At 37.9% G+C, this 72,089-nt stretch overlaps 3 protein-coding genes across 3 annotated transcripts; 2 read left to right on the forward strand and 1 right to left on the reverse strand.

The window, feature by feature from the left end:
* The first annotated feature begins 38,485 nt into the window (after positions 1 to 38,485).
* Positions 38,486 to 41,666, forward strand: LOC141600262 (CBL-interacting protein kinase 2-like). The gene is made up of 2 exons (XM_074420455.1): positions 38,486 to 38,741; positions 39,809 to 41,666. Exon 2 carries the CDS (start codon positions 40,163 to 40,165, stop codon positions 41,441 to 41,443), a length of 1,281 nt encoding a protein of 426 aa, XP_074276556.1. The 5' UTR covers positions 38,486 to 38,741; positions 39,809 to 40,162; the 3' UTR covers positions 41,444 to 41,666.
* Positions 41,667 to 45,142: 3,476 nt separating this feature from the next.
* On the reverse strand, positions 45,143 to 52,902 carry LOC141600261 (ubiquitin carboxyl-terminal hydrolase 18-like). Its single transcript, XM_074420454.1, has 11 exons — positions 52,373 to 52,902; positions 50,903 to 51,056; positions 50,702 to 50,790; positions 50,357 to 50,442; positions 50,109 to 50,271; positions 49,683 to 49,806; positions 48,656 to 48,813; positions 48,163 to 48,247; positions 47,822 to 48,034; positions 47,607 to 47,668; positions 45,143 to 46,147 (listed from the first exon to the last, which is right to left on the reverse strand). The coding sequence occupies exons 1-11, from the start codon at positions 52,690 to 52,692 to the stop codon at positions 45,592 to 45,594; spliced, it is 2,010 nt and encodes a 669-aa protein (XP_074276555.1). The 5' UTR covers positions 52,693 to 52,902; the 3' UTR covers positions 45,143 to 45,591.
* Positions 52,903 to 55,139: 2,237 nt separating this feature from the next.
* LOC141600260 (phosphoglucan phosphatase LSF2, chloroplastic-like) lies at positions 55,140 to 57,528 on the forward strand. The gene is made up of 4 exons (XM_074420453.1): positions 55,140 to 55,514; positions 56,224 to 56,429; positions 56,522 to 56,692; positions 57,007 to 57,528. The coding sequence occupies exons 1-4, from the start codon at positions 55,241 to 55,243 to the stop codon at positions 57,208 to 57,210; spliced, it is 855 nt and encodes a 284-aa protein (XP_074276554.1). The 5' UTR covers positions 55,140 to 55,240; the 3' UTR covers positions 57,211 to 57,528.
* The last annotated feature ends 14,561 nt before the right edge of the window (positions 57,529 to 72,089 follow it).

Below are 72,089 nucleotides of genomic sequence, written 5' to 3' on the forward strand. Positions count from 1 at the left end.
ATCGAAAGAAGAGTAAAGCACTCACCACAACCGGCAAGTACGCCAACCTCCGGTAGAGGAACGCGAAGTAGTCCTCGTCAGGAAGAAGGAGGGCGTCACCGCCGACGTCTGCCTGGTCAGCCTCCCTCTCAGCATCGGAAGGCTCCCTAAACATCGTCCGAGGAGGATCGCTGGGGACCATGAAGATATCTCGAGAGCACTGGCGAGTCAAACGCTCGCCCAAGTACCACACAGGACCCATCGACGTCCTCAGCAGCAACCGACTCGAGCTCCTAGGTCGAAGGACCTCAGCCACAAAAGGAGGGACGCCAGTGTAGTCCGCCCATGGCCTGGGCACCCACTAAGATAAGCAAAAAAGAGGTCTTTCTTATGATCAGTTCTAAAAGAAAGTGATAACAAACAAAAGAAAGTGAGTAAGTGATACTCACGCCACTCAGCTGCAGGGCGTTCACGTCCCGTCGATAGACGTCGTGAGAGGAATGCTGACTCTTCCTGCGACATATAACCCAATCCCTCACAACGGAATAAGCTCTCGCCCACGGCTCCGTCATCTTGGGCGCGAACCTCGGAAAGTAGGAGTACCCCTTGATGCGTGTCTTTTATATGATGTTTTACATCCCATTTTACACGCATTTCAGAGCTCATTCATGTAGTTTATGCTACATTTCTCCCTATTTCCGTCTACTTCCTTATTTTTGTACATTATTGCAGAAATGTGAAGAATCCAGCGGAAATCAAGCTAAATCCGTCCCCGAGTATCCAGCATTGCATTTGACGTGAAGTATTCACCCGAGGAACGAGCTTGGTGCGCAATCCAAGGCCCAAAAGACAAATCCACGAGATTATAAATGTCAAGTAGCAGCTCAAGCAGTCGATCGACCACTACCTCCAATCGATCGACCGACATGCGGGTTCCAGAAGCTACTATACACTGAGGATCAGTCGATCGACCACTACCATCAGTCGATCGACCAAACTGCTATTCCAGACGAGAATTAAAAGATCGTGAATCTTGAAGCCCAAAGTTATGTTAGGTTTAGGAAATAAAGTTACGTTAGTTGCTATATAACGTAACCTAGAGACATCAGTTTATCATCAAGTTTTTACATCAAGTTTTACATACCGTTCTTAGAAATAATTAGGGTTTGGGAAACTATTTCGCATTGGATTTTCGTTGTGATTTCAATCATTCCGTTACGATCCTTCTGCAATTTCGGTATTCACTTGCTCTATTTTCAGTTCATCTTTATTGCATTGATAGTATAGGAATTGTTAGTTAGTCTTCCGAAACCGAATTATCTTTATTGTTAATTGTTTGTTCATTCGTTTTTAGCATGAAACCTTCTGTCTATTTCGTTAATTTCATTGTTATTTTTATCAGTACCATGAGTAGCTAGATTAATTGTGCTAGGATGTAGGCGAATTATAGCGTAGGCGGCGTAGTATTGTTTTGGACTGAATTCGCGTGTCAGTCGATCGACCGCCATACCTGGTCGATCGACCGACCACGTGAGGTTACCTTTCGTTTTAATTGATTTTAATGTTGTATTTAACGAATCGAATGCATGCGACCATTTAGATGCTTAATTTATAACTGACCCATTAGATCGAGAGATAGGGACAGTTGTTAGACCACCAATTAAAATGACTAAACAGTGCTGAGATCGAAAGATAGGTATAGTTTAGACCGTTAGTCACTTTTCAGGACGAGAGTCAGTATTAGTGATATTAGGGACTTATAGTGAGATCGAAAGATGCTATCTGTCAAGAGTGGACCGAGAGGACCTCTTGTTTTCCCGCCTCACATGTGTTTGATTCAGACCGACTTAGTATGCTGCCGCCGAAGCTATAATGAACCGACCATCCTAGTACCCCCTCTTTATCTGTTTAATCCGTCTTTTTAGTTTATTGTCTTTATTTACTCTTAGCTATAGATCAATTCAACTCGACCCCTACACTCGTTACCTTAGACTAGAATTAGACAACTAGAAATTACGTCTGCCTCCTTGTGGTTCGACCTTGTTACCACTAGCCTAGGTTAGTCTTAATAGGAAATTATAAATCTTATTTTTGGTACTCACAACGACGGGTATCATACCCACGCCTGTAAAATGCGATAATCAATGACGATCTTTCGTGATTCGATAATGAAAGGAAATGATCTTTCATGGTACGAAATGAAAGTCCATACCTCCAGCAGCAGTCCAGGACCAACAGTGACAGGAGAAGTCCCCTTCTCCACCAGCTCCGGACGAACCATGGCCCTCATGTAGCGGGTGAGGACCGCAAAGCCGGGAGTGACCCAGTCCCAACGACCTAGGCCACTCAAGTTAGAAAGGAAGGGAAGAAGCTTCGTCGACATCCTCTCTCCCTTTTCTCCGAGGTAGAGCGAAGACAAGAACCACCAGAGCCACAAACGAGCTCTCTGCTCCGCAGTACAAGTAGGTGGAGCCGTCTCCCTCCCATTGATCGTCACCATCGTCCAGATCTTCCCAGCAAAGTAATCCCGGACGTATGAACTCGTCACCAACCCGGGAACCGCAGCAGCTTTCGCCGCCACGTTCCAACCGATCTAACTCGTAGCCTCTGCCGAGTCCACTCTCATGGCCACTTCCGGCCAAACCATAGCCTCTGTCTCGCACGACAAACCAAAGATCATGTCGTAGTCCTCCAACGTGACCCCAACCTCGCCAAAAGGCATGTGAAAGGTCAAGGTTGTGTCCCAAATTCGATCAAGCAAAGCTCGAATCAGGCAAAGGTTTGCCCGAACCTTCCTTCCCTTGATATCCCTCCACGCTCGTACCAAGTCCTCGAAAGCTCCCAACTCGATGATGGTCTGCTCCTCCACTGACAGCTTCCCGTAAGCCTCCATCATCGTCGTGTAAGCCGAGAAAGACCTGATGTTCCCGGCCTCCTATTTTGATTCAAAGTAAGAGCTATCTTTAGCTCGAATGAAAGAGAAAAGGAGTAGAAAATGAAGGATAAAAGAAGGTAAATGAAATAATGATGGATTCAATTTACCAAGCTCTTCACCGTCCTGTAGGATAGGTGACTCTCCGCCGCCCAGATGAGAAGTCGGCTATCCCATCTTTCAGCCCACTCCGGTGCTCCCCTCAGCTGACGACAACCTCTGTAATACTACGAATTTTCATAAGTTGAATACTCGACCGAGTAGAGCCTACTCGGCCGAGTAGTGCTGATGGTGTAGTCTGTTTTGGTTCTGCCGAGGAATACTCGACCGAGTATAGTGAATAATCGACCGAGTAGAGGATATTCGGCCGAGTATACACTTTACTCGACCGAGTATCCGGTCTGGCGAGTATTAATTCAGCGGTTTGATATGGGAGTGTTTAAGGTTATTTTATATTCAAAGTCAGTTTCTAAAACGTCATTTCTACCCTAATCACTTTACGATTTCCCTAATCATACTCTAATCACTCCCCAAATCATTCCATATTCTCATTGTGTGTGCAATCGTCGTGGTCCTTGCGTGTAATCTCTCACTCTACTGTTGGTAAGTGTTATTCCCATGCTATTTATATTCTTTTGGGGTACTGTGTGTATGGAATTTGGGAAATAAGGGGGGATTGTGCAATGTGTAATTGTGTTATATGGTTATTTTTTAGGAGAAGACTTCATAGAGAAGCCTTTCTGATTGTTCGGTTTCGTACTGTCGTTGATTGCTAAGGTAGGGTTTTCCTACTCAGTTTACTGTTCTTTGTTAAGACATAATTGTGTTGTGATTGTTATTATTTGCTGATCATCGGTGTACGGGCGTTGTTGTGATGATGTTGGTGTGGAGATGTCGTGACAGCTGTGATGCTGTGTGTGTTGTGATTGTGGTGGAGTCACTTGCGAGAGTGGTTTCACACCCTAGTTCGCCCTCCGTGGAACCCGCCACGGGAGATGATGTGCACATTAAGGGACATGGATTATTAGTCGCTCGTTGATGAGCTGGACTAGGTGGGCTGGGCTGCGGTCACCCACTGGCGGCGAGGATTATCTGTTGTGATGGGTAATCTGGCAGGGCTACACACCTCGGTGTGTAGTCGGTTACTGTGTGAGATCGGGAGACTGGGGGTGGAGGATGATCAGCTGGTTACCTTGTTTATTTGTCTTATATTGATTGAGTAATACTAACCCCGTTGTTGTTTATGGAATCTGCTGTTATCCATTCGGGGATGGTGAGTAGGCTTGGCAGGTATTGCTATTGGTGAGCTTGGGGCAGTCATGGGAGAGTTGTCATCACCAGTCGTAGCATCACAATCGAGTCTTATTTATGTTTTCATAGTTGTTAGACATTGGATTTATTTTATTGAATCAGTTTTGGATTTGGTGTGATGTAAACTTTTACACGTTATGGCATTTTAATAAATGTGCTCAGTTCAGACGCTTTTGATATATACTAGCCTCGGGCAACCGAGATGGTAACACACTTTCATGGTAGGGTGGTCCTGGTAAGGCACCATGGTATGAGAGGGTGTTATAAAGTGGTATCATAGCCGAAGATTCCGGCACCTAAAACAAATGAACATAATGAACTTAGGGAGTCTAAATAAAACGAACCCGGGGAGAGTTGTTTGGAGCTACCGCAAAGACTCGGGAGACGTCCCGGAGTCGCAATTTGGCCCTCATTAACTCAAGCCGGTCACATGGGGGAGTGTGTTGAGAGTTGTGCCATGTTTGTGCATGTATGTGAAGGTTCATGATGATAATAAGTGATGGTCGAAAAATTGTATGTGGAATTCGTAAATATGGTGAATGGGAAATTAGTAGGAGAGACGGGTAGATGAATTTGGTGAATCGGATTTAGCATGTGAATGATTGGCATAATTGTGTGTTTATAACGTGGCATTAAAATTTCTGTCATTATATGATTGATGATTGGGATAGAAAGCATGATAGAGACCTTGTACTGTTTTTAACCGTCTTTGGCATGACTCGGCCGAGTAGGGCGGGTACTCGACCGAGTAGGGAGTACTCGGCCGAGTAACCAGGCACTCGACCGAGTGTAGTTTGGCAGTAGGTAGCAGATGCTACTGGATGTGTTTACTCGACCGAGTACTTAAGCGTACTCGACCGAGTAGAGCGTACTCGGCCGAGTGTCGTTTATACTCGACTGAGTGTGCGCTTTGTGAATTTGAGGTCGGCTACTGGAGTCGACAACTCGACCGAGTATCGAGGATACTCGACCGAGTAGTCGTTACTCGACCGAGTACTGTCTGGTACTCGGCCGAGTGTTCCTTTGGCGGAGAATTTTTACGTTTTGAGCCGTAGGCTTTTGTGCTTACGCTTCCTTGTCTCTTATCAGCTCAAAATGCCGCTCAAAAGGACTGCCGCACAGATTCAAGCTTCTGAGATGACAGTTGATGAGGTTTCTCGTATGATTGAGCAACAATAGGCTCTCCTTAAGGCCTTTAGGAATGTGCGAAAAGGGAATGAGAAGCCGGTGGATGCTACTCAGCTTAGCATCATCATTGCCCGCTTGAACCCTCCCATATATGAAGGGGTTGGGGAACCAAAGCTGCTCGAGAAGTGGCACCGTGAGATTGAAAGTCCCATGGAAATGGTTAAGTGTCCCGAAGACATGATCGTTGAGCAGGTAGTATACTACCTGAGAGGTGAAGCCGCTGTGTGGTGGAAAAACGTCAAGGAAGATGCTCGAGCCTATTATCAGGCTGAGGGTTTGGGAGCTATCCCGTGGTCAGGGTTGAAGAGCGCTATGAGAGAGCAGTTTGTGCCGGAGCATATCCGACACAAGATGAGATCCGAGTTTGATTCCTTCACCATGTCGAAGGAGATGACAGTCATCGAGTACTATCATCGGTTCCTAGAGTTATCTCCCTATGTTGAGGACATGCAGTTGGGACAGAGAGGTTTGGCTCTCCGTTTTGAGAGGGGTTTATTTGCCAAGATCGTGAGCCATATGTCAGCTGGGGTTGCTACTGACCTTAAGGAAGTATACCTAAGAGCGGGCCAAGCTGAGAGAATGGTAGATCTCTCAAAAGAGATTAATAAGAGGACTGCTACTGAAAAGAGGAAGGCCGACAATGGAGGAAACACTCAGTCGGGCAACAAGAAGGGAAACTTCAACCATGCTAAGGCTTTTTCTGGTGGAGCTAGTTTCTCAGGGGGATCTCGTGGCTGGGGAAAGACTGGAGGTCGGAGTCTGAGTGACAACTCCAGCCTTACATGCTTCAACTGTGGTGGTGTAGACCACAGGAGGCGGGAATGCACGAGTTATAGGCCCGGTACTGGTTCAGGCGCTCCTCATGGGAATTTCTCTCAGGGGCCGACTCAGAGCTTTGCTAGTAACCGACCGAGTGGATCATGGAGCAACAAAGGGGGACAGAGCAACCAGGGCAGCTATTGAAGGAAATGTAGATCTATATACATACTAACATACTCATATATGTTAAAATTAATTTGTCATAAAATTAAATACGGATTTTATGCATGCAAACAATATAATAAAATAGAGAAGAAATCATATTCTTACAATGGATGATTCGGTTTTATGGGCACAAAAGAGATCTCCTTCTCTTTTGTTCTTGAGCTTTCCAAATGGATGAACAAGATCTAAGTATAAGATCTCTCCCTAAGCTTTATACCCAAGGCTTAACACATAATCTAATTAATATTATGAATACTAGTATAATATTAATCTAGTAGAAAAAATGACCCAAAATTATTATATACACTTAATAATTTCGGCATATGGGAGAGAAGAAGAAGAGTGAGTTTTGTCTCTCTAGACATCTTATATTTTGATGAGTAAAAGAATGAATGAGCATCCACTACCTCTTAGTGAATATTAGGCAAAAATAAGAAAACAAACTCAAGTGTTTTTACTTCCCAAAACCGGTGGGAGTGGAGGAAGGAAAGAGCCAATGCATGAAATTGTTGTTCTTAACAATGTTCATAGGCTTGCATGGCTAGATAACTTTACAATCATTATGTTTTCTTATTTAAAATATAAACACAATATTAAGTCCATTCCCCTCTTATTTTCGGCACTTTACATAACATGGTGTCCATATTATTTTTTTTTTTTTTTGTCAATTGTCTATATGTTACATGTCACATGTCACATATATTGTTATGTAATTTTTAACATATTAAAAATCAACGTATTATCAAAAATACGTCACATACAAAAATTGACTTAGTAATTTCACAATTACTCGTACCAAAATATTTTACCACTTTATAAATCACAACAGTTTGTATTTATAATAATTCATTCAATTCAATTGTTACATTAAACAATTATTTCATCCAAGTAATGATACAATTCAATTACTTGGACCGTATCTCATTTAATCACATTTCAATTTGATACGTAAATTTTACTTCCAAAATCGTCCATCAATTTTCAAGTAATTTAATCAACTCGTAACGTTATACGATTAATTAAATAATCAATTAAGTGTATTGCCCTTTAGGTATGACCTAGGGGGTCAACTGATCACCACCGTCACACGACAGTAATGTCAAACTCTAGTCAGCCAATCATTACCGATATATGTTGACCAGTTGACAGTAACAATATTACTTCCCAATTGTATTCTTTAAAATGAGATTTGATAATGATATTTAAATCATGTAATCGCACTATTGTTGAGGACACATTTCCCAACAATCTCCCACTTGTCCTCGACAAGTGTGCGTCACCAATTCTCTTGTCCTATTACTATCTCCCACTCAATGCAAGGTGTCTTTCAGGTCGTACTTGCAAGTGATCATATCGAGAGTGGTTTCCTCGATCTGGAGAATAACTGATTGACCGGATTTATCCACTCTGGATACCTTCCGAGCGTGGCCACGCATTTCCAGTTCATTACTCCTCGAGTGGCCCTGAGATATTGTTTTAACCCTGACAAGGGGATGGACAATTCCTATCGCACTCATTCCCTTTGACTAGCCACAGCCATCATAACCCAAAATATGCCCATTTGACCCCATTTACGAAGGTCGTAGTAACACAAATCAAAGTTAATCTGAAACTGTGCCATCTTAGGTGAATAGTCTTTAGTCAAAAGAATCGACTCATTAGAATACTATAGCGCTCTCGCCACGACCAAAGCTATATAAATTTGCCGAACTCTATAAGCGGTCATAAGGCCCGACAAGGTGTTCCTAACATCTCGCTATGTGATCGACTAGTCATCTCACATGACCGTATGGCACTTGAACTTGCCATCAATCGCATCACACTCTAGTCACTTCGAGACGTCACCTCATACAAGTGACTATGGGCGAATACCATGCTAATCCGTGTTCACTTTAACGGGGTTCAATTGTCTCTACAACCCGTTTGGATGTAACAAGGTATAATAAAAGAGTTTTAAAGTAAAACTCGAACGACAAATGCGATTATCACATATGAATAGTCAATGCTTGATTACTATTTCATAATCTATAATCTAATTTGATCTTGTATGTAGTTGTTCATTTCAATTCAGTTGAAATGGCATGACTCATCATGTTTAGCCTTTGAGAAGGTTTTGGTTAGTAGGTTTTATCAATTTCTTGTACCTTACTCAACCTCACTACATACTTGTTTTCCTTTGTAATGTATACATTTGCATTACAAAACTTCCTGAGTACGTGTCGAGATCCAATCAAGACATAGGCCCTCTAGCCTAAGAATGGCTCCCACTGTTTTCACAGTGTGCGGGACTCATCTTTCTTGCACATCTCATGATCGCAAGTGTACTTAATTTCCGTTATAAAAATCTCTCATTGTTCTTTATTGCCTAGAACGATTCTAGAAAATCTACTTCTTAATTAACATAACCACAATGGTATCTTAACCATCATAACCACAATGGTATCTTAACCATCCTAATGTGTTTTGATTATGGTTTTGTCGGAAACCATGCGCAATCTCAATTGTCAATTGTCACTTGTGTAACACCCTTACACAAGATTGCATCATAAACACTTTGCTTTACTTCCTTAATGCTTCTGCATGCATTTAAGGGTAATCTTTATAGCTTACTTGGTAAAGATTACTTAAATTCGATTTTGAAAACAATTCATCATACTCAAAGCATATGAAGTGTTATACATCATTACTCATTTAATTGATCCGCAGCGGAAGCAAATGAAATCAATCAAATATGTTCAATTTAATTGAACTAGTCATGAATCTTATCAACATAAGACTTCTTACTGACGCTAATATCATGTGGATTTATCTTCATAGATCCGGATATTAAAGATGTATTATAATACTCCAAAAGTCTTAAATCATTCTTGATGATCAATATGTCATCCACATATCGGACTAATTAAAATTTCCGTAACTCCCACTAAACTCCATGTATAAACACAACTTCTTGACTTATCGAGAAACGTTTTATCACATGATCCAATAATGTTGATTCCAACTCATTGATGTCCTACTTAAGACCCTCTCTTAAGTTTCACATTATCTTAGGATTGCAAGAATCTACTAAACTCAAGACATGTATTGAATACATTCCTTCTATTGAAGAAGTGGGTTTTAGATTCACTCGCTATGTATTTCATGACCTCATAATGAAACATAATCCCTAAGAAGATCCAAATAGACTTAAGCATTTCAATTGGTGCAAAACCCTTTGCAACCAATCAAACCTTGAAATCTCTCTTTATTAGTGCAAAACCCTTTGCAACTAATCAAGCCCTTTTATTTCGGATTTTCATGGCTCTAAGCCTTGTATTGAGTTGTGACTTAAACACTCTTATGTAAGTCATATGTTCATTACTTTCCTGAAGTAATCAACTTGAATCAAACAATTTCTTTGTAAGTTATAAGCTCTTTACTTTCTTAAAAGTAGCATGAATTCATCATTTTTGACAAGTGACGAATTTAACCTCCTAGGTTTTGAAGAAACAATGTCTTACACAAAACGTCTTATGTAGCCAAGAAAGACCAGTTTCTTGCGATATAACATTCTCTCGTGGCATTCTTTGTGGCTCTTGAATAATTTCTCCCACTCTGTCTTCTAAAAATAAACTTGTATTTTAGAAAGACAGCTTCACGAGCCGCAAACCCGTCATACTCGTGATTATTTAAGAGGAAAAATTGAGCATTTGTTTCTTGTGAAAACTTACAAACATGGTACCCTTACCTTTTCATATCACATATGATTCGATTTAGTGGAAAAATAATCTAGACAAAATGATAAAATCCCCAAAAGGATCAAGTAACTCAAAGTAACTTGATCGAAGTCCAAACCTTATCAAATAGCGTTTGAATTCTTATCCAATCATACATTATCCCATAATGCGTGTTAAGAGAGATTAATTTGTGATACTATATCACAATTCATTTGGCTTATATCAAAGTCTCCACTTTGATAATCCCATCACGACTAAATCGTGATTCCTTGAACTCTTTGAAATTCTTCAAAGATTTCTCTATTTACCTTATTAAGTGAACATATTATCGTCAACTTAAATCGTTGGTAAAAGAAAATGATCAACCTATTTTGGATCGATGATATACAACCTCGATCTCCTTTTCAACCAAAAGGCACGAGACATCTTGCTTTGAATACAAGATACGCATATACCATTAACAATCTAATGGTTTCAAGAGTACTTGATAACTCTTTGCGTTCATCATTCCAAAATTTAAGGTTTAATCTTGGGTTACCAATTTGAATCTTACATCATCTACATGATATATCATTCTAGTTTGGTTTAGAATATAATCACCTTGATAATGGGCTTGCCATACATCAAATCGTGGTGTATAGGGTCACAAAAGTGAAACCTCTTTTGTATCTTAACAAGTTTATATTCTTATTTAGAGTTTATGCACTTAATAGTCACAATTAAGTACCACTTTAAATCCAAAAACTAGATTGAGTACACAATTACTCTATCTCTCAACATTATTGTTGCTAGTCGTCATATTCTAATCATCTTATGTGTCGAATACAATGATGAAAACCTCCACTGGTTTCTAATATTGACGAAGTGGCACTAGCAAAATTTATGTTTAATCAAATAAACACCTTTTAAAGAAGAAGGTCCCATTAGATGTCCCACAACTAACTTGTTGATTCTTCAATAATTTGGGGTAGTTTCCTTTCTCGTGTCCAACATTTAAGACAATGGAAACTATATCGGTTGGGATTGATAGGTTTAGTATCGTTATTCTCAACAACTTTACCTTTAACATTACCTTGTATCAATTCCATTATTATCTTTACTTCTTGAACCTCGTTCTCATCTTAACGGTTTAAGAGAATGTTCCCACTCATTTCAATGAGTCTTTGCTTTGAGAAGCAAAATTGAATTCATGAAGAACACTCTTCATTTGTTCGTTTTAGTCTTAAAAACTTTCATTGAGGTGGTTGCGTTATTTTGGTCAATTACGAATTCTTGACAAAACTAATTACCAAAATAATTTGTCGCTTCAAGGTACTTAATTCAATTAAGTATATGAAAAACAATCCATTGTAAGTAGATGTGTTAGTCAAGAATCAAAACCTGTTTGATAATGAATAACTTTAATCTATACTCTTTACAAGAGATCCTTAACAATGGTTAATTTGAGGTCTTTAGAAGAAAACTCATATTTGTCTTTAGTTACGATATTTTAAAGGAGATTTGAATCAAAAAACGAAACGATATCGTATATGAATTGTGGTAAAGAAATAGAACAATATGATAACGGAATAGTGGAAAACTTAACATTTATCGTTTTATTAATACTTGTAAACAAGTATAGCATTTACATAGTGACCTCTACCCAACTATGATAAATGATTCCAAGATCCAAATTCATATTAACTTGGGCACGGTGGGGCCGATACATCCCTTATCAATATAACTCGGTGGATTAACTCTTTAATCGATTCTACTTTTAGAACTCTTGGTCGATAAAATTACATTAACATTTATCTTTAGCCCAAAACACATTGACAAGGGCACGGTGGGGCCGATACATCCCTTATCAAATACTTTTGTTGAGTTCAAACCAAATTTCGAATAAATGTGTCCATGATCCAAACCCACATTAACTTGGGCACGGTGGGGCCGATACATCCCTCATCAACATGAATTCGGTGGATTAACATTTATCACCCACTTCCCCTACGTAACAAGGTTTGTACCCCGGTGTGGCCGAGTGCACTCCCTCATGAAATAGGTTTTCATGGTTTCTACTATTTGGTAAGGCTATGTCTCAATTGATAGTTTTAGCGAGAGGTCATGTCAATTTATTATCTATCACGTTTTAAGTGAACTAAAGCGGTGAACTACGATAATTCTAATTGACACGGTCGATAAACTCGATAAAAGACAATGCATGTTTAGTTATGGCGATTTAGCGATGCATGTGACATAAAATAAAATGCAAGCATAAAGGAAAAAATAAATCCTAGTATGGCCTTTCCTAAAAAAGAAAAAACTATTAATCTATTACATATTCGGAAACCAACTCCATTGGTCCCTTGAACTTGGGTTGTGGCACACATCTCGAGGTAACACCGTCTTTATGTATCGCCATTCTTGAAGAAATCCGTCTTTTGGAACTCCGGAATGAATAAAATTACATAATAAATTACATAATTTCCTATTATACATTTGTAACTAAAATAAAATAAATTTATTAAATTACAAAACGGTGATACGAGATCACAATAAAATTACAACCGAATCGATATTCCCATACATTTCGGAAATACCAATTAAAATCTAAGGCCATACTAATAAAAATTACATAATTCAAAATTACATAAATTAAAATTATGACAATCATAAAGTAAAATGCAGCATTATAATATGTATGAACATGCTCAATTTTATGCTAAATCGCCTTTAATTAGCCAATATCATATATTACTCGGTTTTTACGGATTTGCGTGATTTCAACGTTTTATAATCACAAAAATACATAAACTCATATTTATGCATAAGTTAATTACCCTAACCTCTTAGGACTCAAAAAATAGTCTTCACTAATAATTTGACCATAATTAACTTTTATTTACAAAATTGTTCATAAATGGGCCAAAAATACAAAATTAAGCTATTAAACTTCAAATAAATCCAAAAATTCCAAATAAATTCAAAATTTGAAATTTAAATTCATGAACATTCTGGAAAAATTCCATGACACTCATAATGTTCAAAATCTTAGGTTAAAAATTTCAAAATTTTCCGGAAAAACAATGTTGCGGTTTATCGATATTTAATAAAATAATCATAAAAACATGGAAAAATTATTTTCGTTAACTTTTCAATTTTAGATCTGAAAAATATAATAAAATGCAACATTAGACGTTTTTCCTAAGTCATAGATTATATTTTATTAATTTTCATTAATAATGTCACTATTTATGCCATTTTTCTTCAAAAATTCATAAATCATGCTAAAAGACTTCTTTATAGCCAATTATTTTACACACATCTTGTAAAATTGCATGTGACAACATATAAATTTTCTATGACCAGATTCGAAATTTAACTCATATTAACCTATTTTTCTCTTAAATCCGAATTTAAAAATGAAAAATTCATTTTTCGAGCATAACAAGTGCAAAAATTATGAAAATTTACAGGTTATCTCAAAATAATATATGTAACAACATATCCAAAAACCAACTTAAAATTCGAAGTATAGCTAATTTTCGACCAAAAATGACATTTTTACTCATAAAATCACATTTAAATGTCATTATTGTAAATTATGAACAATAAAAATCCGAAAAATTAACCAAAATATCCTAAAACACTTTAGGACCATAAATATTAACATGCATGTAATTATTTCGTGATATATCATAATAACACAAATTTTACAAGTTTTATTTTGTTATTCATATAACTCGGAAAAACTTTTAACCAATTTGCATGCAAACAACCGTGGCTCTGATACCAATTGAAGGAAATGTAGATCTATATACATACTAACATACTCATATATGTTAAAATTAATTTGTCATAAAATTAAATACGGATTTTATGCATGCAAACAATATAATAAAATAGAGAAGAAATCATATTCTTACAATGGATGATTCGGTTTTATGGGCACAAAAGAGATCTCCTTCTCTTTTGTTCTTGAGCTTTCCAAATGGATGAACAAGATCTAAGTATAAGATCTCTCCCTAAGCTTTATACCCAAGGCTTAACACATAATCTAATTAATATTATGAATACTAGTATAATATTAATCTAGTAGAAAAAATGACCCAAAATTATTATATACACTTAATAATTTCGGCATATGGGAGAGAAGAAGAAGAGTGAGTTTTGTCTCTCTAGACATCTTATATTTTGATGAGTAAAAGAATGAATGAGCATCCACTACCTCTTAGTGAATATTAGGCAAAAATAAGAAAACAAACTCAAGTGTTTTTACTTCCCAAAACCGGTGGGAGTGGAGGAAGGAAAGAGCCAATGCATGAAATTGTTGTTCTTAACAATGTTCATAGGCTTGCATGGCTAGATAACTTTACAATCATTATGTTTTCTTATTTAAAATATAAACACAATATTAAGTCCATTCCCCTCTTATTTTCGGCACTTTACATAACATGGTGTCCATATTATTTTTTTTTTTTTTTTTTGTCAATTGTCTATATGTTACATGTCACATGTCACATATATTGTTATGTAATTTTTAACATATTAAAAATCAACGTATTATCAAAAATACGTCACATACAAAAATTGACTTAGTAATTTCACAATTACTCGTACCAAAATATTTTACCACTTTATAAATCACAACAGTTTGTATTTATAATAATTCATTCAATTCAATTGTTACATTAAACAATTATTTCATCCAAGTAATGATACAATTCAATTACTTGGACCGTATCTCATTTAATCACATTTCAATTTGATACGTAAATTTTACTTCCAAAATCGCCCGTCAATTTTCAAGTAATTTAATCAACTCGTAACGTTATACGATTAATTAAATAATCAATTAAGTGTATTGCCCTTTAGGTATGACCTAGGGGTCAATGATCACCACCGTCACACGACAAAGAATGTCAAACTCTAGTCGACCAATCATTACCGATATATGTTGACCAGTTGACAGTAACAATATTACTTCCCAATTGTATTCTTTAAAATGAGATTTGATAATGATATTTAAATCATGTAATCGCACTATTGTTGAGGACACATTTCCCAACAGCTATAACCGCAGTGGTGGTGGATCTTATCAGCGTCAGAACAAAAGTGCCACTCAGGATTCGAAAGCTAAGCCGAGCACCTCCAATGCTTCGGTTCAGGGAGGAGGGGAGAAAAGCAGTGGAAAGCTCTTCATGATGGATAAACAGGAAGCACAGGATGATGCACATGTAGTCACCGGTACCTTTCTTGTTCATAATGTACCATCCTTTGTTTTGTTTGATTCGGGGGCTAAACATTCTTTTGTGTCCAAGAGTCATGCCTTGTCCATGGGTTTGGGGAAGTTTGAGGTTGTAAAAGATGATGTGTTCATACCTTATGGGGAGTCTGTGTCATGTCTCAAGTTGTATAAGGATGTGTCTATGGTGGTTGGAGGGGTAGATTTACCGGTAGACCTGTTAGAGTTTCCTATGGACGGGTTTGAGGTGATTGTTGGGATGGATTGGTTGGGTAAGTATGATGCTAAGATAGATTGTCGACAAAAGAAAGTATCCTTAAAGGGTCCTAAGGGGGTTAGGGTGTCCTATAGAGGGTTTGTGGTGAAACCTAAGTGTAAGTTCATAGCTGTCATGACTTTAAAGTCATGTTTGAGGAAAAAGTGTCCTTTGATTCTCTGTCATGTGAGAGATCACCGAGTAGAGCCGCAGGCAGCTGCTGAGAGACCTGTGGTAGGGGAGTTTGATGATGTCTTTGCTGAGGAGATACCGAGTTTGCCGCCCAAGAGGGATGTTGATTTCAGTGTGGATCTTAAACCAGGAACATGTCCTATATCCAAAGCACCTTACCGTATGACACCGAAAGAGTTAGCTGAGTTGAAGAAATAAATACATGAGTTGCTAAGCAAGGGTTATATCAGGCCTAGTGTGTCACCGTGGGGAACCCTAGTGATATTTGTAAAGAAGAAAGATGGGAGTATGAGACTGTGCATTGATTACATAGAGCTCAATCGCGTCACAGTGAAAACAAGGATCCTTTGCCTAGGATCAATGACTTATTTGTTCAGCTAAGTGGAGCGGGTGTGTTTTCCAAGATTGACCTGAGGTCAGGCTATCATCAACTGAGGATAACAGATGAGGATATTCCAAAGACAGCGTTCCGATCTCGTTGTGGTCATTATGAGTATGTGGTGATGCCTTTTGGGTTGACCAATGCACCAGCGGCTTTCATGGATTTGATGAACCGAATCTTTACACCGTTCTTGGACAGGTTTGTGGTTTTTTTCATCGATGACATCTTAGTCTACTCCAAGACTAAGGAAGAACATGAGGAACACTTGAGGATGGTTTTGCAGACTCTGAGAGAGAATCAACTCTATGCCAAGCTATCCAAGTGCGAGTTCTGGTTAGAGGAGGTGGCTTTTCTGGGTCATGTGATATCTAAGAAGGGGGTGTCTGTGGATCCTAGTAAGATTGAAGCCGTGACCAAGTGGGAATCACTAAAGAATGTTGCTGAGATTCGGAGTTTCTTAGGTCTTGCCGGCTATTACAGGAGGTTTGTGAAAGACTTCTCAACTATAGCGCGGCCTATGACAGCCTTGATGCGGAAAGAGACCAGATTTGTTTGGGATGAGAGTTGTGAGACGGCGTTTCAGACCTTAAAGGAACGCTTGACCATAGCTCCTATTCTAGCTTTGCCAGAGGGATGCAAGAACTTTGAGGTGTATACCGATGCTTCAAAGAATGGTCTTGGTTATGTTCTGATGCAGGCAGGGAAGGTCATAGCATATGCTTCGAGGCAGCTAAAGCCATATGAGGAGAACTACCCTACTCATGATCTGGAGCTGGGTGCAGTCGTTTTCCCTCTTAAGATTTGGAGGCACTACCTTTATGGAGCAACCTTTAAGGTGTTTTATGATCATAAGAGCTTAAAACATATCTACACTCAGAAGGAGCTGAACATGCGACAGAGACGGTGGATGTAGCTGATCGGAGATTATGATATGGAGATCATATATCATGAGGGTAAGGATAATGTTGTTGCAGATGCCTTGAGCAGGAAGAGCGTTCATTCGTTATGTACGGCCATGTCCTTGCTGAAGCTGAGGGATGAGGTGTCTAGGATGGGATCTTTATGTTAAGGAAGAGAGATACCATCGGGGATTTGACGATCGAGCTAGAGTTATATGAGAATATCAAGAGTGAACAGGAGCTCGATCCTAAGATTCAGGAATGGAAGTCCAGGGTGGAGAGTGGAGCAGTTTCCAGGTTTTCTATCCATACAGATGGGAGTGTCCGTTTTGATGGGAGATGGTGTGTTCCTGAGGATGCAGAGTTGAGGAAAGTGATCTTGACGGAGGCTCATTGCACTCCTTATTCGGTTCACCTGGGTGGTGACAAGCTTTATAAAGACCTTAAGAATACTTTCTGGTGGCCAAACATGAAGAGGGATGTAGCTGAGTTTGTGGCTAAATGTTTGACCTGCCAGAGGGTCAAAGGTGAGCAGAGGAGACCACAGGGTAAGATTCAGTCCTTGGAGGTACCCGAGTGGAAGTGGGAGTCCATCTCCATGGACTTCATTGTGGGATTGCCTAGGTCACAGCAAGGTAATAACATGATCTGGGTGATTGTTGATCGGTCAACCAAGTCAGCTCACTTTGTTCCTATGAAAGATACCTGGTCTAAGATGCAGCTGGCATTAAGTTACATGAGGCATATGGTACGGTTACATGGTATACCCAAGGATATCATTTCCGATCGTGATGCGAGGTTCATATCAAAGTTTTGGCAAGAACTGCAGGAGTTGATGGGTACAACCTTGAAGATGAGTACAGATTTTCATCCGGCAACCGATGGTCAGACAGAACGAACCATCAAGATCTTAGAGGACATGTTGAGGACATGTGTCATGGAGTTTGGGGGCAGCTGGGAAGACAGGCTTGACCTGATTGAGTTTTCATACAACAACAGTTATCATACGAGTATCAGGATGGCACCTTTTGAGGCTTTATATGGTCGGAAGTGCCGAAGTCCAGTTTGTTGGGATGATAGTTCTGAGACTGTGGTTTTAGGGCCACAGCTGGTGTAACACCCCCATATTCAGAGGAGCCTTAACTAGGCCTTCCTTAGCATATAAAGGCATTACCATCTCGGTTGCCCGAGGACAGTAATAATCAAACGTCGATAAAAGAACTATTATGTTATATTACAAGTGATTTAAAACCAACTGATGATACAAACGATACAACTCAAGGACTACTCGCTACAACTATCAAATCTCGTGAGGACTCATCCCTGCCCGGACTCCAGCTATCCACGATATCAACACCTGCTAAGACAGACTGCTCACCATAAGGGATCACGGCAGACACATAGACAACAAGACAACCACACAAGGTCAGTACTGAGAGAAGACACAACAAAGCCAACAGCATCTAACAATACAATCCAACACAATCAGTCACACGCACAAACACACCCACTCCAACCAATCTCCATCACCGACTGTCCACTGGACCAGCCCTGCCGGTGGGGGACCGCAACCGTACCCACCAAATCCCCGCACATCATACCGAACGATAACCCTATCCCATTAATGTGCACATCCCCTTCCGTGGCGGGTTCCACGAAGGGCGAAACTAGGGCGTGAAGCCACTCCCGCAAGTGACTCCACTCAGTCGAGAACGCATCTCGAGAACCAGAGACAACAATCACAATCACAATACAATACAATATCAACAACCGTCTGAATCAATCAACAACGACACAACAATCGACACACTAGATTATCTACAGAAACTGAGTAGGCGAACCTACCAAGCAATTGCAACCAATCCATGCCAACATATGACATATCCAGCAACCAAGCAAAGCCTATAACCACAACACAATCATCTATTACTACCAAGCAAACCCTAATCGTAAAGACAAGGACACGGATGATGATGACGACATACCTATGAGGAGAAACCCGGCAAAAGACCGCTACCCGACTCAAGCTATGTTTTTCTAAGGCGCAAGGACCTTCAAGAGGCTTCCATAGAGGTTTTATGGTGAAGGGAAGCGAAAGAGGCGACCAAAGGATAGGAGGAATGAGGCGGAAATGATTTGCGGATTTAACAAAAACGCGATTAAAAACCCTCGCTGAAAACTCGATACTCGATCGAGTACCCCACATACTCGATCGAGTGACCCCTTACTCGATCGAGTAACTACGCTACTTGATCGAGTAGCCTCTACTCTATCGAGTACCACACATAACACGTAACCCAAGACAGTTTTGGCACGCACTTCTAAGAACTATTCCCGCTCCCAAGGTCAGTCAACGCTGGTCAAAGGGTCCCTAAAAGGGCGGGTATTACAGTCTTCCCCCCCTTAAAAGAAATTCGTCCCCGAAGTTCAACTCACCTATCTCAACGCACAAGACACGGGAAAAACACGACATCACCATTCTTCCTACTCAAGTCATTACTCCCCTGAAATGCCATCCCCCAAGTCATCATCATCATTGTCTAACGCTCTACATACATGTATATCGACTCTTGTCAGCTATCATATAAAACACCAACCTCGCACTGCAAACCAACACCAACAACGATCACCCATCATATTACGGGATTACTTCATTTACTAGTAACAATCATCAACACGAAACACATCCCACATCAATCTGTCGCATGACTATACTACCATGTTACTCAACAACACGATTCTATTACTACACATGGCACCACATCTAACACTTCATGACCGACCTTTAAAACATACTATCATATTCACTTCAACGCATGAATTACTCAACAAACCAAGGTAACCAATTCCAACTTCATACAAGCAAAGTGACCAAGGTACTAGAAATTTTGTAATTAAACAACAAAATATTATAAACGAATAACAACATACATTTCAAAATCAGTCTTTTTATTTTGCGACATTACTCTTCCCCTCTAAAAAGGAACTCCGTCCCCGAAGTTCACTACCAATATTACCACACATATTACCTATTACTTGCGTCGTAACGTAAATTAGAACCATATTATTTATTATGGACATTACTCACTAAGCCTATACTCGTTAAATTAGAAATCATACACAATCCACCGGAATAACTAGCCGCCGTCGATAAAGCATGTTAATATCGTATGCACAAGCGTATGAAAAGATGTAACTCCGGCGAATAGATCGTAATATGGCGGATGTAATATTAAAGCAACAAGAGACCATCACTACTCCACTATTTGTTACGGATATGTATATAAAACTCAAGCACGACTTCTAACATATGAAATTAACGGTTCAAATGTGTTACTACGCACTAATAACCACGTTAAACATCAAACTTGCAATTATAGAACAATTGAACACTTTTAATTTTTGAAAACTTCCTGTAACAGTGCTACTCGATCGAGTATGTAGTGGTACTCGATCGAGTGCCCTGCTACTCGATCGAGTGTCTTGGCTACTCGATCGAGTAGCCCTGAAATCAGAATGTCTCTTTTCTGCCACACCTATAGCTACTCGATCGAGTACAGGGTACTCTGTCGAGTACCTATAGGTCGAAATTCTTGGGAAACCTGCCATAACCACACATATATATACAAAATCGTCACATAACTTGAGTCGGAATGACCTCCCGACTCATAAAATCCTGCAACAAAGTCAAGTAGTAAATCCGGCCTTATGGCCAAGCATACAAATCCGAAAAATAAAAGGTTCTAACAACCAACAACTACCAACATCCACGACCAACAATCATAACCAAGATAAAGAAATAGGAGTATCACTCCTGCTGCTGCTGCTCCTCCTCCATCACCTCATCACCACCACCACCACCACCTCCCGAGGTGCCCGCTCCCGATGACCCGATCCCTGCATCAACTCCCGCTCCATCTCCCGGACCTACGTGTCATGAGGTCAAACCACCATAGGGAAAGTACCGAGGCGTCCCCCAAGCTGACTGATCCACCCCGTAAGAGTGGAAAACCCCACTATAGTCCCCAACACCACTCCACCAAACTGGATGCGGTCCCTCGGTCCCAATTCCCTGAGAGTACGCCATCTCATGTATGTTCCGGAGTGTCAAGGTAGATGACACTCTCTCTGCTAAGTAACTCGATCGCGTCTCCGGGGTGTCAAGGTAGGGGTAGCACGGAAAAGGGTGCTGCTGTGGTGGTGCTACCGGCCGTGGTCTGGTCTCAGCGGTCCACTCTCTCACTCTACGGGGTCCTCTCCCCAACCTGGGCCTCTCCTCCCTGACCGCCGCGTTCTCCCCCTTCTTTGGCTCGGGCATCACCTCTAGAATCGCGTCATCGATGAGGTAGGTCTGCAACTGGCGGGGCACGTCATCATCCTCCTCCTCCTCGTCGGAGTCAACAGCTGTCACCACCGGCTCTAACGGCTCGGTCGGTGGAAGGTGCTCAGGAGCCGGGATTCCCATCTAACTCATCCCCCACACTCTCCAGGCTAGGCTACCGTCGGCCAAGGTTCTCAACCATTTTAGGTCGAGATAGTAGTCACGGTCCATCATAGGCACCGGTGTAGCCAGAGGCACGTAATCCGCACAAGCCTCAAAGGAGGTTAGCTTTTCAGCTAACCGAGTAGCGATGGCGCCACAACTCGTGTACCGGGAAGAGGCAGTGGCCATCAAAGAAAGGCTAGCGCAGACGATGGCAGGAGCATTAAAGACCACTTTCCTGGCCCGCTCCGGGTTGAGGTAGGACATCAGAAGTAACACCTCATGGTTGTTCAGTTGACTGATATCTGGTCTATCATAAAGGAGGTTCGAAAGAGAACGGAGAAAGACCCTCAAGGTAACATGCTGAACGTCATTAATCAACATGTTACTTGAGGTGGGAGCTGGCTTTCCGGTCAGACAAGGCATTAGGCGGCAGACACCGCACTCAGCAGGAATATCAGTGATAGAGTCCTTGGGAGGCTTGGCCAACCCAAGGTGAGAAGCAAAAAGGTCCATAGTCAACAGAAAACTGGTGTTCATCAACCTAAACTCAACGGTTTGGGCAGCTGGATCATAACTAAAGGAGCTCATAAACTCCAAAGTGAGAAAAGGGTAGGAATGTTTCCTCAGCCTATACAAACCTGTAAAGCCCAAAGTCTCAAATATATGATGGACATCCGTATCTATTACCAAATCCTCCAACAGTGTAGTATCTATACACCTCGTCGGCCTCATCTTGCGTTTTTGCAAAACTACAAAACGCTCTCTCTGTTTGAAATCTACAAACACAACAGAAGGGTACTCCGAATCTGCGGGTACCACAGTCCACTCCCCTCCCCAATCTCAGTCCGTGTCACCCTCCCCCGTTTACTCGACGGGTCCCTACGTTCGGTCTCGGATCTGTTTCAAATATGATTTAAACAAACTTGTATAAACATGTAAAGCATACCATTCACGCAATTGAACTTGGATGCAAAACTAAGTACACACTTTCACCAGTAATTTCCCAATTTGATATGGACATTCAGTTTATAGCTACTCATGTTCACTAGTTGTGAAAAGTTTATCATGGTGAATACACATGCTTAACAAATTCCAACATCCTAGCATGATTCTAAGGTCACTCCATACACACTCCTAATAACATGTGAGGCATTTGTACAAGCTCATGGAAAAGTAACTTAGGACATATCATCATCACCTTCAATATTAGAAACAAACAATTCAATTAGGCTTGTCAGACGGTCTTTACAGCTGTAAATTTTTTTGATATATTCCCCATCAATTAACATTACCACTATCATATTGGAGTTTATCCCTCACCTAAACATTCATATTCAACACCTAATCTCAAATATAGAAGACGAATTTCAATTTTGGGCACTTTTAAGGAGGAGTTTTAAGGCAACTTTTTAGGGTGAAAATCATCAAAATTCATCCTTCAACATGTTATAAACAAGGTATGGTACTCAATTTCATCATCTAATCCATGTAAAACAACCCAAATCGATTTTGATTTTTGTAAACCCTAGAAATTTCGGCTTCCATTGGGCAATTTCTAGCCTAATCTACAGCAATTAATCACCAACATTCATGAAAGGGAAGCATGTGAATCATATTTCAGCAATTAAAAACAACAAATTGATCATATGAATCGAAGTTTCAGATTATACAATCATTCTAACAAATTTAAAGCAACAAAAACATGTAAATATGGAAGAAATCATACCTTGATTAAGTAGTAAAGTAAAAGAACGAAATCAAACAAAGAAAATAACCCCAAATTAACCACTACCAACACAAGAATATGAGAGATTATGAGGGTTTTGAGAGCTTAGGTTTCGAAATAAGAAGAAGGAATGAGAAGAATAGGAAGAAATAAGGGTTTTAAGAAACCCGTAACATTCGCTGTACAGTAACCTACTCGATCGAGTATCTATGGTACTAGATCGAGTATCTATGGTACTCGATCGAGTACCACCCTACTCGATCGAGTAGGAGCTATTTCGTCGAGTATCTGCAGAAATTTTTCCACATCCCGACGTCATAGCACTACTACAAATACAGGCTATAACAACGGTCAAAAAACGTTGTTGTATAAAAAAGCGGACGTTGTTAAAGCGTCCGTTGTAAAAGGTTTTAACAACGGTTGGTTTTCTTAAGGGAACCGTTGTTAAAAATATTAACAACGGTTTTAAGTATAAAAACCCGTTGTGGAAAATGTGACTCAATTTTGGGGGGAAAGTTATAACAACGGGTTTTAATATACAGAACCGTTGTTATAACTAAAGACAACGGGTTGTTTGTAAATAACCGTTGTTGTTTGTTCTTAAAAAATAAAAAAAAATTAAATTAAATATTACTAGATGCATGCATAATTACGGCCCGTTAGAATTCCGATGCATGCATTATTACTGACATCACTGTACATATGAACGGATAATATGGAATGAGAAGGGTTAGTAATAAGATTTGAAGCAGCATTGAGAGATATGATAATGATTATGGCACAACTTCCTAACATATATATTAATTAAAAAACAACTCAACCCACACATTGCTTAGTATAAATACATTGCATTATCTCAACTAACATTTCCATTATCTCAATATATTCATCTCCAAACCCTAACTGCTAAAACAAACTCTACTTAATCTTTCAAAACAAACTCCAGAAATTCCAACAAAATGAATGATTTCATCCTTAAGACTCTTACCATGATCGAGAACAACAACAGCTTCATCCGCCGGTTCCTCCATATTGAGGAAAGTTTCAGGAGCTACCTTGCGGATGCTCGATCCGCATCAAGCACGCCAAAGAAGATGGCTTGACGGAGCGGCGAAGATTGCGGCTATATGACGATATAGCAAATCTGGCGAACGGAACCTCCAAATAGCCAAGGAGGAGAGGACGGATACGATAGAGGAGAATAAGATCCTCTATGAAAATATAAGAATTGCATTTTTATATATGTAATTTTTTTTTTTAATTTATGTATATATATATATATATATATATATATATATATATATATATATATATATATATATATATATATATATATATATATATATATATATATATATATATATATATATATATATAATTATGTTTATCTTGCTTCTTCATCTTGCTTCTTCATTGTTTTACTAACTAATTATGTGAACAATACTTAAACAAATAACATAATGGTCGATAAAAACACATACATGCAAAAGAAATAAATAGAAAAAGAAAATAATGACGATGAAACTAACGGGATTTTTTGATTTACCTGATAAATACAGAACGTAATAGACGATGAAATCAAAAGTGACGGCGAGAAGATAAAGCGACGATGAGAAAGAGAGAAAGAGAGAAAGAGAGAAAGAGAGTGTGTGTTTTGTGTTTGTTTGTCTCATTTGTGTTTGTGTTTGTGTATTAAGGGTTGTGTTTTGTGGGCTGCAATGCAGCAGACTTCTGTTTGTGTGGTTTATAGTATGGAAGGTATTGACAACGGTTATTAAACAACAACCGTTGTGAAATATGTTTTAACAACGGTTGTAAAAAACACCCGTTGTTAAATAAGTTTTAACAACGGGTTTCAAAAATAACCGTTGTGATTACTTTTCACTAACTTTGAGCCAATTTTGCGCCAAATTATTAACAACGGTTGTGCATGTGTGACCCGTTGTTAAAACTAATAACAACGGTTTTTATAACCATACCCGTTGTAATTGATTTTAGTAAAATTCGCGCCATACATTCTACAACGTCTATTGTGATTTTCGTGAATAATCGTTGTTAAAGGGGCATTGTAGTTGCCTGGATTTGTAGTAGTGTAGCTTCCTAACTAGATCGAGTGAGGTCTACTCGGTCTAGTAAGCACTCGCACTCGGTCAAGTATAGTTAAGTACTCGGTCAGAAATACGAGATAATTCGAAGATTCCTGCAAAAACAATACCGCATGTCGATTCCAAACTGAGTTCGGATCTCTCCACTAGTCATCACACTTACTCACGCATTACCATTATTACTCAAGCTTACCATATCGTCTCAACAATTAAGGCTTATGCCATACTATGCTACAACAAATTACCCAACTCGGTTTACCTGCTACCGAGTCATTCATAAGCATAATCACGTTATCATACCTTACTTAAACTTATTTTACCGCATTACTACCAAACTCGTGTGCACATCCACATGAAACATATAATTAACATTAATTCGTTCTTTCACATGTCATAAAAATATAATGTATACTCTACATAACAAATTAATCTATCATATCCAAATCCAATCATAAGCAAATCATCTTACATAAATCGTTAGTCACGCAGCGGAAAAATTTCAACCACTCAACAAGGCATATATGAATTACTATATGCTATGTTTCATATTATAACTCAACAATTCTATAACTATACCGTTATTAAAAATCCTGAAGCAAATACCAACACGATTACTATTCATACCATAGCATACACTTCCACATTTTACCACTCTATCAACCACACCCTTGCCACTTTTCTCATACTCATCGTATAAACCCACTAATCATGCCAATACTTCACTAAGCACCATCCAAATGCAACTACTATACCCACCTCTACGTTAGCAAAGACTCAACCTCAAATGATTCCGACATAACTAACATGCACATCACATATATACACACGGACTCCACATTCCCATACCCTGTGACTGGCTTAAGTACGATGGGGCCAAGATTTTGAAATGAGGGCGCCTACTCACCCAAAATCTAGCATCATCTGGGGCTCCCATTATACATACACCAGGTTCATTTTATTAGACTCGCTAAGTTCATTTGTTACAGGTTCCAAAATCGTCGCTCTGATACCACTTTGTAACACCCCAATATTCAGAGGAGCCTTAACTAGGCCTTCCTTAGCATATAAGGGCATTACCATATCGGTTGCCCGAGGACAGTAATAATCAAACGTCGATAAAAGAACTATTATGTTATATTACAAGTGATTTAAAACCAACTAATGATACAAACGATACAACTCAAGGACTACTCGCTACAACTATCAAATCTCGTGAGGACTCATCCCTGCCCGGACTCCAGCTATCCACGATATCAACACCTGCTAAGACAGACTGCTCACCATAAGGGATCACGGCAGACACATAGAGAACAAGACAACCACACAAGGTCAGTACTGAGAGAAGATACAACAAAGCCAACAGCATCTAACAATACAATCCAACACAATCAGTCACACGCACAAACACACCCACTCCAACCAATCTCCATCACCGACTGTCCACTGGACCAGCCCTGCCAGTGGGGGACCGCAGCCGTACCCACCAAATCCCCGCTCATCATACCGAGCGATAACCCTGTCCCATTAATGTGCACATCCCCTTCCGTGGCGGGTTCCACGAAGGGCGAAACTAGGGCGTGAAGCCACTCCCGCAAGTGACTCCACTCAGCCGAGAACGCATCTCGAGAACCAGAGACAACAATCACAATCACAGTACAATATCAACAACCGTCTGAATCAATCAACAACGACACAACAATCGACACACTAGACTATCTACAGAAACTGAGTAGGCGAACCTACCTTTAAGCAACTGCAACCAATCCATGCCAACATATGACATATCTAGCAACCAAGCAAAGCCTATAACCACAACACAATCATCTATTACTACCAAGCAAACCCTAATCGTAAAGACAAGGACACGGATGATGATGACGACATACCTATGAGGAGAAACCCGGCAAAAGACCGCTACCCGACTCAAGCTATGTTTTTCTAAGGCGCAAGGACCTTCAAGAGGCTTCCATAGAGGTTTTATGGTGAAGGGAAGCGAAAGAGGCGACCAAAGGATAGGAGGAATGAGGCGGAAATGATTTGCGGATTTAACAAAACGCGATTAAAAACCCTCGCTGAAAACTCGATACTCGATCGAGTACCCCACATACTCGATCGAGTGACCCCCTACTCGATCGAGTAACTACGCTACTCGATCGAGTAGCCTCTAATCTATCGAGTACCACACATAACACGTAACCCAAGACAGTTTTGGCACGCACTTCTAAGAACTATTCCCGCTCCCAAGGTCAATCAACGCTGGTCTAAGGGTCCCTAAAAGGGCGGGTATTACAGCTGGTCCAGGATATGGTTGAGAAGGTCCAGATGATTCGGCAAAAGATGAGAGCAGCTCAAGACCGTCAGAAGAGTGATGCGGATTTGCACCGCAGAGACATTGAGTTCGCAGTAGGTGACAAGGTCCTTTTGAAAGTGTCACCTATGCACGGTGTAATGAGGTTTGGAAAGAAAGGTAAGCTAAGTCAAAAGTTTATAGGTCCTTATGAGATTTTAGACCGGATAGGCGAGGTAGCCTACAGATTAGCCTTGCCACCAGCTTTGGACATAGTCCACAATGTTTTCCATGTTTCCCAGCTTCGGAAGTATGTGAGTGACCCATCGCATATCCTTGAGATGGAGAACATCGAGCTTGATGAGTCATTGTCCTATGCCGAGGTTCTTAAAGAGATTCTTGACCGAAAAGTTCGTAAGACAAGAAATGGTGAGACGGTCTTAATCAAAGTACTTTGGTCTAATCACAATGTGGAAGAAGCCACATGGGAACCCGAGAAAGCCATGTGAGAACGTTTTCCTAGTCTTTTCGATCAGGTATGTTTGGTTACGGGGACGTAACCATTGTCTTTTTAGGGGGGTAGGAGATGGTCGCGTGTGTGTTTTGTTTTATTTTTTGAGTCGAGTGTTACAACCTCGTCCAACGTTGGCCCGCCTCGAGGCCTCCTCCTCAACAGCCTCCTCCTCGATGGCCTCGTCCTCAGCAGCCGCCGCAGCAGCAAGAGCCTCCTCTAACGCCTCCTCGAGCATAAGAGAAGGGTCAAGAATAGTGTCTACGTCCATGGGACCTCTCCCTGACATAGAAGCCTCGTCACCTACAAAACCGAAGGTAAATTAGGCCGCGTCAAGTGACGGCGAGCCTTAGTTAGGGGATTTTCAAGTTTTCAAAGCTCCGAAATCGCTCTTTTCTCGCTATCTTTGGCCACTTTCCCCGAAATCCGTCCGCTCATGTGGTAATATGGGTCAAGTAAAGCCTTAATTCAAGCCTAGTCATGGGTTCGAGTCGGAATTTCGACAGCATTTCGTTATAACGGCGATTATGCCCTAGAAAAGTATCCTGAAAAACCTGTCACAAATCAAAAATCCGAAATGGTGGGAAGTTACCCTTCACACAAGGATTCCAAATATCAAGTTTCGTCACAAATGGGCGATCCTAAGGCTATTTTCGAAGCGATTTACGACTCAGTTGTGAGACCGTCACAATTTCACTCAAATGCTCAAAACTCAATGAATATTCGAAATGAATACATGGTTACGATCCTTATACTACCAATTATCCATTTAAAAGGTCAATTTTACAAGGCAAGATCATTTGGGGGAAAAGCCTCAAATTTTTCGACATTTAGGGTTGAAAACCCTAATTTTGTCGGTCCAAATTGCATAAATACGGAAGTTTAATGCAAAGATAAGATACATTCCTCGATTAGTCATGGCAAAGGCAAGATCTTGATCAAATTTTGATGGAAAATGATTGTAATTTGAGAGAGTTTGGACGAAATTATGTTTTGTTATTATGAAATAAAACACGATTTTTATCGAGTTTTTACTCAGACAGGGACACACCCAGGAAAGGACGCAGCAGGTGTTGCGCCTCTTCCAAGAGTCGCAGCTCTTTCTGCGCCTCTTCCTCAACTTCCCTCCAAATCAATTTTCGAAAATTCGTTATAAGTTCGTTATTTGTGGGCCTATCTTTGGTGCGCCTCTTCCTCAACACCATATATCGTATATTTGGTCCATTTTATGTTTATTCTTCGTCCGGACCCGTATTTTCGAGCAAACTGCGAACCGTCGCAGTACTTTATCAAGACCTCGCTTGCCACAACGAGCGAATATTCTCTGACAGGTGTTTTGACACACCTCATTTATGTTCCCCCAGCGAAAGTTCAAGACAGCCAATTGTCCCTCTCAACACGTGGAGTTCAACATCAATCTCAAGTGTGTTTACCGAAGTTTGTTTGAAGACCGACCCAAGCAAATTTCTCCCAGCAGTTTCTACCGTCGTCCTGCTGCCCCCTTCAATCCTTCAATATTACGTTTTGTTTCCCCTTGGAGTCCGACAGAGTAAGGAGTCTCAAGGAATCTCAGGTATGGTCTCTTCTTATGGATGGCGAGCTTCCTTACGCAGTCTAATGGATTTTAAACGACCCTCCCCGATAGTAGACAGACTCTAAAATGTTCCCGACGACAGGTCATTGGCTCAGACCCCTTTACCCGCCTCGCGTCGCCATAGTCGTCAGGTTGTAATCTTCGATTGACCTGATGGCTATACTTTGACTTTCGCCTTGTCCAAGCCTCAGTCAAAGTGGAGGCTCTGTAGATACCTCATTTCTGCACCTACCGCAAGCCACCCGGTGATGATTGGGCCGCATGTTTGGTACACGGAATAATTTATGACAATCCGTAAGTTTATCGTCAAGTGATAGCTCAAATACTTGTGTCTACCCCTTAGTCGTCATCTGTGCGCCGTTACGGTCATTTTGACAGTAATTAGAGTACATTGGGAGTCCGGGTCAAAAATCGTCTTCATTTTCTAATAACCATTTAAAATGCCGAGTCAGAATATTCTGGAATGTTCCGGATATTTCTATCCCATATTTTCAATCTTTTAATCTTTTGGTAAAATATATCCCGAAATTATATTTTATATAATAAGGAAATTAAGATCAACCGCAATTCCATAATAGAAACGCGGAAAATCTTTCTTCCGCAGGAGGAAACCATTGGGGAAAGGACGCAGCAGGTGTTGCGCCTCTTCCAAGAGATGCAGTGGTTGCTGCGCCTCTTCCCCAGCTTCTTTCTGCGTATTTTAAGATCTTTTCGAGATTTACTTCCAATGTTTTACCGAAACCCTAATCCCTCCGTGTGATTAGTATAAGTAGGGACCTTCGTTCCTCATATTTATCACGCGAGTGTCCGCCCTTCTCTTCTCCCTTTGCATTCTCAGACCACGCTCTTGCTTTTTGGCGTCTACGTGCTTGAACTTTCGACCACGTAAGCTCGGATCCTTCTAAGTACCAGCCTCGTTTTGCATGACCGACCAATTTAACCAACTCCACCTCAATCAACTTAATCAACTTTGTTTAATTTCCTCTTAGAGGGCACTTTCGTCGTACATTCGAGTCGAGCATCACTAAACGTTAACTTAGTTAATCTCGTTTCGTCAAACATGTAAGTCTGAGGGTGTAAATCCCATCTTTTATTATTGTACTTTATTTTTGTAATCATTATTGTAAGATTTACGTCGAAAATATATTCAAAACCGATTTACAAAACCTTTATTCAAACTCTTTTTATGGATTAACGGGAGACAAACGTCGAGAAGGAACGCAACAACTGCTGCACCTCTTCGAAGGGACGCAGCACCTGATGCGCCTCTTCCTGAGGCTGCTGTAGTTCCTGCTTTCCTTCTTCTTCCTTCGTCTTTTGTTTAATTCGTTTGTGCTTTCTTGTTTCGTCTTTGCTTGTTCTTATTTCATTAGCATGATAATTTTAACATATAATTCGTAAGTAATTTGTCACTTTAAGTTCCCGACTTAAATCCCAAGTAATTAATATTTGCGGGTTTTCGTCATTAAATCAATCCGGGTTTTAGATATTCGATTCATCAATATCAAGTCTCTTAAATTCATCTTTTGTATATTTTATCTGTTTATTATCGTCATCATCATCGTTAGTTTAGCATTAATAACCTAATTAACCTATTTAATTTGTTTACTTGAAACTAACCTTGTAATTAATCTTGTAATTAATTTGTTCTAATTAGTTTTATCCCATGTTTTATCATTTTTATGACCAATTCACATGTAAATAATTCGTTAAACCACTTCTATCTGAGTCAAATATCAATAATCGTTCATTAAATTAATAATGAATATTAACGATATGCAATACTGACTTCACAGCCAGAATTCACCTCAGGAACAGACGCAGTGAGCACTGCGCCTCTTCCAAAGGACGCAGCATTGCTGCGCCTGTTCCGGGTTGTGTTCTGCCCCTGAACTTCCGTAGTTGCTTTGACCTGGTTTATTAGTTTACGTATTTAATTAACTATTACTCGTATTATCACCCGCTAATCTGTTCGTTAATTTATTTTCTCTTTCCTTTTCTCAAACCATCCGTTTTAAATTTATTTTCGACGTAAATCAATTAACCCATTGTAATTATTGTAATTTTCTTTATTGTATTTTTTATTGTATGCTTTATAATATTGTTCGTATGCTCTCATGTGCAATTAACCTAAATCTCTACCTCGACATTAATGCATGTTAAATTACGTGTTTACCGACTTAGTTAATTCTCACATGCTAGGTTTAAAATGTTGGATGTTGCATTGCATGCATATAACCTTCAACATATCGATTATAGATTATTTTCCCTAATCATTAGTAGATGCCGCTATCGAGGCGGGCGGGATTAGGTGTTCGATCAAAAGAGCTTCCTAATACGTACCCTCACCCCTTACTCAAGATCTCTGTGAACATCCGTGTTCATTGGCATCCACGAGAGTCATTCTAGACATAGAATGCTAAGGTAACGAGTTCTTGGTGTTCATGTCACTACTTTGTGTCTTGACATGACACGAGGTATTCGAACGGTTTCCAATTTTCCACAATAGATTGGTGGCGACTCCACAAATGCAAAAGCTTGTTCGTTTTCCCAAGCGAACCCCGTGGGCCCGCGTCCACAATGAGATGCTCGGCTTGAGCTATTGTGGGAAGCTCGTCCTGGGCACAAGACGCCCGGATTGTTGGCAATCTGCTCGGATCCTCGGACAGACAGCTTCTCTTCTTTTTGCTCCTTATCAATCCGCAAGGATCGTGTTGAGGATGCAAGGATCCTTTCACCATTGCTTATTTCACTTTATTATCTACATAGGCCTTCTAGTGATGTCTTCTCTTTTATGCTTGGTCATTAGATGTCATCAATTTAGCTCCATTTGTCCTCATGAATGCAAGGTTAGCGATCCTCTCTTACCAAGGACACATATTCTCAAAGAATACGTAAAATGGGAAACTGAAGATAAGAAATGACCCAAATAAGTGCTATAAAGCATAGGAACGAGGTTAATTCGGGGACTAAATATGCTCAAATATGAATCACATCAGAACTTGAGAAGGGTACCTTTAGTTATCCTTTTTAAATTGACCCTTGGTACTTGGTAGAGGGAGTGGGATGACCGGGGATTATCGCGAGCCTAATGACTTGATTCTTGGTGAGGTGTCGACCGCTTTCTCTGTTTGTCATTAGATCTCTATTGTTAACGATATTACGTAATCTTTTTGTAAATATTCTAATTTAGTTTATTTACCATATTTTTGTAATTACCATATCTCTAGGATTGTAAGCTTGCATAACAAGTAGTCGTTTTTTGTATAAATACTCATCTATTGTAACCATATTGATTAACAATGCAAATACTCAATTACATCCAATACTTTATATGGAATCAGAATACTACCGATCCTAAACCTCTAAAACCCTAACCCTTAGGTTGTTTCTTAGTCGATCACCCATGGCGACCTCCCCTGCCACCTTACCCAACACCCATGAACCGAGTGTTCCTCTTCTTCTTGTCAACCTTTCTATCGTTGACAAACTCACCCCTCTCACCTATATGTCATGGCAAAACCAAATCGAGTCTCTTCTTTTTGGTTACGACCTCTTGAAATTTCTTGATGGCACTAATCCATGTCCTCCGGCCACCATCCCCGACCCAAAAGATGCCACCAAAGCCAACACCATTCACAACCCGGTCCATATGACGTGGAAACGTCAAGACCATCTCCTCAAAGGTGCTCTACTTGGCACCCTAGATCCCACCATTCACTCCCTTGTCATGCGTGCCCCAACCACGCGTGATGTCTGGACCACCCTCGCCTCTACATATGCTAACCCATCACGGGCCCACATCCTTCAAATAAAGAACCGTCTCAACTCCATTCGTAAACAAATCAAAGCATTACCAAGTATATGCACTCAATTAAATCTTGTACCGACAAACTTGCCATTCTTGGAAAACCCATGGACCATGAAGATCTCGTTGCTAAAATCTTGTTACAAATGGTTGGTGTCTTTGTCAGTTAGACATTAACAATACCTTCCTCCAAGGTGCTTTAATCGATGATGTATATATATCGCAACCACCAGATTTTCTTCATCCCGACACACCCAACTACGTTTGCAAATTATCAAAAACCATCTATGGTCTGAAGTAAGCTCCTCAAGCTTGGTACACTACACTTAAAAAATTTCTTCTTAGCTCGGGTTTTTTTAGCTCGTTGGCTTACCCATCTCTCTTTTATTTACACACACCTACCCATACTTTATACCTTTTGGTCTATCTCGATGACATCGTTGTAACGGGTTCTGATCTTTAACGTGTGAACTCGTTTATTGCGTCCTTGTATTCCAAGTTCTCGCTTAAAGACTTGGGTACCCTATCCTATTTTTTCGGTGTTGAAGTGACTCCCAACTCGTCTGGATTACTCCTTACTTAGTCGAAATATATATAATGATCTAATCGATAAATTTTAAATGGTTGATTCTAAGCCCTATCCTACACCCATGGCACTTTCTCCCTCACTTACTCGTGATGGTGGTTCAAAGATTGGTAATTCGACAGAATATCGTGCTATTCTTGGTTCTCTCCAATATTTATCTTTTACTCGTCCCGATATTACCTTTAGCGTCAACAAATTGTCCCAATATATGGAAGACCCTTCGGATATGCACTAGACTGCCCTTAAGCGTTTATTGCGTTACCTTAATGGTACGTGTAATGTTGGTTTGCAAATGTTTCGTTCCTCTCCTCATCATCTTCACGCATTTTGTGATACTGATTAGGCGGGTGACAAAGATTTCTTTACTTTTACTTCGGGTTATATTACCTATTTTGGTCGTAATGCCATCTCTTGGTCCTCCAAGAAACAACGAGCTCTAGCTCGATCTTCAATTGAACCTGAATTTCGTGTCGTTGGCGACACCACTTCCGAGCTCACATGGCTGCAGTATCTCCTTACTGATCTCCGTTTGCTCCCATCTTGTCCTCCCGTCATCTACTGCGACAACTTGAGTGCGACTCATTACTCTGCTAACCCAGTTTTCCACTCAAGAATGAAACACTTGGCCTTTCACTTTGTCCGTGAACGAGTTCAACAGGGCACTCTCCGGGTGCAACATATTTCTGGTGATGACCAATTAGCTGATATCCTCACTGAGCCATTGATGTGTTCTCGTCATCGTTTTTTGCTCTCCAGGATTGGTCTCGCTTTTAGCCCGTCCATCTTGCGGGAACCTGTTAAAGATATTACGTAATCTTTTTGTAAATATTCTAGTTTAGTTTATTTACCATATTTTTCTAATTACCATATTTCTAAGATTGTAAGCTTGCATAGCAAGTAGTCTTCTTTGTATAAAACTCGCCTATTGTAACCATATTGATTATCAATGCAAATATTCAATTACATCTAATACTTTACATCTACTACCTGACTTCCGACTTAAGCTAGCAGAGCTTTGGCTTTAGAAGGGACGAAGGCATCATTCCAAGCTCTACGGTGTTGTTGAACTAGTCTAACCTATTTAAATCTAATTGAACAAAATATTCGGGATGTGGGGATTCTATCTCCGTCCCTCCGATTCACATACACTAAATTACTCACATTTTACAATTATCTTCATATATTTGTGGGTCACGGATAAGTTAATGTAAATTATATGTAAAGTAATTACATTATCGTAATACTTACATAAATATTAAGGCTACTATGAGGGTCACTAACAATTGAACAAATGAGCTTATTATATATCACTAACAATTGAACAAATAAGCTAGGTGTCGATCCTTATTGATTATTTGCAATTTCATCATTAATTTTAAAAGAAACTATTAAACAGATTAGTATTACCACTTTAAAGGAATATACTTTGCTTGAGTACTTGTTATGTAATTTGGATGATATTCATTTTCTCCGATTCTCATTTCCTTTCATTTTCTTTAATTGGCGTAGATGTTTTGGAAGATCTAATCCTCAATTGTTTGATAAAGTAAGGAATTAATATTGACTAAAAATTTAATGTTGGGAGAAATGGAAAAAAATACGAAGACAAAGAAATCGTAGGATTTGTATCAGTTGTTACCCTGTTATGAGGTGAATCGAAGATGTCTTAATAAAACGGAGATATTATGAACAATAGTTTTAAGTTCGAATACCTATTTCTTCTATTGTAATGCGAGTAAGTATGCACTTTCTTAAAATGAAAAAAAAAAAAAAAAAATTGTTATGTGGTGGATTGTACGGGGTAATAATAAGGCACGTGTTAGATTTTGGGTGAATTGATTTGCATTTTGCATTAACGTAGCGTGCAGGACTTGAGTCTCTCCGGTGGATTAACATTAAGTACGAAGTACCAATTCTGCGTCAAAAACACGTGTGTCATACGATTATTTTGCACATTTTGTATCTTACTCTCTTCTATTTGGCCAATTCTTATTTCAGACCAAGGTATCCGTCTTATTAATAAGACGGATACCATATTCTCTCACAAAATACCCATTTAGGGTGAGTGGAGAAGCACATGGAGGGTCCCACCTTTGTCCCCTCTACCCATTTCCTCTCACACAACAACCCGTCTTAAAATCCGACCCGTTTTAAGCAAGACTTACTCCTTCTATTTAGTCTAATATTCCCCTTTATCTAATACTCATATACAGATATATTATGATGAAAGGGAAATATTAAGCTGAATAGGAGAGAGTATTAATTTAGTTCCTGAATATGTTCTACATAAAATTTGACGTCGTTTAATCGATTTCTCTCTTAAAACTCTATTCAGTAAGACATTTTAGGTATTTTATTTGAATAATATAACTTGTTTGACCAAAATTTCGGCTACTTATTTTTTTTAAAGTATTTGACAAGTAATTTATTTTACCAATAAGTTACGTAACATAAAATGCTACCTACAATAGCGTTTGAGAAATAAGGTATTGGTCCTATTTTATCTTCTTTTTTACCCTTCAATCTATAATGTCAAGTAATTATTACAGTATATCCTTTGACGCCATTTTACGAAAGATTAGTTACGTTTTCAACTAGTTTGTCAAACATTTTTCATATAATCAATTATTTTAATAGTTCTTAATTTTCAGCTAACATTTCATAATTCAGTTAATTTTTCAGATTTAAGCTTGTTTTCAAACATAGACAAAGCATAAGTAAAGAGTATAATAGACTATTTTTTTTCGTTACAATGAGTATTATTTATAGACTAGTAAAGTGTTTTATAAATTTAGAAAATCAGATAGGATAGTATTATCAAATATTCGCTTATAGTCTGGATGTTGGTTTCCTTTCTTTTGCACCAAAATTAATGAAATGAATTTGAACCAAACAAAACACTCTACCCCACGTAGAATTGAATTTGTATTACACAAAATATATCAAAAAAAGAAAGAGGAACTAACATCTAACTAACATAAAAATGAAAAAGGAATTAACAGTCAGACTAAGAGGGAGTGTGTGTTACCCAATTGGTATAGATTTGGATTTGTAATTTATTTGACATAACACAAAATCTCATTGAAGACGGCACGTATCCGTCACTTTGGAATGACGGATACCATTTTCTCTCACAAATGACCCAAATAGAGGAGAGAGGGAAGCACATGGGAGTGCCCCCACCTTGTTCCCCCTATCCGTTTTGTGAGTGACATTACCCGTCATTTGCTCCGACCCGTCTTCAGCAAGACTAACTGTTGACATAATTACGTCAAAAGCAAACAAAGATGTTGCACATCCATTGGACACAAAGGCAATGTGTCAGCGAGATAAAATTTGAGATAATGACTAAAAGTTCCCAAATTAATGGTTTATCGTTTAAGTATCATGGTTTAGGTTTATATAATTACAAATGAGCTGATATCCATCACAAGCTTGTGACGGTTCAAATAAAACTCACATGGGAGGATAAAAACAAGTTATTTATGATTTCCTATGCATTTTATTTTTGTCTTATCAACCAATGTGGGTGATACTTAACCCGTTACAAGTTTGACAAGTATTATCGTAAACTACCAATTAATTGAATCAAATAACCTTTAAAGAAGCTACTCCATCCATCCCGGTCAACAGTTATCTATTTCCATTTTGAGGTGTATATCATTGAATTGTTATCTATTTTTATTTTTGGCAACCTTTTATGGGTCACCTTTCATTGCACGTGGACTTACGTAATTTGTGTGGTCCAATTTCATTCATATTTCTTTGCTTAATCTTTGTGCAAAAAAATCAATAGAAATTTTTGTGCAAAAAACAATAGATAACAATTGACTGGGACGGATGAAGTATAATACTAAAAGTGAAGCTAGTTACAAATATTTTATAAATAAGATTGTTACTGTATTTTATAACTTTATTATTAAAACTTTTAATATGACTATTATTTTATCTTATTTTTGAAGAATTTAATAAGTAAACCTAAATCGAAGAGGAGAAAGAGCCTAAAGACGGAATTATTTATAAGTAGGAAAAAAATGAGTTATTGAGTTTGAACCAATAGGCAAGTAGGCAACAAGTAGAAACGTTAGCAAGTACTCGGTAGAAGTCTTAAAAATGAATAGTTGAATTTGGTTTAAAAGCAAAATCTAAAACTAACATGATGAGTCTGAGTGTGAGTCAGATATGATAGTAAATTGATATTTATAAAAATAATAAAAAGAAAAGAAATGATGTGGTAGATAGATGAGGTTAGCAAATTGTCCTTGTTCGGCGGATCACCCCTCACTCCTCATATACATATAACGCTCCTCTATTGTGTTGTTCTAAAAGTAATAACACCACCTACTTTCATTTTCGTCCATTCCTTCCTTCCTTCCTTCCTTGATTGCTTCCTTCTCTCTTAATAATTTCCCCCAAGTTTTTACCCTTGATTTATTGTATTGTATTCCAACATACATATCAAATTATTATATATACTTATACATTACATACACACCAACACCTCTTTTATTTCAGATCTATACTCTCTCTGCCTTAAGGAATCAACTCTATCCTCTTCCTATCTCCTTTCAATCCGTAAGTCATTTTCACTTTTTATCTTCTTTCATTCTTCTCCAAGTTTATCTATATATGTTTTTGGGTATCTTATTTTCTATGTTGCTGGAATAAATGTCTTTTTACTGTTTATATATAACATGAGCCAACCGGCAACGGGTGTTTGTTACGGAAATTTAAACAAATGATTGAGCCCGATGGGGTAATTTTTTTTTTTTTTTGCTCGTGTATTTGTCATTATAAATCCGTTGTATGCCGTATAACAGTTAATTTGTGCACAAAAAAGTTGCTGTTTATGATAAACGTATCTAGAATGACTTTTTTACTGGTAAGATTTGAAAGTTTATTTAAGAATGATGGGAAATTTGAATGAATCTAGAATACTTGAATTTTGTACAGAATATTCATTCATCCTCACAAGTCACAACTAATGGATCCGTACAAATATTGGGTGGAAACAACCAACTTTACAGATATTTTTCAAAGTGCTTTGTTATAGTTTGATGTTGAGTTGGAAAGTAGATGATGTTTACTTGACCAATTATTATTCTAAATAAATCTTATAAACAAATCGTTTTCGCTTGCGTATTAGATTAAAACTGCTCCTTTATTAAGGTTAAGGTGGGTAGTAGGTACTTATGTTAGATCTCATCATCTCTGATATTAATTATTAATTAAGAATCCTTGTTCATGGAGTATATTAGAGTTGAACATCTATATGTAATGGTTAAGCTCCAATTAATTTAGTTTTACTTGTACAAAAACGCCTTTCTTTCAGTGTGTTTGCATCTCCCACTGACTAAGTTTGGTTTTTACGCTCGCAACTAATTGTCATTATTAGACTGTCTCACTATAAGATTATCATAACCTCAGTCCATGTAATCGGCTCATTCTTACTTTATCTCTGCTTTTTTTTTTTTGTGGGTCAAGTTCCTTATTTAAATAACTTCGTCTCTCTGTAAAATAATGTGACAAATTTATGCAGTTGAATTTTAGAATCAATTGTTGGATGCTCGTATTTTCTTTTTTTTCTTTTATTCATTGATTTTCAAAGAATATTAGTAACGTAAAACCGTTTACTATTTCAGGGATTCCTACACCGATTCTTCTGAACGTTGAGAAGAAGCTTGTATATATATATAGGGAAAGAGAGACATCAGGGAATGCAGAAAGATGTGTGTTCATGCGGGAAATTTATCTTGTGAAAATTGTTTAACCTTCTCTTTTGTCAAAAATTCCTTGTTGTCCCTAGATGAGGTCGGACATGCCACTTGTAGCAGAGCTTTGCTATCTGCTCAAGTGTACCACCGATCTACAAGCAGTTGTAGGTTTGTCGTGCTAAAACACGAGCCTGTGGACGACGGTTGACCTGCTAAGTGTCTGTCCTTGTCAAGCAAACACATTATTTTATTTTATTTAGGGTACAAAATTCTTAATTAGCTATGGAAAAGAAGGGAACTATATTGATGGAGAGGTACGAGTTGGGAAGATTGTTGGGGCAAGGTAACTTTGCCAAAGTCTACTATGCTAGGGACGTCAAGAATGGCCAAAGTGTGGCCATTAAGGTTATCGACAAAGAGAAATCTTTGAAGGCGGGGCTAAGTGAGCAGATCAAGCGAGAGATATCCGTCATGAAGTTGGTTAAGCACCTCAATGTCTTGCAGCTATATGAGGTCATGGCTACCAAGAGCAAGATTTACATAGTTTTGGAATACGCCAAAGGTGGCGAGCTCTTTAACAAGGTTGCCAAAGGCCGTCTTAAGGAGGATATTGCGAGGTGGATTTTCCAGCAGTTGATCAGTGCTGTGGATTGCTGCCACAATAGAGGTGTTTATCACCGGGATTTGAAGCTGGAAAACTTGTTGATAGATGAGGATGGAGGTTTGAAGGTGTCTGATTTCGGCTTGAGTGCCCTTTCAGAATCAAAACGGCTAGATGGGATGCTGCACACAATGTGTGGGACCCCTGCTTACGTGGCACCAGAGGTGATTAACAGAAAAGGCTATGACGGTGCAAAAGCCGACATATGGTCTTGTGGTGTTATCTTGTATGTTCTTATGGCTGGTCATCTCCCCTTCCAAGAGGCGAATTTGATGGAAATGTACAAAAAGATCACCCGTGCTGACTACCGATGCCCTAATTGGTTTCCATCCGATGTGCGGAGACTATTGTTGAAAATACTTGATCCAAACCCGAATACAAGGATACCCATTAGCAAGATAATGGAGAACTCGTGGTTCAAGAAAGGGTTGGGAACCCGACCCATGAGATCTAAGATGGATATCAAAGAAAGCCCTCAAGTGGAGATCAGGCCATTCACTAAAAAGCCTGAACTGCAAAAACCATCAAACCTGAATGCATTTGACATTATTTCCCTGTCATCAGGGTTAGACTTGTCTGGTTTATTTATTGGGGATGACAAAAAAGAAGAGATCAGGTTTACATCACTTCAACCAGCCTCAACCATAGTGTCGAAACTCGAGGAAGTTGCTACTAACTTGAATCTAAAAGTGGCAAAGAAAGACGGAGGATTCATGAAGTTAGCCGGTTCAGGAGGAGCTAGAAAGGAAGGAGTCGGAATCGACGTGGAAATATTCGAATTTGCTCCGTCAATCCACCTCGTGGAAATGAAGAAGTCCAATGGTGATACTTTTGAGTATCAGAAGGTCTTAAAACTTGACATCCAACCTGCAATAAGCGACATCGTTTGGGCTTGGCAATAGATCCGTCAGTGCCAGAGATTAACAGCCCTTTGAAGACTGAGATTCTTGCATTATTAGTGTTTAATCTAAATTTAGTCTCATGCTAAGTTAATCCTTTGTTTATTTCCTGATTTCCATGTATTCACGTCATTTTACATTATTCGGCTTTTGAAGCCATTGTTGAACTCTTAAGTGGTGGTTGATGAAATTTATGAAGCAATAAGAAATCTTGTGTTTTATTCAATATTTTTGTGCATCTTTGGAAAGGGAAGTGTACCTAATCATGTACCTAATGTTAGGTTCACCAACACTAACTACTAATTTATTCCTAAGATAAGTGGTGGTGACTGGTGATCTAATACAGTGCTCAAGTATTTGTTTATGTAGTCGGTCACACATTTGGCCTTTGGAGCTTGAGGATATGAGGGGACACCACCATAAATAAACAAATGAGACTTATCTCGGAATATAGCAAACCCCTTTTAATTTGGCATGTGGCTCGGAATGCCTTTCAACATAATAATATCCACAAATGGGGATTTCCTCTTCATTTTACTTTCAAATCCCGAGTTTAAAACGAGTGCATTTCATAAGAATTTACGAATGTTGTTAATTCCACATTTTTATGAAGACTTGAAAATCAATAGTAATTTTTAAAGATGAGTTAAGATGCTTTTCTACGGTAACATGTGATGATTATGTGTACTAGACATTCGGTAGTGCTTTCTTTTACTTTGCGTCTAATAATTGGTCTTACTTCTTTTCATTTTTAAATGAAGGGAATACAACAAATAATGCAAAACTTGCTGTAAAACATTACATATTTGATATTCCACCTCTACTTTCTATCTATCCATCCATTAGCTAACACAAATTCTTGGCCCCAAACGTCAGCCTAAAATGCCAACCCACCTGGATAATTGTCAACATTATCTTATCTTAGGCCTCGTTTGGTTCATACCGAAATTGAATTGATGTGTTAATCTGCAATGCACGTGATTTAAACTCCTACATCGAAATTCACATGAATTGCAATAATATGTTTGGTTGCTCATACTGGAGTTTATTTCCTAAGAGTGTCCAATGACCATGAAGGGGTAAGTAGTTCAATTCCCCCATCATGTAGGAGTTGGAAACTCCTATGGAGTTTGAAACTCCCCCATTTTATAAAATATGGGGTAACCAAACAATCTTCCAAAATCACAATTCATGGGATTTTAGAATTTCCATGAATTGGGTGGGCAACCAAACGAACCCTTAGTTTCAGTTTCACTAATGAGTTTCATTTTTTTTTTTTTTGAAATAACCCAAAAGAGGGTTTCAATGCATTACTAAATCAACTTTGGCCAAAGCCTTAATGTAACTAGGAACATCACGCAACCACACACGCCTACCCAATGACCATGGGCAAAAATGCGCAAAAGCATGAGTTATGCTATTAAGGTTTCTACTTACAAAAATAAAAGAACAAGAATGAAAAAAAAGAACACAAGGCTCTTGCTGGTTCGAGTACGTGGGAATCCAGTTAAGTCAACATTATTTCAAATGAGTCTGCGGGTAAAAAAATAAAATAAACTAGCTAAATATTCGTTATACTTTTTAAATTTGTTTGTAATAATTTAAACTTTTTATGAGAAAATAAATATTTTTAGTTAAGTCAGTTTGAATATTGTCAGTTCAAATTAGAGGTGATCATGGGCCGGGCCAATGCGGGCTTGGGCCAGGCCTTTCTAACAAAAGCGGCCCATTTTTGTGAGCCGGGCCAGGCTGGGCCAAGTGCGTGGGCTTATTTAGCAAGCCCAGACCCGGCCCTTATGGGCTAATGCGGGCTTTTGGGCCTAAATGGGCTTTTTCGGGCCCTAAAATTTACGACTTACCCTAGGAAATAATTAGCGTAATACCTTCAGTTACAACTTTTAAAATATACATAGTGTATAAAATTGTACAAAATATGATGAAATCCATATGAATTGCTCTCTAAAATAAAATAAAGACAAACATCGCCACTTTAGAATGCTTAATCATGCATTCGTAGATATGATTTATGTTATGTATACCTTGTTTTATAAATCTAAAAAAATATACTTGAGTTTGTTAAGAGTTGGGTATAACTTTAACGCTACTTTAATAGGTTTTATTAGAAAAAATATTCATTATTAATAAATATGGGCCGGACCGGGCCAAAATTTGGGCCAAATGCTTGGCCCAAACCCGGCCCTAAAATATTTTGGGCCTTTTTAGGCCGGCCCATGAGCTGTTTTGGGCCAAAACTAAAGGCCCAAGCCCTTCAAAAAAGCGGGCCGGGCCGGGTAGGGCCAATAGACTTGGGCCATTTGATCAGCTCTAGTTCAAATGTGTCCACTATCCAAGTGCCATATCATTCGATTATCTTGAATTTAGTTCATTTTTAACTTGCTAATTAAATTGAGTCTTGGGTTCAATTCATATTACTCATACCTACTTTTAAATTAATTATTAGTTTGGATATTTTTAATTAATTTTTCGAATTTTAATTTATTCTATTAGGTACTCCTGTATCCCCAAAATTTGGTTAGAGATAAGTGAGACACGGAATTAACGGGTTTGGGTTGAGGCTTAATAACCCATTTATGTAAGTGGGTCGACACGAACACGACAGATATTTAATAGGGTTGGGTTTGGGTTTGGGTTTGGATTGACCTCTCTAAACACGAACCCGACACGAATGACCGGTTTACTAAATTAAACGTAATTTTTCTTGATCCTATATCACATAAACAATTAAATATACTTAAACTTTCCAAATATGTACATGACACGAAAATACAACACGATATTTAATTGGGTTGGGTTTGAGTTGAAGGATTTGTGACCCGTTTACACGTGACACGAACACGAACCCGATACGACTCGATCTGTTTGCTAGGTATCCATATGTAAAGATTAATTATGTCATGATGGAAGGATAACCAAGTGGACCAGATTGATGAAATCTCCTTGTCCTTTACAGCTCTAAGCCACATGTAATATTGGGCCGCTAAAATGATACCTGCTTTATGATTAGTACTGAATCAGTAATGGATTGCTTTATGTGTGGCTGTCATTGAGTTCATTATCAGGGACAAACTTCGAATTTTATTATTCAGTCCGTCTGGTCTTGCTTGTGACAGTCTCTTTAAAGAGACCTCTCACAGCCCCATGCTTGCCTTCTCAGTGAATATTTGGACTGCTAGGAAGAGATGTCGACTATAGATGGTGGTAAGTGGTAACTCATCCAGAGTGATTCTTAAGCAAATTTAAATGGATGTTCAAGGGCGTGCTAATCAAAGATTAAGGACTATGTCACACATGGTTGATAGAAATTGGTGCAGCCTCTGCCTAACAGTAATAGGGGGTCTGTACTCAAAAGGCATTGGTGGTGGTGGTGTCATTTTGGTGATATACTTGCATGATTATCTATTACGGAGTACTACAATTTACATTTCAGGAAAAAAAAAATCTAAATATTTAAGTCAAACAGGAAGAACAAATATAAATGGAAAAAAGTACAAATTACTCTACCTTGTTTATCAGAAGGGCAAAAAAAAGATGGTATTTTGTTTATGAGCTAAATCCATCAAAGAATATCTTTGGATCCTGTTGAGATCTAAATCCAAATTGTACCTCACAGATCCAACTTGAGATCCATTAGGATACCAATATGGATTCAGCTCAGCCTGAATTCAATTACACGAAAGCGAATAACAGGTTAAATACCCGGGAAAAGCCCCCAACATAAATTCTTTTCTGCAATAAATCATTCAAATTTTTTATTTCCTACAGAGTAAAACAATGGGTTGGTTAACCAATACTAAAACTACTCGGTATTTGGCTATAGACTATAGTACAACAATGTTGGCTAATGATTGTTGCTGCTTAAGCCTCAAGGTCTATTAACCCTGCAACAACAAAGAATGATAATTACAGTCTTCTTTGTTCCATAAAATATGATCCAAGCGACAAATTAGCCATCTTGCAACATTTACTCATCGTCAACAAAGGCACATCATAATTCCGAGTCTGAATCCTCTCTACTAACAGAGGGGTCCAGTACCCAAATTCACCCTTTCCACTTTGTTAATTTGAGTACTGGACCTTCCATTACTAGAGAGGATCCAGATACTGTAATAAGAGGCAACATTAAGGTTGCACTAATCGCTTTTATTCCTTTTGTCACTGATAGCTGGTTCAGCATCTGAAGACTCTTCCTTGGGGTCCATCAGTTGTTTTTTATTGAAAGCTGGTTCTGATAGCTTGCATTCATCGGACATAGGAAGGACAGTGAAAGCATATTCTGAAACTTGATCAATAGCTTCACGAACAGCCAAGGAGAGAGGAACTAACGGCTCCAACTGCTTTTTATCATCAGTTGTAGGACACAGGTTCAAGGAATTAGAAGAACTGGGTAGCTGGCTTGGGGAATTATCGTCTGCCACAGTAGCCATTTTGTCACCTTCACACTCCATGTTCATACATGGATCCGAGGAATTTGAAGAACTGGGTAACTGGCTTGGGGAAATATTCTCTGCCACAGTAGCCATCTTGTCTCCTTCACGCTCGCTCATACATAGATCTGAGGAATTGGAAGAACTGGGTAGCCGGCTTCGGGAAATACCGTCTGCCACAGTAGTAGCCCTTTTGTCTCCTTCACGCTCCTTGTTCATACCGACCTCAGAAGTCTTCAGACATTTTGGTCGAGCAGATATCCTGTCCACATCAGCAAAGCAATTCTTACTAGTAAGAGGTAGATAATTAATGCAACACGGAAACCTCAACCAGCATATCAGATACTCCCATCTAGACTTCGGGTCTTTTGGGTTGGGTCATTTAGGCTCGATTGTCACAGTTCAGCGTAATTAAGTCTGGGTCAGGTAATTTTGGGTCGTGTTAAAGTTATTTCAAATCGGATCATTTTTGGGTAACAAGGTTTGTGGTCGGGACATTTCAAATTGAGTCAATATCGGATTCAGTTTCGACTGGGCACAGGTCAGATTGCTCAATTTGGGAATTGGGTCATATTCAGGTTGTACATCTCGCCATCTCAGGCCTAATTGGCAAACTCAGATCCAATCAATTCTGACAAGTCTACTCCCATCATAAAAACTGGATACAGTTTCACTAGCGAACTCAACACTGTCACAGGCAAAATAATTAACAACTGATAGAACATAAACATAAACATAAACATAAACATAAACATAAACATGAATCATATAGATTATTTTAATTAGCAAGGAGTACTCTCAAGGTTTAGTTATAGATTATTTTAATTAGCAAGGAGTACTCTCAAGGTTTAGTTCAACAAAAACTAAACGCAGTCAGGTGGCATGCAGAACCGAACCACAACTTAGATGGAAATGATTAATGTAGGAAGGCGAAAGGCTTTTCCCAAAATCCCTTACTAGCAAATCCCTTTTGTCTATTAACATAGTTCAAATAAATCCTCTGAATATATTTAGGGTGTGTTAGGGATTTTAAATCCCCTACTCTCCCTCCCTTTCTTTTCCCTCCAAATCACTCAATCCAAACACACCCTTGGTGCGTTTGGATGGCAAAAGTGGAGGGAAAGGGAGGGGAGGGGGAAGGAGGGAAGGGAAAGGGAGGGTAGGGAAGGGGAGGGGGAATGGAGTGTGATTGTTTGGATACAATTTCCCCTCCAAATCTTGCCTATTGTGGAGAGATTTTGATTTGGCTTGGAGGAGGGAAATTGGATCCCTCCAAATCCCTCCCCCTCCATCTCCCTCCACCTTCATTTGCTATCCAAACAAGGGATTTTAAATCCCCTACTCTCCCTTCCTTTCTTTTCCCTTCAAACCCCTCAATCCAAACACACCCTTAATCTCACCAAGGTCCAACAACATATTACAATTGTTTGAGTAAGACTGTCCTATATAAGAAGTTTGTAAAAGTGATCTTTCAAGTAACAAACTTTTCCTTTAAATGGGTCATTAGTTGTATTTAATAGATCCATTTTACACAATTTCTGTGTAAGGCAGTCTTAAAGAAGAATAACAGCAAGCATGTAAGCTCCCTAAACTCTTACGCCATAAGATAGTAGGCTATATCTATTATATTATGATTATAATAAAAGACAGGAATCTAACTTCACATCTCGAATGGCCCAATTCATGCCAAGGGTGTACCCAAAAAAAGGTATAGAATTTACCTTTTATACATAAGCATATAGGCTCCCTGCGATAGTACTTCATCTATATCAACTCTTGTAACCTAAAAAAAATCATAATTTGGCATTTCAAATACAGTTCATCAGAATAATGAGTGTTACTACAGTACGAATGTCTAATGACTGGACGCATGACTTCTCTCTGTAAGTAAATGTGAAGATTACACATCTAATCAAGACGGGTCTCAATAATTTACCTTGCAGTCATCGATCCAGTACCAGTCTCCCTGGAAACCCTTCGTGTAACAAATGTAGTGGCCGAAATAAGATGCATTCAACAGGTCCATATGGACAACAACAGCATACAGCTCATATGTGTCAGCACCATCTCTCTTCTCACTCATAAATGGGCAAAGATCCAAACTTTCAGAGAAGGTAACTTTCTTATTAATTTTCCCAAAATTTCCACCCTAGACCATTTGACAAGAAATAAATAAAAATACAATCGTTATTCGTTAAGGAGGGACAACTGAAAAAATTGAATGAGAAGGCCAACCCAAGCATTCAGTTCCACGCATAATGGTGATTCAAAATTTACCTCAAATCTTTTCAAAGTAACTGTAAGTATGTTTGGAGCTTGGTGAATGGTAAGACGCTTGTGTGCAATGACATAATCTTTACATCTGCAATAAAGATGGCAATAGAATGTAAACACATCACCAAGTCCGCAAATAATGATTACAGAAGAGGTAAAAACTGCATAAGCCCAACAATCCCACACAAAATGATGGCTTAAGAGATTATTACTACCAACGAGTTGGTGGAGGAGTAAAATTCAATGCCATAAGTTTAAGACCCGTTAAGAGTGTATAAGAGACGGATCCCTCCTGAACTCCCCCTCTCCCAAAACTCAGTGGCCACCCTAGCTGGGTTTGAGAGTTGAGACTAGGCACCCACTCTAGCAGCCAAGACCTTCATAAGATTCCAGACATCTCATAATCGATTTGATTAAAACTCAAAAACATATTTCCGTAAATGTTGAAAGTCATCATTAGAAATTGATGTACTACACACAAAAAGAGACTGCATACCTATCACATTGATACTTGTTTTCTCCATGAAGCAACTCTGCTTCAGTAAATTGATCAAGGCACTCCTGTAATGATGTTACTTCTCCATGGATTTCAACCGTCAAATCCAACATATTCTCATATCGATCAGAAACTTGACTACACCTCGTACATTTAACCTGAACAGTGGAAAGAGATGACATTAGCAAAAACCCCAACAAGGGATATTAGACAAACAGAACTAAGGAAATGGTGTTTGACTGACAGCCAATAAAAAAATCGTTGGAGTATGATTTACACCATAGTTGCAAATCCTATCACAAAATTAAGAAAGGTACAATGTGCATGCAAACAACCAGTCAAGATAAAGATAAAAGCAACTCCAAGTGAGATAAGCCGCATGGCAGGGGCGATTGTACAGCTTTCCAAATACAAGGACATAGGCCACCCATGATATAAATAAGTCATCTGTCTCCAACTTGTATAATGCTCGCTTTCAGTCGCAACATCTGTCATCGTGGCCTAATCTCGCTAAAGGCAGTCAATATCGATTCAAAGCACGGAAGAATGTGGTCACGGTAAACTCAAAAACCTTTGTCGGTCGTGTATTGGTATCCTGGGGAACATTTAAAATTATGGTCTCCAAGATAGAGTTGGGAAAATTTCATGACCATTTTTTTAACCGGAAAAGTTTGTATACATAATTCTTCTCATCATCAAAAATATGCTCCTAGTTATTGGTTATGTTACAGAAACTGGCAGTCAGGTAGACTCCCTCCGTCCCGGTCATTTGTTTACCTTTGGTTTTGGCACAAAGACCAAGGAAAGAGGAGGGGGCCAATAATTAGATGACAAGTGGACCAAATTGAGTGTGGGGGATCAAATTGTACATCAAAGGCATTCCTAAAATAGAAAGGTAAACAATTGACTGAGACACCACAAAATGGAATAGGTAAACAAATGAACGGGACAGAGGGAGTATTTACTTTGTGCGGATAAATATCAAGAAGGCAGCTAAATGCCTAAATGTATTTGCTAGCTGACTAACCTGGGATCGAAGCTGGCCGCCAAATATATGTTGAATAAGGGTGGTCTCTCGGGATTTAGGAAGAACGAGTTTCTCTCCACCATGTTCATCGAGGCACACCGATTGCATCATATCAATGGCAAACCTACCAACACATGCAAACACATTTATTTAATTTAAAATATGTGTGCGCGTGTTATCACTGTGCAACGATAAAGACCAAGTGTCAGCACAACTATGCACGACGACTATTCTATAACCATCAAAGTTAGCACTCAGAAAAGACAACATTCCAAAATAGGACCATAAAATGAGAATTGGTTAGGAAATGCTAAATCTGAAGCTTTACGCACCTTCTTAGACAAATCCAATGTATGAAGTCATTTAAATTAAGATAGTAGAAAGAATAACATTAAAAGTGTACGGCATGTAGCAACAAAGATGTACCTCATGAACTCATGGGCATCCTCTTGCCTTCCATATCCCATATTACCACCCATGATAGGTAAGTGAGAAAGGATATTAATGGGCGAAAATGGCAGCTGACTATTTATGGCTCTTTCCACGTGAGCTTCAAGTTCGCAAAGGAAGCACCACTCATTCCTTCGACCTGAAAAACACCAAAATTGGTCTTCAATTAATGGAGAATCAATGGGCTAACAGAATCTGGTCATAATGAACCATTCAACACTTACAGTTTCTGCGGTGGCCTTTCTTCAACAGATATGCCATAAGAGGTCGGGTGTGCGCAAGACATTGAAGGACCACATTTGCAAAGCAACTGCATTAATTCAGTGCAAACTTATCAGGAATCCCCGTAAGAGTTAGAGGTGGATTGGGGGCTAGTGAACTATTCTTTCCTAAAATTTCAATTTTGTGGAGAGAAACCTAAAACTTTAAGCTGCACATTGTTAGAGAAGGAAGGACGGATTCAGGCATGACAAAAGCGATGAAGGAAGGGAAATATATTTTGCTTTTCAAATATTATTTAACAGGCACCCGATAGAACACTTTAACGAGCGATGACAAAGACAACAAACCTGTTTCCACAGTTTAGAAGCCCACAAGGCGCAAAGGTGGGCAAATCCCAGTTGAAAAGTTTGATGAACACATCATATGAGAAGAGAACCTGAGGAAACCAGATTCTCAGAAAATGGGATGAGAAGTGAAATGCAAAACAATAAAGCAATAAGTCCCCCGTGAAGAAAACAACACTATAAAAATATTAATTAATAATTGACCTTGTCTACAAGCTTATCAGGTGGTAAAGGGACCAAAGCAATAGACGAATTGCGGTTTCCATTTTTATGTTGTTGTGACTTTAACCTGCCAGAAGATCGCTTGCACTTTGCTTGATGCTCTGATTTCCAATGTTTCGATTGGCAGGTATGGGAGCTACAAGGGCATTACAAAAGTTACAGTAGACCAACAAATAAACCAGTCAACTCCAAAACACATGCACAAGGAAATATATCATCTCAGGCCGTTACTGTACAAGACTCAGGCAATTACAGAGAAGGCAAAACTTCAAGAACAGCCTTGAGGATTGCTTTAAGAGAGGAAAGAGAAAAGTCCAAAGTTGCTAACCAAATTCATTCTCTAGCACCTAGCTTTAAGAGAACACGTCGCAGTACACCCAAAGATAAGTTTTAGAGCTTAATTTCTTAACTAAATGTCATCCTAAACAGAACTAATGTGCAATTTCAAAGTACTTGCAGACTGTGTTAGTCTGACTCTCCGACACGTGTCGGAGTGTCGGACACCGCTATTTTGGGTGAATTTTCCTATTTTGTGGTCTAAATTGAAGTGTTGAAGTGTCGTGTCGTGACACGGCAATTAAGTGAAGTGTCGGAGTAACATAGCTTGCAGATATATAGGCAAATGCGAAAACCATCCAACATGCAATGGCATAATTTGTGCAATTTAAGATCTAACCATACTTCCAACCGAGCAAAGAGCCTCTCCATTTCCTTCTCTCCATTTCTTGTCCATTTCCTCTCACATTACAATATAATATTACACCTCTCTTTCTATTGCATTTTTCTTTTATTTATCGATTGAAAACATGAACCGTTAGATCGCCGTGAGATGAAATCTTGACCCTTGATAGGAAATGGATCCTCCATTTCTTTTAGGAAATGGAAAGAGTCCTAATTGCTTCCAACCAGTACCAAGTGCAATTAAACCTTAATATTTTAGCGTGCAAAAGCAAAACACTATCTCCTATCAGATATGAAGAATCAACGAAACAAACGACCGAGCAATAAAAAATGAAATAAACAACAGAAATAAGGCAAGCGATAAAAAAGCCCTCAAATATATAAAGCCAAAGCAATCTTTTTAACCTACATAGACAGCACAGAAAAATAATGTGCTAATTCATGTGGTTTGGCTCCTTACAACATTACAGCCTGCCCAAGAATTGACAACAAATTAATGTGTTTTTGTTCCACAATATCACTAGCTTATTACGAAATTACGACAAGTAGTCCTGTTTTCAAAAACCAAATTGCATAAGCAGAACCTGGGAACCAAGGGCGGTCGGCTACAAACGAAAGAAATTGCAATTAAACAACATTCACAAACAATGTAGCTCAAAAGATTGAACATAACAGTTGACAATATAATATCCGAATTTCATAAATTCAATACAAAAAACTTGATTGTAACACTAATTAATTTAATTAATATTAATAAAGTAAGTGGCATACCAATAATAAAGAGTCCTACAACCGGAGCACCGAGACTTGGCAGGGTCACCGCACACAGCACAACCCTTTTCATCTCCGGCTCCGGCGGACATGGTGGTGGCGGCGGCGAAATACTTGGAACGGAACAATTGGAGTAATCCTAACCCTAGAATTAAGCCAGTGATCAAGAATTGGGGTAAATAATTATACAAATTCAAATTATTATTATTGGGTTTATTATAGTAAGAATTAATGTTATTATTATTATTAATGGAATCGTATGAATCGGAATTAGAAGTCGGATCCAAAGAGAGTGGCGAGGCGAGAGAGGAGACATGCATCTATTTATACAACTTTCTGATTACTTTTATTTAACAAAAAACCCCCAAATTCTGGTTGATTTCATCTCAAAATTATAGTATTTCTGATCTTGCCCTCAGATTTTGGTACCATTTTGGAAATTTTGTTGCTTTGTTTGAGCATGGTTTTGGGAAGCAACTCATTAATAATAATATGGAATATGGAATATTTGAATATAATTCACCTTTTTTATTTTGTCCTGAGTTGACAAGTGTTTCACTTTTTAGTTCTTAATTTTTTCTTAGGCTTACAAAAAAAAAAAGTATCTTAAATCTAAAAAAGTTAACTAAAAACTAAAAAATTAATTAAAATTTGAAAAAGTTTTTGATGAGATAGTTGAAAATTAAGAGCTAATATACAAAGTAACTCATTATATAAAAAATAGGATTTTTTGTGAAACACAACCTTTAAAAAAAACTCTTTGCGAAACACTACCTTTAAAACCAAAAATTGTAAAACACGACCTTTAAAAACAAAAAAGTTGCAAAACACTACTTTTAGGCCGGAGTTTGACCAAATTAATAAAAATCCGGTGATAACTCGCCATTAAATACGCTATAGGTGCACCAAAAAAATCAATTACTCTATCACGTGTGAATGTGTGATGTCCAAAGTCTTCCTTCAATTTTATTTCACTTAAATTTAGATCTGAAATCACCTTAAACAATCCCAAATTTTTACATGTTAGAAACCTTCTTCCTTGATTTTTTTTTCATCATGAAAGTTTTAAGGCGGTAGGGATGCCATAACGACATTTGATAAGCGGTGTTGACGAAGATTCTGAATAGTCATTGAACATTGTGAAAAGAAAGAGGGGGCTATTTAGAAAAATTGAGGGAGAGAAGTGGTGAAGTAAATGACAGTGAGATAAAGAGGGATTAAGTTTTTACCGGGGGAATTAAGAAAGAGGGGGATTAATTGGGGGGAACAAAAAAACATAAAAAGTCAAATAAACATGACACGTGCGAGCTATTATAACACCGGAAATGAATATAGCTGACGGAATCCGACCAAAAAGTAGTGTTTCGCAACTTTTTGGTTTTTAAAGGTTGTGTTTTACAATTTTTGTTTTTAAAGGTAGTGTTTCACAAAAAGGTTTTTTTAAAGGTTGTATTTCACAAAAAATCCTATTAAATATTTGATTATTAGTTGAAGAGGTAGTTAAATTTTGGTGAAATGATGTAAATGATATAAAATGATATAATTATTATTTAATATTATCGATTGAATGTGTTAAAAAAGAAGTTAAAATAGGGTTGAGTACCTTATTTTTTAAAAGGTCTTGATTTTCGTAGTACAAATTTTACTCAATACAGTACATATTTCCCAAATTACTCCTCATTTCCCCATGTACTACATTGATGAGTAAACTGTTTACAAAAAAAGAGAAAAAAACCGTACAACCTCTACCCCACAACCACCCACCACCTTCCCCCGCTCCCGACGCCGCCGCACCACCTACTCCCCTCTAGCCAACGCCGCCGAACCCCTTTCCCCTCACCGGTAACCACCATATCCTCTCCCTTCCCTCTTCTGCTGCAACTTCGTCCTCCACCTTCGAAACGAACCTACTCCTCTCTATCAGTCTATCCTCCACCATTGAACCCACAACCATCGTCGTCCCTATGATGACTCCGCCTTCGCCGCAATTCTCTCGCCAACCGCAGTCCAAGCCGCCAGTTCAACATCAACAACAACCAATTTTCTATGATGATAGTTCTCAAAACAAAAACTAATCCTAAATTATACAAAATAATTCTAAAAGCATCCTAAATAGATTAATAAGTATGTAATTAACAATTTAATTATGTTTTTAATTCAAACTATTGTTTATAATTGAAGAAATTCGATTAATCGAAGAGGTTGTACAAAGCAAATGAGAGAATTAGGTTTGGTGTTAATTTTAGTCAAGGGTATGAAATGAAAAGTTCTGCGCAAAATGTACCGAGTTGAGTAAAATGTGTACTGCGAAAATAATTCCGTATAGTACATTTTTTTCATTTTTAAACGTCATTTTTTCGTCAAATTTTAAACCGATATTGTTTTTATTAATTATCATTTGATAATATTTACAAAAGTTTGTTACTTTAAAGTTTTGTGTTAATTTATCGTTAATTAATATATTAATTCATTGCTAATTTTGATTTAAAAAGCATAAACAAAAAAGTTAAAAGCATAATATATAAAATAGGGACGTAATATACCAATTTTGTTCCCAACAGCGTATTCTAAGCATCATAATTAAACTTGACAAACGGGTTAATCGGATCGAGTTGGGTTAATTCGGATTTAGGTCATTTTCTGATCAGTCCTTATCAAGTTATCTAGAAATAACGATTGGTTTGTAACAATAAATATTTAAATGGGGTCATATAAATCGAGTCCATTTGAGTTGAGGTCAAGTTTGGATCTGGGTTTGAATGTCAGGGTCGGCTCAAGTTATCACTTACTCCAATTTCTAATCAGCCACATGATCCCTCCTCCTGATAACTGTTGAACTTTGGATCACTAACTAGGAGTGCAGGGAGAATGGCAGCAGCTCAATGGAAACCCACACCACCTTCCATCAAAAATAACTTGAAAATCAAGTTTGGCAATACTTTATGCCTTCCTCAATGGAAACCTGCTGTCTTTCAATCCAAACTTGGGATTTTTTGCCAAGGGATTGAAGAGAACCAATCTTCAAGTAAAAGTAAAAATAATAATTCAACAATTTCAAAATCTAACAAGAATAGGATGCAGGAATACAATGATGCAATGAAGAAGATGATGAGGAACCCTTATGAATATCATCATGAGCTTGGTTTGTTTCTTAATAACCTTTTAATTTATTCTTGGTTTTCAATCGTTTTACTCGACTCCGATGTGGGTTTCAGCTGTATCATATACGGAGTACAAATTAAATGGTTTCCTCTCCTCTCATTGGTCTTTGCGCCAAAAGTAAAGGTAAACAAATGACCAGGAGGGAGGGACTACCTGTTTGTATTCATTCCAAATCATTTTGGGATGAAGGCTTTAACTTTTTCTTGGTTCCATGCCATACTTCTCTGAATTGATTAATTAATGTTTGTATTCCAAGCCATCCCTACAGAGGTTGAGTTTTATTTTGCAAATGTCCGCTAGCTTAGCCGGTTAAATCACTAGATGGTGATACTTGTGAAGATGACCTTAAGTCAAACCCCGCAACCATAAAAAATATGCCCATGTGAATTTGTATATATTTTTGGAATGCTTGGATCCATAGACTTAGCTAACACTAGTTTCATTTGTAAATGAAGCAAAATATGCCATTGCCTGAAAAGCGGATCATTTGTAGTACAGCGATAATCCGAATGTTAATCTGTTAATGCTCCATGTTCCTTTGAGACTTGTAGTTGCTTACTGAGATTCTCACTGGAAAGAGAGGATTGCAGTTTGTTACAGAGGTCTTCAGTTGAGCACTAACCTCAGTTATACTATACTATGTACGAGATGTCAACATGAAGAATCTGATTATCTTTTTTGTTGTTCAGGAATGAACTACGCTTTGATACATGATGATTTAATAGTGGGGTCACAGCCTCAAAAGCCAGAAGATATTGATCATTTGAAGGAGAACGAGAATGTGGCATATATCCTCAACTTGCAGCAAGACAAGGACATTGAATACTGGGGAATCGACTTCAATTCTATATTGAAACAATGTGACAAAGTTGGAATTTGTCACATTAGAAGGCCTGTAAGCTCTACTGTCCTCAACCTCTAGATGGAAGGACTCGGAGGCTATATCCTAAGTCTCGCTGATTTCTATCTTGTCATGTTTTTTTTTAGGCAAGGGACTTTGATCCCGATTCTTTGAGAAAGGAGTTGCCCAGAGCTGTTTCAGCATTGGAATATGCCATTTCTGAACGCAAGGGGAAAGTCTACGTCCATTGTACTGCAGGACTTGGACGAGCTCCTGCTGTCGCAATCACTTATATGTATTGGTTTTGTGGCATGAATGTAAGTTTTCCCCTAATTTTATACTTGTACTTTATTTAGCTTAAGGTGTCTGGGTGATTCTTTTTACTGTGAACTATTAACTAATCAATGCAAATCTCAATTCACTTTTCATAATGGGTTTACCCAGAAACAAACCTTCTTGTTTTTTTTTTTTAACATCGGGGTGTGCTTGCGTATAACTGATACCCTTTAACCTCGCTGTAAGCGGGAGCCTTTGATGCATTGGGTTATTTTTACTTGACTTAATTTTGGGAGTTGTAGTTGGTAAACTTGTGAGACAGTTGGGACTAAAATGTTGTCTGGCTATTATGCAGCTAAGCAAGGCTTATGATAAACTTACTTCACAAAGACCTTGTGGACCTAACAGAAAAGCAATCCGCGCTGCTACTTACGATCTGTCTAAAAATGATCCATGGAAGGAGCCATTTGAATCTCTTCCGGAACATGCATTCGAGGATGTAGCAGACTGGGAGAGGAAGCTGATTCAGGAACGAGTCCATGCCCTTCGTGGAACATGAACCAATGCTATAGTTTCCACTGCATTGTGTCCGAGCGAGAATATGATAACCTACAACCGGTGGATCAGAAACACTTGGGACTAAATTGTATTCCAAATGGATCCCGAAATCATGTCCGCAACCCAAGTTCGACCCTTAGATGAAGTATGTAGCTCATGGCTTCGTCACGCCGGAGCAAAATAAATTAGCGTGCGTGGATACGAGTCTGAAACTTGCACTCTTTCACATCTAAACTTCCCTCCTCAAAAAATGATGTCCGCAAGAGTATATGTAGTAAATACTCCGTATTAATCCAAATAGCATTCCCTATTTACTAAATGAACTAGTTTTATACCCGTGCAACAAAATTGCACGGGATTATATATTCAACAATTTAATCAAATGCATAAATATTAAAAACAAAATTCCAAATAATTATAATTTAAAATACTAATATAATTATAGTTATCGAATTTTTTTTTGAAACTATCCCCTCAATATAGGAATAATTAATTATGCTCCACTATATACACTTTATATTTGTATATTAATCTTTTTATAATACATAAGAAAACATAATATAGTGTAAAGTTGATTTAAAAAAGGTAGGAAATAAAGTAGAGTTAATTAAAGAAAATAGGAGAGATAGTAATTAAATGTGTATGAAGAACATGGGGGGACCCACTAAAATAAAAAAAATTCAAGTCATTAGCCAATAAGAATGCACGAAATAACTTGCCTTTTATATTATGTAGATAGGCGAAATTCCAACTTTTCCCGCCTAAAATATATTTCCTAAAATAGTGCCTCTACTAGTTTTCTTGCCCGTGCGTTGCACAGATATTAAAATAATATGTGATAAATTTCACAATAAAATGGAATATAGATATATAGTACATCGTTCATATCTAAGATTTTATGTATGCCGCATGACCAACAAATAATTCCCGAAAATAAAACAAATATGAAGTTTATATATATGATACCTGGACTGATAGTTTTTAGAATTTGTTCATTAATACCTGTTTGTTTTTAACTGGTCAAGAAAAACAATAATATCTACTTTGCATAATCAACTCAATGATGAAACAAATCTCCTTCTTTAGAATAACAACCATAATTTAATCATTGTTGGGTCAAATGGTAATTACGTAAAAACATTTACAGGTAGTTAAATGTTATATATCTCCCGGTCAAACTATAGACGTACGTTTGAATGTGAACCAAATTCCAACGCAATACTACATGGCTGGGGCTGCTTATGACACCCCCTATAACAATAGTCTTGCCCCCCATCTTCTCATTTGAAACAAAATCCTTCACGCAGACCCCTATTTTTCTTCCATATTCACACACATGATCTAAAACAATCTCATCCTTTGAAAGATCGATCCCTGTCTCCGAAACTTATCTTAAATTTATCCAACCAAGTGAAAAACTAAACCCCTACTTCTAGAAAAATCTGCCATTCAATGGAAACTAACCCTTGCTCTCAACAATGTTGTTTCTTTTAAGAAAATAAAACCAATATGAAGTTTATATATATGATATTTGGGACTGAGAGTTTTTAGATTTTGTTCATTAATACCTGTTTGTTTTTTAATTGGTCAAGAAAAACAATAATATCTACTTTGTATAATTAATTCAATGATGCAACAAATCTCTTTCTTTAGAATAACAACCATAATTTAATCATTATTGCGTCAAATGGTAGTTACGTAAAACATTCACAGGTAGTTAAATGTTATATCTCCCGGTCAAACTATAGACGTACCTTTGAATGTGAACCAAATTCCAACGCAATACTACATGGCTGAGGTTGCTTATGACACCCCCTATTACAATAGTCTTCCCCCATCTTCTCATTTGAAACAAAATCCTTCACGCAGACCTCTATTTTTCTTCCCTACTCACACACATGATCTAAAACAATCTCATCCCTTGAAAGATCGATCTTTGTCTTCGAAACTTCTCTCAAATTTATCCAACCAAGTGAAAAACTAAACCCCTACTTCTAGAAAAATCCACAATCCAATGGAAACTAACCCTTGCTCTCGACAATGTTGTTAGAATTAAGATTTTACTTTAATTTCGATTGATGGGGGTCAAGATTAAGTTTATCAGTATGATCTTTTGAGGTTTCTTGTTATTATTCATGTTACCTATATGTTTTAATGCAAGCGATATTTTGCTGATAAATAACCTTATTTATTATCACTATCCTCGTTAAACTCATCACCCTCCACAAATGCACCCTCCTTCAACCCCACTAATCTCCCCGCAAAAGAAAACATCAGCCACGATTATTAGTGCTTACTACTTGAAACAACCTCCAATCCACTACCACTATCACTATCTTTCTGCCACGTTTTACATCTAAGAAGTCATAAAGCACATTCACCTCCATGAAACATCAATCTTTACTCTAGATGATATGGATCCTCGTCTCCCTTATCGAAGACAATTTATTTCTCCTTCAACAAAGAAAAGTTTAAGAAGCAATCTTCCCTCTTATCTCTCTCCCTTTCCCTTCCTAGTCTTTTTCTCATCCCCTCCCCTACTCCATTCCAAATACTCAAACAAAGTGTTTGGGTAGTATGTTTGTAAACTGAATAAGTTTGAATATTATATATATACACGAACTTTGCTATTTATTTCATTTTGCATAAATAAATCTTACTACTTTCATCTCATTTTTATTGTTTTTTTTTATCAGATTTTATTATCTCATAATTATTATCCCCTTTCTATATCTAGTAAGGAAAAACTTTAGTCAACTAACTCATCGCAATCAAACCTCATTCCTACTCGAAACAACCTTTAGTCCACTGTTTAATCCCTTCGGTTCACACATAAAACGGTCTAAAATGTAAAGCTTTCATCTCTCTTTTGAAAAGTCCATCTAACTAACAGAAAACTAATCGCTACTTTCTAAACTTCATCATTTTTACATCCCGTAAAGATTAAGTTGAACATGACAAAAAAATGCAGAAACTTAGGTTTTGTTTGACAACGACTGATTGATCATTTTTTTTAGCATTTTGAGAGTTTTTACACTATTTAAATAACAAATGTGTTATTTTGAGTGTTGATCATCGACATATTGAAATAGTAGATTGTGGTGTAATTTCCTGTTTTACATTATGACCTTTAATTAGTATATATTATAGGAAAATAGAAATTGAGTTTTTTTTTTATCTCTGAGGAAATTAAAGATCAAACTTTATCTTTGTCATATTTATAATTAATATTCTTCACTTAAAATATATAAATTTAAGCAAGTTCAAATAAGTTAGCTAAAAGTTATAAATCACAAATTGTACGAAGCAGTATAATCATTTTTTTTATTAATATGAAATAAATATCATAAACTTAATAAGAATATTTTCCAAAAAAAAAAAATAAACTTCATAAGAATATTAATGCGGTAGAGAATTATAGAAGAGTTGGCAAGCACGTGACCCCGTTTTAGGTTTAAATATTTTCATTTATTTTTATATTTTTGCCTAAAGGTGGTTAAAGCATTGTATTATGCATGCTGAATATGTCTCACCCTTCCCCAATTCGTATTTCTCCCTAAATTATAGTGATGATGTGCTCCATTTACATATATATATATATATATATATATATATATATATATATATATATATATATATATATATATATATATATATATAGAAATTGAATCTCGTGAGGCACCCTTCTTAGGGTGAGGCGGCTGAACTCATTCTATACCATTGGATCTAAATATTATAGACTCATAAGATGATGCCACGTGTCCCCTATTTAATTCCAACCAACACGCACATTTCATTGAATAACATTCATTTCCAACAAACACACGCACACTCTTTCTCTCTCTTCAAATCATCTTCGTCCGCCATTATCACCGAGCTTTTCCTACCGCCATTATGTTTAGCTTTCGACCTCCGTTATCAGTGAGCTGAGGTTTTGTACTGATTATCATCACAAATTAGGTATTTTCGATCTACTAATTTAAGTTTCGATTCATCTTCCTTTCATTCTGTATTTTTCAGTTTAATTTCCAAATTTATTTAGTTCGTCAAATTATTGTTGTTATTATGCGGTTTTTGATCGCTTTGTGAGCATAATCGAACACGATAGGAACGCATAAAATCAATTGCGATCGATTTCTCCGCATTTTCGTATGTTCCTTTCTATTTCTTTACTAGATTTTGATTTTTTTGCTTATTTAGTTAAATTTTAGGTTATAAACTTCATTAATTAGGTTAAATAAGGAGTTTTGCTCTTGTTTCACTATTTTCCTTCATTCGATTTTCATCGATTTTTTATGCATTCCTTATCTGTTTAATTATTCTTTGAATTGAAGTTTCATTGTTATTGTTCATTGTTAGTTATTGCCGATTTCATGTTTACCTGCTTAATGTTTAGGTTATAAACTTCATTAATTAGTTAAATTTTAGGTTATAAACTTCTTTGGATTGAAGTTTCATTTTTATTGTTCATTTTTCACTTGGACTTGATGTTTGTCATCTGTTTGTTAAGATTCGTTTACCTGCTTTTGTGAAACCTAGAACTTATTTTGTGAATCTAGAAGGTAAATTTGTGAAACCAGTAGCTTATTGTTATATTATCTTCAAACTTGGCCTTAATTTTTGTCATCTGTTTGTTAAGATTTGGTTTACCTGCTTTTGTGAAACCTAGAACTTATTTTGTGAATCTAGGACGTAAATTTGTGAAACCAGTAGCTTATTGTTATATTATCTTCAAACTTCATCTTACTTCTGTTGTTGTTGCTTGAGTTCTCATTGAATAAGGTCTGCGATTATTCAAAGGTTTGCATAATTACAGAGTTTTGCATAAATTACACTAGCTACTTTGTCTTCTTGTTGTTGTTGTTGAGTGTTCATTGAATAATGTCCGAGATTACAAAGAAGCGAGAGAAACAAATTAAGAAGAAAAGGTCGATATTCAAGAAACAATGTCCGAGATTCACCAAACAAGGTCTGACAATCTAAACCTTTTTATTTTCCCGGTTTTTGTGCTTCCTAGATTTAATCTTGTGAGGAATTTGTGCTTCCTAGGTCTGAGAATCTCGTTCACCTTTGTTTATTTTCCCAGCTTGTTAGTCCAACTACCTAGGAATTTGTGTTTTGTATTTTCACATTTCTTTTGTTTATCTAATATTTGTATTTCACTTGTTTCATAGACAAGTATGACACCTTGGTGCAATGGTTGTGTTGTTAATGTTCTTGACGAAGATCAAAAGTCATTTCGCGCACTTTATGTCACTGAAAAACAAACAGCTATGGATTTCTCTTTTTTGCCGTTAAAGGAAGTTATAGTGCCTGGCCGTCACTATCAAGCATGTCATTCTGTTTTCAATAATGAAGGTCTTATGGAAAAAATCTTCTCAAAAATTAATGATCGGGAAGATAAAGCAAATATGGCGCTCGTTTGTCGAAATTGGGCTCAACTATTTCTGATACACAAAAGTGCACCTGGGGTCACCTTCTCATATTGGCTTTCTGTAGACATAAATGATATGAATGGTGTTCGGACTATTCGTAGGGGTCCTAGCATAGTCTTTCAAACATGCAAATGTTTCATGACGGACAATATGATTGCCAAATTCTTAGTGCATTATATGCAAGCAAAAATTCCATCTCAGAGTACTCATCTCAATGCTCTTGATGATGCTGCACGCAGTGCAGTTAATGAGTCATTGCTTGTTTTAAGAGCTACGCCGAGTGAAGAACGAGATATAGCTATTGTCATTGCTGCTGACTTACTACTCACTCGTACTGATATATCTTTTCTTGACTTACCTCTAATGATGATGTATATATAGCCTAGAGTTGTCCCTTGTTTGTAATGTACTATCTGTGTAACTAGGGCTTTGCACTTTAAGGTTTTAACTTTGCCCTTTTGTTATTTTGTATAATTTCGTAGTAGTGTCAACCTTCTGTATAATTACGTACGTCTTAGTTTAACATTTTGGATAACATAAATTATCATGTAATGTTGTACTTTTGTTTTAAATATTTGCATGGATCACTTTTCTATGTATTATGCAATGTTCTTTACTTCTGACTTTCGATTTAATTTTGTATTTGTTTTCTTACATATTCTTACATGCACTTATAATGACCAACTTATTTTGTGACCTTATTTTGTGAATTGTGGATTTTCTTTTGTGAATCTTGCAACTTATTATGTGAATCCTGGAAATTATTTTGTGAATCCTGGAACTTATTTTGTGAAGGCCTGAATAAGGACGTAGATTCACTGAATAAGGTCTGAGATTCACAAAACAAGGTCTGTGAATTCACCAAATAAAGTTATGAGCAAAATAGATGACTTTAACTACTAATAATGACCAAGTTTCACAAAACAAGCCCTTAGATTCACTGAACAAGGTCTGAGATTCACAAAACAAGGTATGTGAATTCACCAATTAAAGGTATGAGCAATATAGATGATTTTAACCACTTATAATGACCAAGTTTCACAAAACAAGCCCTTAGATTCACCGAACAATGTCCGAGATTCACAAAAACAAGGTCCGAGAATCTAAACCTTATCGACCAAGTTTCTTTATTTTGTGAACTTATTTCCTTTTGCTTTGTGAATAATAGGTTTTACCGAGTTGTAGGAATCAAGCCAAGCCGGGATGAAGCGACGTTCGAGGACGTCATCAAGCTCTTTGCACCACTCTATTGAAGCACCTACAAAGCTACCGAACCAGTCCCTAAGCCACCTAAAAAAAAGACAAAAATTTACAAAGAGAGACTGCCTGTGTTGAGGACTCGGATGTCTCCTTCTGGGCTTTACCACTTTCTCAACAATAAGGAGAATCCACCATCAGATAAGCAGATTGAAGCTATACAAGAAATGGGATTTGGTTCTCTATTGCAGCTTAAAACAGATGTTGTTCCGGGTCAGTTGGCGTACTGGCTAGTTTCTAATTATGACCACTGTACAGGATCGTTGTGTGATGGGAAACTCCTTGTTTTAGAGGAAGATATCCATCTGTGCATGGGATTGCCAATGGGTCCAAACATTGTCGAAGAAGCAAAAATTGGAGATAAGTCCCCTTCTTATGTGTCTCTTTTGGAGGATTTCAAAAGTCAATACAATTGTAGTCTCATTGAGCTCAAACACATTATGGAAAAGCTCTCTACACAAAAAGATGGTGGAGATGATTTCAAACGCGCTTTCATCATTTATATCTTCAATGCTTTTCTAGGCGGTGCTGTAGGCAATCGGGCTAGTTTGAGACTTCTTAAAAGTTTGGCAAACACTGAGTTGATCTCCAGATTCAACTGGTGCAATTTCATCAAACGCAAATTGGCTGGGCAAGTTGAGTCTTGGCAAAAGAAGGAGTGGCAGACCCAAAATCTGAAAGAAAATTGGTTTGGTGGACCTATTATGGTCTTGGTTTTCATTTATGTTGACCGATTTGTCTTCAAAGCACGCCTTGTTTCTCGGCAGTTTCCAACGTTCTCAACTTGGACTAAAGAAGCTATAACCAAGAGAGTTAAGCAGGAACTGAATGACAAAAATTCGGACAAGAAAACTTTTGGCAGGGGTTCTATTGAGCCTCCAATGTTATTCAACCACCATATTCCACAGTTGTGTCCTCCTCCTCCAAAGATTGAGCTTGGCCAGTCTTCCAAGTCAACAATTCAAGATAAAGCATCTGAAGCTGACGCTGAAAAATTACCGCTACCTGGGAATGAAGGCATTGGTGAGTTTGTCCATAAACTTGCGTTTTCCGCAAAGGCAGTGGCTCAAGCTTTTTCGGATTTCAAATCACTTGTTAGTCAAGCTCCTCCAAACTGCCTTCAACAACAACAAGAAGAAACTAGTTGCGGTTTGTAGACGGCATAGCAGAAGGTTTTAAGTTATCTCAACAAGAGGATGATGCTGAAAATGTCAACGATGTGAAGAATGAGGAAAAGGTGTCGGACATTGTGGATGAGAACATCGCTGAGAAAGTGGTTGACGATATTCATGAGAATGTGGAGAAAGGTGGGGAGAATGTGGAGAAAGCTGGGGAGAATGTGGATAATTTGTATGGGTGGTCTGAGGCCGATTTGTTGGCGGGATTGGATGCGATGGGTTAAGCTTTGCAACCAATTGCGCGACATCATTCACCACCACCAAATGCGAATACCCATCCTTTAGGCTTCTAGCGAGATGATGACCATTTGTTGTCTCAACCCGAGCCCGAGCCTCACACATATCTTTGCTGCGTCATCCCTCCTTGTGGATGTCATCCCTCCTTTCACCGAGCCCACTCCTTTGGTAGGGAACACATCTTCTCACGCCTCTGGATGATGTTCTTCCCGATAAGGACGTCACCGAGCCTACAATTATTGAGATAACGACTACTCCTCCTACTACTCGTGGTAGTGCAAGACAACTCGTGATGTTATTTGCCTACCAGATACTCCACTTGTTTCAACAATTGATAAAACATCCGTCGAGAACGATATGTCGAATGTCTATATTCGTCGATCGCCACGTCATTTGGCAAAGTCGATTGCCCGTGTTCCTTGCAAAACCCCAGCTCTTCTTTGCAATCCCATCTCCCTTATCTCCCTTACCAATTGAAGAGGATGTTCCGGGTCGTGGTAAGAGGAGGGTTGTAGTTCCAGCTGAAGTTATCCGATCGCCCTATTTGCAAAGGAATCTTAATGTTTTTAAGGAATTGAATCAAGCTGAGAAACAAGTATTAGATTTTATACTTGGCGAATCATATGATGAAACGGAGCTTCTTTTCCAAAGTGAATGTCGACTTTGACTAGGAGCCGGTTGAAGAGTGTGCTCAAGTCGATCGGATATCATCTTATGTCATAGATGTGTATTGTGAGATCTTAAATAGTAATGAGATGTTCAAATCCCGGACTTCCCCTTCTCGTTTATTTGTGCCGTATAGAAATGAAAGTGTTAGTCTTATTACCCTGTACTTTATCCAATTCTCTGAGTGTATTTTACATGATGTTCACTTCTAATCGTTACTCATACTGATCTTATTTTTTTGTTCCCAGTGTCTCTCCAATGTTGATGTTTCTGCAGTTCAACTAGTAAGTCTTTTATTTTGGTCTGCTTATATTTCAACTTAAGTTCATTTTTGACTTTTTTATTCATTGCATTTTTGTCTTTTTTAATTCAGTTAACTTTTTGTCCCTTTTCAGGTTTTCGCTCCAATAGTCTCCGCCTCCTGCGTACCTTTCTTGATTTGTATCGACCTCAGAACTAAAAGTAGCAAAGTGCAAATCATCCATCCTATGAAAGGCAGATATGTTGATTATTCCTGTTTTATCCAACCTTTGGTACGTCTATTGTTTCCATTTTGCTTAGGGAAATGTGTGTTATTGTGATTCTACTAGGAAATGACTTTGTGAATGTATGACTTTATTTTGTGAAGCCTACACTTATGTTTCACAAAAACAAGCCCTAAGATTCACTGAACAAGGTATGAGATTCACAAGATAAGGTGTGAGATTCACAAAATTAAGACCAAAATAGATGTTTTTAAACTACGACCAAGTTTCACATAACAAGCCCTAAGATTCACTGAACAAGGCCTGAGATTCACAAGATAAGGCCTGAGATTCACAAAATTATGAGCAAAGTAGATGATTTTATTTTAAACCACGACCAAATTTTCACAGAACAAGCCCTAAGATTCACTGAACAAGGCCTAAGATTCACAAGATAAGGTCTGAGATTCATAAAATTAAGAGCAAAATAGATGATTTTAAACCACGACCAAATTTTCACAGAACAAGCCCTAAGATTAACTGTACAAGGTCTGAGATTCACAAGATAAGATGTGAGATTCATAAAATTAAGAGCAAAATAGAAGATTTTAAACCACGGCCAAGTTTCACAGAACAAGCCCTAAGATTCACAGAACAAGCCCTAAGATTCACTGAACAAGGTCTGAGTAGCTAAGAAAGACTGATTTCTCTTTTGTACATACAGAAAGAAAAGTTCATCCGGCTTCTTAAACCAAAGGTGCCAGCACTGAGAAGTATTATGTGGACGCCCGAAGTGTTTATCCCAAAATCAAACTTACCTTCTGATGAAATAGATAATGGCATCTATTTATTGAACATATTGGAGAATTACAAAGGAAACAAAAGTGATTGTTCAATAACCATATATACTGTAAGATTACTTTTTCAACTCTATTTATACATTGATAAATATAAATTTTTATAAGTAGGCAACACATTATTATTCCCCTTTTTGCATTTATAGGAAGTTCAGGTGAAGCGTTTTGCACTGAGGGTGTGCTATCAGATTATTACATGTGGTAAGAACGTATTAATAGATAGAGTGAAAAAAGATGCACTAGAATGGAGTCGTGTACCGCTGTAAGAACCTTCTTCTTTTAATATTATCATATTTTTCTTGCAAAACCTTTAGTACTTTAGTTGATTAAATGATGTTTATATGCTCATATTCGCGCAAAGTGGCTCTCGACCACTTCCTTACAAAGTGACCAAAGAATTGTTGGATTATGTATGCAGATCAAAATAGGCACAAACTAAATTGTAATGATTTTGCTTTGATTTGATTTTACAATATAAAAGTTATATGATTTTTATTTGATTTTACAATATAAAAGTTATATTGTGAGAGATATTGACTAATTGCATTTCCTCATTATTTAAGTGACGCTATGGTGTCCACTCCATGGATGGAAGTCACAAGGGAGGCTTTACAGACCCTTGGACCACGTGGCTTTGTTATGGATCAGGTAAGAATCATTTTCCTTTCCTTTTTCTTTTCATGTTTCATTTTACTTTTTTTGTGAATCCTAGAACTTGTTTTGTTAATCCTAGACCTTATTTTGTGAATGATGGACCTTGTTTTGTGAATATTGGAGCTTATTTTCTGAACTTATTTTTGTGAATCCTGGAACTTGTTTTGTGAATCTTGGACCTTATTTTGTGAATCCTGGACCTTATTTTGTGAATGCTGGACGTTATTTTGTGAATCATTTGCATATGTTTTGTTAAATTTGTTTTGTAGGTGATTGATATGTTTGGAGTGAAGTCCACACTCGGAAATCGATCTCCTCTACTTGCCAACCACAGTATATGTGAGCTTCAAATCCTTTAGATGTTGATATTTCAAGTATTGGCTCCTCCTTGGTTTATTAAAATGGTCCTACTTTTGTCACATGCAGACCGTTCATGAAGAACGCAACCCAGCTATTTGGGGTCAATACATGAAGCCTGATTACATTCCATTTGATGGGAGCAATATCCAAAAGGTGAAAGATCCCTCTTCTACTATTTATGTTCTTTTTTATTTATTTTCGTTCATGTGTATTGTTAATTGGTTTGTCTATTGCAGGTTTTTATCCCTATGTTTAACGAAAAGTGTCGTCATTGGTGGGCTTGCGTTTGTGATTTAAAGCAAAAAAAAAATTTCATCCTCGACTCGAGCACCGATATACATGCGGATCGTGATAACCACACAGCCCACGAGATTGTATGATTTTTTCCCAAAAAATTTTGGAGTATTTATCTTTAGTTTTTTTCCCAAAAAATATATCCCTGTCATATTTTTATGTTCTATTGACTTTTTCATGTTCCAGTTGTACCAAGTTTCATCTGTTCTTTGTGGTGGTTCATCTCCATTTGAACCTTTGCGGTTGATGTACATGAACCCAATTGAAAACCTTAAAGTCCCTCAACAAAAAACATGGTATGTAACCATGTATCTTCGTTTTTTATGCTATATTATGAGATATATTGTACAAGTTTTAATGGTCCCTCTCGACCAAAATCATGTACCCAATCCCATATTTTTGAAATGAATGGTTGAATAGTTGATGTTCACTTGAGATGTTTTTTTTACTCATAAATGTTTATTTATTTGTAGTTTTGATTGTGGAGTGTTTGTGCTGAAATGGTTGGATGCGTTGGACAATCAAAGTTTATGGACCAACAGTGAATATTTTGAGGTATAGATTTACGGGTTTTGCCTCCTACCTTGCCATTGCTACATATTAAATATATACTATACTGTATGAAAATCTCTTTTGCAGAAATTGCCTGACTATCGAAAGAAGATAATATTGGAACTTCTTAAATGGGATAAAAATACAAAAACGGTACACTTGCTTGACTTAAAATTAATGCAAAGTCCATTTCGTCATAACTTTGGTGAACATTTGTTAATTGTTACTTGTTTTTCATGGTATAGGTGTTTCATTGATGACATGGACAGTCTTTTGCAAGCAAATGATCATTCTTCGATGTATATGTGTTCAGTGGCGGCCATCCCTTGCTTCAGCAGGCCTGCTATATCTAAAATTAATTCGGCCATATGACCTTGTTTGTTTGTAATGGTACCATGAATTGTTTAGTCTGTAATCTTGTATTTAGTAGTCGAGAATGTATTTAGTAGTCGAGAATGTAATGCTACAAGAAATTGTGAAACTTGGATTGACCATAAGATGAGACGGGTGTACTTCGTATGACGGTCTTTTATTGAGAGACAAAGATGTTTAATGCAAGCCGCCTTCTCATTTGATTCACATCCTTTTCTGTATTATGTACAATTACATATTTCATATCATCAACTAAAGGCTTTATTTCATTGGGGAACGATGCTGGATTCATGCTAGATTGGGGAATGATGACATCGACTAAATTTTGATCAAAATCACAAAAATACTTAATGCTGGATTCAGGTCTATGTTTCATAATTTTCTGTTCCAGTTTCACAAGATAAGGTCCAGGATTCACAAAATAAGTTTCAGGATTCACAAAACAAGGTCAAGGATTCACAAAACAAGGTCCAGGATTCACAAAACAAGATCAAGGATTCACAAAACAAGGTCACAAACTAAGTTCAAGTAGTTAACAAAATAAGGTCCAGGATTCACGAATTATGTTCCAGGATTCACAACATTGAGTGAAACAAACATCTTAAGTGAAGATCCACGTGGTTTCAATTTCGCAATTTCGCATTTTCACAATTTCGCAATTTTCAAATTTCACCATATTCAACATCCATATTCACTCTCTTCAACTTCCATATTCACCATATTCACTAACTGCTCTCTCTTCAACTTCCATATTCATTAACTGCTCGTCTTCGCCATTATCCGCCATTAGCTTTTCTTCGCTATTATCCGCAAATTAGGTATTTTTCTATCTACTTTCTCAAATTTCGATTCATCCTCCTTTTGTTTCGCCATTATTCGTCAAATTATTGTTTAGGGTTTTTGCCAGTTTTTGTTATTGAGGGTTTAGGGTTTTTGCCAGTTTTTGTTAGTGAGGTTTTAGGTTTTTTTTAGTATATTTCGATTCTTTTGCGTATGGTTTTGTGATTAATTTATCGTTCTTTGGATGCATGTTCTTTGCCAATTTTTAAATGTTTTTGTTACTGTGGGTTTATGGCGCTCGTTTTTGCTAGTTTTTGTTAGCTACATCTCATTTGCATTTCGTGAATCTAGGATCTAGTTTTGTGTATCTAGGACCTAATTGTGTGAATCTGACCCTGTTTTGTGAAATTGGAAGATAATATTGTTATACTTGTTAATAAGTGCATGAAATCACCTTATCTGTTTTCATTATCTTATCCTTATTTATTGCCGCTTTTTCAAAGAGCTACATCTCATTTGCATTTCGTAAATCTAGGACTTAGTTGTGTGAATCTGGGACCTAATTGTGTGAATCTTAGACCCTGTTTTGTGAAACTGGAAGATAATATTGTTATACTTGTTAACAAGTGCATGAAATCACCTTCTCTGTTGTCAAACTTACTTAAAATGTTTACATTTCGGATTTTAGTTCTGATGTTATTTTGAAGCGACCTGTTCAACCAACCAGGCGATTATCTCAAGCTATCGAACCGTCTACGAGCCACCTAAAAAAAGACAAGAGTTTACAAAGAGAGACTGCCTGTGTTGAGGACTCGGATGTCTCGTTCTGGGCTTTACCACTTTCTCAACAATAAGGAGAATCCACCATCGGATAAGCGATTGAAGCTATACAAGAAATGGGATTTGGTTCTCTATTGGATCTTAAAATGATGTTGTTCCGGTCACTTGGCGTCGGCTAGTTTCTAATTATGACCACCAGACAGATCGTTGTGTGATGGGAAACTCCTTGTTTTAGAGGAAGATATCCATCTGTGCATGGGATTGCCAATGGGTCCAAACATTGTCGAAGAAGCAAAAATTGGAGATAAGTCCCCTTCTTATGTGTCTCTTTTGGAGGATTTCAAAAGTCAATACAAAGGTAGTTCCATTGAGCTCAAACACATTATGGAAAAGCTCTTTACACAAAAAGATGGTAGAGATGATTTCAAACGCACTTTCATCATTTATATCTTAAATGCTCTTTTAGGCGGTGTTGTAGGCAATAGGGCAAGTTTGAGACTTCTTAAAAGTTTGGTAAACACTGAGTTGATCTCCAAATTCAACTGGTGCAATTTTATCAAACATAAATTGGCTGACCAAGTTGAGTCTTGGCAAATGGAGGAGTGGAAGACCCAAAAGCTGCAAGAAAATTGGTTTGGTGGACCTATTATGGTCTTGGTTTTTATTTATCTAGACCGATGTGTCTACAAAGCACGCCTGGTTACCCGACAGTTTCCAACGCTCTCAACTTAGACTAAAGAAGCTATATCCAAGAGAATTAAGCAGGAAGTGAATGACAAAAATTCGGACAATAGAACTTTCGGCAAGGGTTCGATTGAGCCTCCACTTTGTCATCACTCGATAAGGCACATGCACTTTTGCCTACTATTGAGTTTTGGGAGTCTTCAAAGCCACCGAGCGCACCTTTGCCTACTATTGAGTTTAGGCGGTCTTCAAAGCGATCAAGTGAACAACAACATTCGAAGATGAAGAACCTTCGATCCTCCTCTGAGTT

This window comes from Silene latifolia, chromosome 9 (assembly GCF_048544455.1).
Source record: "Silene latifolia isolate original U9 population chromosome 9, ASM4854445v1, whole genome shotgun sequence".
Taxonomy (NCBI): domain Eukaryota; kingdom Viridiplantae; phylum Streptophyta; class Magnoliopsida; order Caryophyllales; family Caryophyllaceae; genus Silene; species Silene latifolia.

Excerpts from the sequence above, each read along its gene's own strand:
- LOC141600260 (XM_074420453.1), top strand. The coding sequence starts at position 55,241 with ATGGCAGCAGCTCAATGGAAACCCACACCACCTTCCATCAAAAATAAC. Across the intron at positions 55,515-56,223 it reads TGAATATCATCATGAGCTTG|GAATGAACTACGCTTTGATA; the intron begins GTTTGTTTCTTA and ends TTTGTTGTTCAG. Across the intron at positions 56,693-57,006 it reads ATTGGTTTTGTGGCATGAAT|CTAAGCAAGGCTTATGATAA; the intron begins GTAAGTTTTCCC and ends GCTATTATGCAG.
- LOC141600261 (XM_074420454.1), bottom strand. The coding sequence starts at position 52,692 with ATGCATGTCTCCTCTCTCGCCTCGCCACTCTCTTTGGATCCGACTTCT. Across the intron at positions 48,248-48,655 it reads AACAAGTATCAATGTGATAG|ATGTAAAGATTATGTCATTG; the intron begins GTATGCAGTCTC and ends TCTTTATTGCAG. Across the intron at positions 47,669-47,821 it reads ACTGGATCGATGACTGCAAG|GTTACAAGAGTTGATATAGA; the intron begins GTAAATTATTGA and ends GATTTTTTTTAG.
- LOC141600262 (XM_074420455.1), top strand. The coding sequence starts at position 40,163 with ATGGAAAAGAAGGGAACTATATTGATGGAGAGGTACGAGTTGGGAAGA.